This window comes from Stylophora pistillata, chromosome 2 (genome assembly GCF_964205215.1).
Source record: "Stylophora pistillata chromosome 2, jaStyPist1.2, whole genome shotgun sequence".
NCBI lineage: Eukaryota > Metazoa > Cnidaria > Anthozoa > Scleractinia > Pocilloporidae > Stylophora > Stylophora pistillata.
This window is the reverse complement of record NC_142520.1, coordinates 24287262-24348209: the sequence shown is the minus strand read 5'-3', so window position 1 is coordinate 24348209 and position 60948 is coordinate 24287262. Positions and strand designations below refer to the sequence as shown.

At 38.8% G+C, this 60948-nt stretch overlaps 2 protein-coding genes, 1 long non-coding RNA gene and 3 pseudogenes across 9 annotated transcripts in view; 2 read left to right on the top strand and 4 right to left on the bottom strand.

The window, feature by feature from the left end:
* Nucleotides 1-2411: 2411 nt before the first annotated feature.
* Nucleotides 2412-6221, bottom strand: LOC148737955 (cholesterol 24-hydroxylase-like; annotated as a pseudogene). Its single transcript, XR_015997445.1, has 5 exons — nt 5555-6221; nt 4545-4877; nt 3356-3440; nt 3180-3256; nt 2412-3059 (listed from the first exon to the last, which is right to left on the bottom strand). The product of XR_015997445.1 is annotated as a cholesterol 24-hydroxylase-like (transcript).
* On the top strand, nt 6221-11306 carry LOC148737954 (origin recognition complex subunit 5-like). Of its 4 annotated transcripts, none has more exons than XM_088751403.1 (5): nt 6221-6678; nt 7868-8383; nt 8774-8978; nt 9274-9459; nt 11052-11306. In XM_088751403.1, exons 1-5 carry the CDS (start codon nt 6475-6477, stop codon nt 11300-11302), a joined length of 1362 nt encoding a protein of 453 aa, XP_088607529.1. In that variant the 5' UTR covers nt 6221-6474; the 3' UTR covers nt 11303-11306. The 4 variants fall into 4 exon arrangements, with proteins under 4 accessions (XP_088607529.1, XP_088607532.1, XP_088607531.1 ...); XM_088751406.1 differs by lacking the exon at nt 11052-11306 and adding an exon at nt 10252-11009; XM_088751405.1 differs by lacking the exon at nt 11052-11306 and adding an exon at nt 10074-10245.
* A 533-nt stretch (nt 11307-11839) lies between these two features.
* Nucleotides 11840-42794, bottom strand: LOC148737953 (coiled-coil domain-containing protein 162-like; annotated as a pseudogene). The gene is made up of 51 exons (XR_015996795.1): nt 42679-42794; nt 42422-42503; nt 42226-42339; nt 40997-41065; nt 40573-40704; nt 39799-39850; nt 39420-39480; nt 38160-38250; nt 37219-37356; nt 36863-37015; nt 36642-36701; nt 35204-35355; nt 34569-34662; nt 34251-34301; nt 33842-33942; nt 32937-33099; nt 32046-32143; nt 31463-31529; nt 30608-30663; nt 30014-30088; nt 29708-29792; nt 29105-29167; nt 28816-28954; nt 27568-27632; nt 27176-27289; nt 26356-26408; nt 25832-25930; nt 25011-25100; nt 23957-24370; nt 23670-23733; nt 23437-23532; nt 23137-23274; nt 22474-22581; nt 21255-21325; nt 20233-20296; nt 19535-19634; nt 19126-19181; nt 18954-19054; nt 18445-18545; nt 17794-17882; nt 17430-17495; nt 16953-17066; nt 16341-16397; nt 15522-15617; nt 15039-15084; nt 14862-14917; nt 14551-14637; nt 14376-14433; nt 13627-13827; nt 13422-13468; nt 11840-12940 (listed from the first exon to the last, which is right to left on the bottom strand). The product of XR_015996795.1 is annotated as a coiled-coil domain-containing protein 162-like (transcript).
* A 602-nt stretch (nt 42795-43396) lies between these two features.
* LOC148737952 (uncharacterized) lies at nt 43397-46219 on the top strand. The gene is made up of 3 exons (XR_015997450.1): nt 43397-43550; nt 44241-44322; nt 45183-46219. It is a non-coding gene; the product is annotated as an uncharacterized LOC148737952 (long non-coding RNA).
* On the bottom strand, nt 45571-50013 carry LOC111318924 (cholesterol 24-hydroxylase-like; annotated as a pseudogene). The gene is made up of 4 exons (XR_015997444.1): nt 49186-50013; nt 48197-48530; nt 47527-47599; nt 45571-47393 (listed from the first exon to the last, which is right to left on the bottom strand). The product of XR_015997444.1 is annotated as a cholesterol 24-hydroxylase-like (transcript).
* A 9633-nt stretch (nt 50014-59646) lies between these two features.
* The window catches only part of LOC148737951 (uncharacterized), a 5998-nt gene continuing 4696 nt past the window's right edge, over nt 59647-60948 (bottom strand). Inside the window, exon 5 of the mRNA XM_088751388.1 lies at nt 59647-60632. The gene's annotated coding sequence lies outside the window, so the exon portion shown is untranslated. The remainder of the gene's footprint in view (nt 60633-60948) is intronic.

The following is a 60948-nucleotide window of genomic DNA, read 5'->3' as shown; positions in this document are numbered from 1 at the left end:
TTTTTCATGTTTTTTAGCCTCAGGTTTTGTTTCAAACTTCGCTTCATTTTCGAGAAATATTGGCTGGTTTTGATCTTGCAAGGAACTATAATTAAATGTAACACGTCATCCAGCTCTGTCACGCGCTGATCACGCGCTTCTGCCACATACTGATCACGTAGAGCCTGAGTTAAAGCTTTAACTCCCAAGAGAACTGAATTCAGAGATCTACTGGATCGAAAGCTCAGGTCGCCCGAAAACCACTTTGACTTTGGACATAAAAAATTCAACAATTTCTCATTACAAGGACTATTTCCTCTAAAACACATTAAGTTCAGCCTTAGAATCATTCTTTGATGTAAACAAAATCTTTGCATAGAAAGTAAAACCGTCCTGTTGATAAATCTGGTTGTGCTGACGACATTGACATCTTTACATGTGAAGATATAAATGGTACCCTAACTGCGTGCGAGGAAGATGTCATGGTTTCAAAATAGAAAAAAATGCTGGTATTTCACCGACAACCCCATTAACGTTATCATAACTATAGATAGTGAATGCTGAAAAATCAAAACTGTTGCCGCGATTTTCAGATATAGAGTTGAGACGTAGGCATTTCGTAATTTTTTCACGTTTTTAACCGCAGGCTTTGTTTAATTTTCGAGAAATATTGGCTGGTTTTCATTTTGCAAGGAACTATAATTGAATGTAACACGTCATCCAGCTCTGTCACGCGCTGATCACGCACTTCTGCCGCATACTGATCACGTACAAGATCTACTGCATCGAAAACTCAGGTCGTCCGAAAACCACTAACTTTGGACATAAAAAATTTAACAGTTTCTTATTGCAGGGACTATTTTCTTTAAAAAAATATCAAGCTCAGTCTTAAAAGCGTCCGCAGATGTAAACAAAATCTTTGCATGGAAAAGAAAACCGTCATGTTGATAAATCTGGTTGTGGTGACAACATTGACATCTTTACATGTGAAGATATAAATGATACTCTGACTGCGTGCGATGAAGATGTCATGGTTTCGAAACAGATAAAAATGCTGTTATGTCACCGGCAACTACATTACCGTTGCTATCATTATAGATCGTGAATGTCGCGAAATCAAAACTGCTGCCGCAATCTTTAGAAATACAGGAGAACCGTAAGCATTTTGGTTTTTTTTTTTTTTTTTTTTTCTCTTTAACCTAAGGCTTTGTTTTACACTTCGCTTCATTTTCGAGGAAATTTTGGCTGGGTTGATGTTGACAAGAGCTAAAATTATATAAAGCACGTAATGTAGCTCTGTCACGTGCTCATCATGCGCTTCTGCCGCATACTGATACGTACAGTTTAAGCTTTAACACCCAAGATCTGCTTATTAATTCTCCTCTATTGCTGCAATGTGTTTTCTTTGAAATTAATTACGTGAATTTGGTTTTAGATCAAGACAACAAGTTCTACCTGATAAGTTTGAGTATTCTCATTACCTGTTTCCTGGATATTGTCTGGATATTGCAGGGAAAATTTACATGTTATCACTTCTGGGAGTTAATGGGTTAGGGAAGTTAAAAGGCGCGCAGACTTTGAATTCCATATAAATAAAAACTTGAATGCTCCAATCAAACTAAAAGTAGCAGGTGTATATGGATATGTAAAATATAAGTACAATAACAAAATTAGTGGACATTTCACTAACACGAGATTGGTACTCTTTTGAAATTTTAAAATTCCTAACCATTATATTCCTGACTAGCACTCATCTTCCTCGAGTTTAGTTCCTTGAAAAGTCTGAAAGAATTCCATGACTGTCAGGGGATTTTTATGAACTGCACTAACCCAGTATTAAGGACCTTAAACCTCTACTAACTATGCTTAAACAGAGGCGGATCCAGGAAATTTTGATTTGGGGGTCCAAACTTTGGTTCAGAAAGGACTGTTGGACTCTTTGAGGCAAATTACTTCTCCCCCACACCCCCTCCCACCAGTCGCGGTTGCACGTTATAATTCCTTGGCCGCTTACCGTTTATTTGGATTCATTAAAAAAATCAGCCAGTTAAAAGTGATAAACGATCATGTCTCAAAGTTGTAAGCGTCAAGTTTGATAGGGGAGGGGGGGTTCAGACCCCCCGGACCTTCCCCCTGGATCCGCCACTGTTAAACAGATAACAACAGTCACAGTAACAAGGAGGAGAAACAAAAGATTTGATGAGCAGAAAAATTGCTCGGCTTATGCATTTTCAAACTTTGTACATTTCTTGGCTTCCCTCTACACAGCAGCAAGAACGTGAAATCAACTACATTTGCATGAGCAGAGAACTGAAACCCAAGCAGCAAATTATTTATGTTTCCATTTGGAACTCAACCTGCTCACATAAGTTACGCTGAAGTTGAGGTGTGGTGATGTAAGAGACGGTAAAGACACACAGCCATTTGCAAAATTGCAGCTTATAATATACATTAGTTTTTTATTTACTAATTTTTAATTCCTCTGCATTTCTTGTCCTTAGTGCTTAAGTTCCTTATTAGAATTATATTTTCAATTGCCTAAATCAAACATACGTGCTAACAGTATTAAGTTAACAACAATGCCTGCAAAGTGCAACGAATCTTGTCCTTTGGTGATTGAGTTCCTCATAGTTCAAATCCTGTCCAGGAACCAGCTTAAGCTTGAACAACTTCAGAAACCGTGACATGAGTACCTTGAACTCAAATTCAGCAATAGCCTGACCGATACAGCGTTGTGGGCCAAGTGAAAAAGGAATGTAGTAAAATTGTCAATGTCCTACTTCATTTTCATCATTTAAGGTTGAAAATCACTCAGGATCGAATCCCTCGGGGTCGTGCTGTACTTGTAGTACTTGGGGCTGTTGTGTAAAGTAAACACACCAATATTTATCAATATTCCTGCTGGTATTCTGTGCCCTCATAATTCACAATTCTCATCCATTACTCAGGTTTAACCAGGGATGCTGGGGTGAAGCCAAAGCGTTTCTTTCATGGCAAGACCTGTATAACTTTGTTTGCCGTGGTCATCATATGAAACATACTGACAAGAACCAAAGATATCATCAACCTCTTGCACTAACCTGTAACAAATTTGAAAGGCTTTTATCCCTGATTATTACACAATGTAGAAATTGTTGAAATGTAGTGGTATGATGACTGTGTACTAGATGGAGAAGAGGTCTGTGTAATACTTAACTCACTTGTTCTCAACTTCAGGATTCTTTGCAGCTGTTTCAGCCAACATTTAAGGACAAAGCTGCTGAAGTGGTGTCCTCACCTAAGAAAAAGAATGAAAATATTGAACAATTTGCAGTTAAATTTCATTTTAGATTGTTTTAGTTGTAACCTTGATCTGTATTCAGTTGCCTGAACCTACCAGTGTGCCAAATATTTTCTGGGTTTTCTTCCCCTTGAATGGGACGCGATGCCTTGAGATAGATTACTATATATGATCCATGTAACTAAAGTAGAGAGGAAATTATAGTTGTTACTGTGCTTTTCCATAACATGTCAGCTTTGAAATTTTAATTCATGTTAAATTAGCACACAAAATGTAGTTAAGTTTTAAGTGTGGGAGGGGAAAAAATTGACTTTTTTGCAGTGAACAGATCCCTAGACACCTGACATTGGCTGTCCAAGGTTCTGTCACTGAGACGAGTCTTTGCTAAGCTGGGCCTTCCACTGAGTTAATTAACGGGTGACAGTGTGTTGTCTTATATATGGCTATGGTCAGGAATTTTGCAAGCACCACGTTTCGTAAAGAATAAGAAAGATCATAAAATTACCAAGAGACTTTTGAGGATTTTGGCTAATATATTGAGTACAAAACTGCTTAAGAGGACACTGGAACAAACTTTTGATTTTTATTCCATTATTTGATTTCAAAAGCTGTTCCACACATCATTTTAATTTCAAACTGTGTCATAGCAAACAAGCATTTCCTACATTGTACATGTTATGCAGTGCTCGAAATTAGCAGTTGCCCGGTGCCCTGAGACAACTAAAACTTCATTCATTCATTCAGGCAATCAGATTTTAGGGTAAATAAAGGACAGGTTGCCCCAGAAGAATTCGCCAGACAACCCAGGAAAAAATTGAAGTACTTACATTACTTTGATGCCTAACAGAATAAAGCGCAGAAGCTATAAACTTGAGAGATGAAAATAGCCTAAAATGTGAGGTTTATCCCTGATACTGATGGATGGATCCACCCAGGAAGGTTGTGAAAATTAATTAACGCCGTTTGCTTGATTCAATAAGTAAGGATGGGCTGATACTGATACCAAATATTTGATACCAACGATACCAAGGTCAGATAAAAAATTATCAATACTAGCATAGAGTATCAATTCTTTTGATACTGCATGCGAGATACCTGCACTTAATCTCTCACAAATAACCACTGACAAGTAGCCGAAGGGCTCGAGATCATGCATGAGCGCAACCAAGTTCTCATCAGGGCAACCAAAGTCAGGGGCTTGGTTGTCTGGCAATTGCCATAAGGGCGACCTGGATTTTTCCTAATTTAATGAGCACTGGTTATGGTATTGTTAGTCATGTTGTACCTGCAATAAAAATGCGAGAAAATGATCCAACATCTCTTCATAATGCAACTGAGTGTCTTCAGGAGCTGATTTCAGGATATAGGTGCGAATATCTGATGGAACATCATCACCATTCAATACTGCCTTTCTTCTCTCATCTATAATCTTCTTGCCAGTATCCTGTAAAAAATGAACCGCTGCCACAACAGTGTTTTGATAGCCATAGGTTGTGAAGTCAATAGCATGAGGAGGATGGGATAAACACCAAATTGGAGCAACTAAACACTCTTTAATGGCTTCTGGGAACAAGGAATCAGAATTATTGACAGCATTTAGATCAATTCCAAACACCACCTGAAAAGGAGAGAAAGTACAAGCTTTACACTAAACATCATCATGCAGAAAGGTCTCTAGTGTTATTGGCGCAACTCCAAAAAGATACTGAGTGGACTAGAAAAAAAATTTAGATGGGTCAGCCATGGGCTGAAAAAATAACAATGTATCCAGGGGTTTCATTAAGGGCCAGGCACCGGGCAAATTGACCGGTTGTGAGGACGGTTTTGCCCACCTGATTTGACGGTCTGGAGGAAAGTTATAATCTAGTAAAGAAGTTCAGTTCAAAGAGTTTTGCCCGCCTGTGAAAACCAGTTGCCCTCCTGCAGAAAACATTAATGAAGCCCCTGTGTATCTGCACCAGTAGACAGGCCTACCATGGGGGGAGGGTACTTGATTCAATTTTTGCTGGGTGCAGTGTATGTGCTTCTGGTCTCACAGTTCTGCTACCCTATTACATTCTATTCTGTAGCCAATTACAGACCCATCTTAGTTACATTTGGAAATAAGGTAAAAACTTTTTAACTGTGAATTTCCCCAATTCTATGTCCCTTGTAAATTTCCGGGTGGGCACAGATAAAAAAAAGTATACCTCACTATTCGTTATTGGGTAGAGTGGTGAGTGCATTTGTATCTCCTGAATGTCATTCGTATCCTAAAAATTCAGTTGCATCTTAACTGCGAAATACACCCCTTACCTTCCCTATTAAATCCAAAGTTATCCGGTTAAATTCATCTGCCATTTTCACTTCAGTTTTACCATTAGCTAACCCAGTCAGTCTTGCCAAAAACACATCACAGCTCAAGTTAAACTGTTCCATAAGCTCCTTTAAATACTTCCTGTGAAATGCGGGATTGATTGGCAGCCGTTTGGATTTCGATTTTCCAAGAACAGTCTCGAAAACAAGACCTTTACCCATAAACCTCTCCTTGAAGAGGAAACCGAGCTGATCGTAAGACCAAGCATCTTTGGGGAGATTGGAGGTTATCAGCACTTCTTTGATTATTAAAGATCTGAAACGTAGAAAAACGGGATGTGAAAAATCCAGACGATTATTACAGGGCCGTACTCTTGGGAAAGAAACTTAAAAACTTCGAAGCCGTTGGTGAATCCATGCTGTTTTTCAAGCGTTCGATTGTCTGTATGTTTCCTCGGAAAAATTCATCTCGTTTAGGGCCTGGAATGTGGTCAAGTGTCTTGTGTTTATGTTGCAGATAAAGCACGAAGCAAAGAACAAGGGTAAATACAGTCATACACAAAGTTATAAAGATTAATGGAGAACAGCGAACTAAAAGGACGCCATTTTGGTTTTCTGAAGAATCCTTGTCAACAGTAGTAGGGTGAGGAGAGTTATTCTCGTAATTTCAGACCATTGAAAATGAAATAAAGTCAAGCAAAAAAAAGCTCTGGGTCTATCACTGCATATTAGAAGTCCTGGTTGTATTTATAAAGATAAAAGGACCAAGATTCCTCGCTTTTGAGATCATAAAACGCAGACGAAAACAAACAAAAAAAAACAAACAAAAAAAACCGAAAAAAAAAAAAAATGGGTAATGCACCCACTCCCTGATAGTAAAAGTCTTGACAACTCGCCCCAGTGCCTTTGCGTGAACCAATATGGCGAATGGCGGGCTATTCGGGTTTAGTGAAGACGACGTTAAGAAACTTTACACCAAAGTAATTGGCAGAGAGAATGAAATCGATACACTTTTAACTCTTTTTGGGCAAAGGAAGACATTCTCTTGTCCAGCGATCTTCATTTGTGGACACATCGGTACAGGGAAATCATTTGTTGTGCAGACTTTGCTAAAAGATTTGGAGGTGAGTACAAACGAGTATAATTTGAGAGAAATCACATCTACTGATTGTTACTAAGAAAGAAAAAGCTTTTCGTAATATTGATTTTGTGTGTTTTGACGCGAAAACAGACTGTCCTATCTTATGGAGGGTAACTAGAATTTTAACAAGCATAAATGTAATCTCCATTACTGTTCTTTATGCATTTCCTAAGGCACTGACAAAGAGAATTTGTTGAACAATCAAGAGCATCTTGCAATTGGTGATCATTTTCTTTTTTCTCTTGACCTTCATATGTGATTCAGGGGTGATATTGTAAGGAGAAATTAGATTCTAGTCACTCTTTGGTGTCATAGGGTTATTGACTGAGATACTCAGAGAGGCTGCTGGAGGCTCATGACGGCCGGGTAACCTTGTATCATTTGACTACCCACACAGCTGTCATTGAATGGTCCAGCTGTATGTTCTTGATTTGAATGCAGAGGTGCATTTTGTATACAGGCCATACTGTTTTATCTCAAGCACTTGTGCGTAATCTCGATCACCAGGATGCGACAGTATCAGTAATGGTAGCCAAGTAGCCACAGACTAGTAGAAATTCAAATGAATAAAGGCTGATAGTTTCGAAAGAAACTGTTTGGGGCTGTGTCGGTGGGAGTAACGAAATAATTTGGATATATCAACAAAGTTGAAATGGTAAATTGGCCACCGTAATGATTACAAAAGCTGACGTTTCGAGCGTTAGCCCTTCGTCGGGGCTAACACTCGAAACGTCAGCTTTTGTAATCATTACGGTGGCCAATTTACCATTTCAACTTTGTTGATATATTCAAATTATTTAGTAGAAATTCAGTTTGGGCGAGTGGTTTTCGATTTACACTAGCCAGTTTGGCTGGTAAACAAACTGAAATTGTTGTAACCAACCACTTGGTTAGTAAGTTCAAGAGTTTGTGCTGAGCCCACATCAGATTGTGAGCCATTTGTGATACTTTGTATTACTGTCTAAAATCTTTTGAAAATCTTGAAAATTCAACAAGTAAAAGAAGTGGTCCAACAGTTTGAAAAATTTCTTTCACCTGTCGTGCCTAAAATATGGGAGAGCACAGCTAATCCCTCACATACAATCACACTACACAATTGCCTCTTAATCCTTGGATCAAACCATCAACTGATAGTAACTCTCTCTTTTTTTTTTGTTCCTCTGATATAACAGCTTCCACATGTGCTAGTTAACTGTGTTGAGAGTTTTACAGCAAGACTGATATTTGAGCACATCTTATACCGGCTACAAGATCCAGATGAAGATGACAATTGGAATGCCCCTCCTAAATGTGAAAATATGACGGAATTTTTACGCCACTTTAAACATTCTTTATCAGCAAAGGAACTCATGAATGAAACATTCTACATTGTGCTTGACAAAGCAGAGAAACTTCGAGATATCGAGGCAAATGTTCTTCCTGCCTTTTTAAGACTTCAGGAACTAACTCAGCTAAATATTTGTGTCATCTTGCTCAGTCAAATTGTTTGGGAAAAGTTTCAAGTTGGTACTGGATTCTGTGAGCCCTTTGTCATTCTCTTTCCTGACTATTCAAAGTCTGAATTGCTGGAGATCATGGCAAGAGATAGCCCATCTTCATATCCAGTGGAATTTTTCAAAGCATACTGCCAGCTTCTCCTGAGTGTGTTCTATTCTCTGTGTAGGGATTTGAATGAGCTCAGACATCTGGTAGGTGGAGGATTCCTCTAAAGGAGAAGCACTGTGGTATTATTGAGTAGGAATCTGCATATCAGAATTAAATTCCTCTCTCTGTAAAGGTTAAGAAAGAAATGTGCACAGGCACCATAAATTTTTTTTTAATAAAGGTGGCTCTGCTCATAAAGTTGGGATTTTGTTTTTATAACCTTATACAGAGGTGAATCTTTACAAATGCAGATTACATGTCAATTTTGTTGGAACCTTTTTTTCTGGGGGGGGGAACAAATTTACCTAGTTTAACAACATTAGAAATCATTATCACCTTGCTCAAGTTGGAAATTGGAAGGAAATGGTTATTAATTAATTTTTTTAAAGTTACTTTTCAAAAGAATTAAATTCTTATTGTTGTGATATGTGTAGGCTCTTCTTCATTTTCCAAAATATTGTGAACCAATAACATCTGGTGAAGCTCAATTGACAGACAGTCGTAAGCTGTGGCGAAACATTGAGCCTCATCTCAAGAAAGCTCTCCACACAGTCTACCTTAGGGAGGTGTCCAGTTACCAGTGGGAGAATATCATTGGACAGGGAACACAGACAGGCAATGAAAACTTTGGAGCCTTGGGTAGGAGATTGTTTTCATTAATTCTGTGTTTCTATAATTTGTCATTTTTAAATTGAAAAAGTAAAAACAGCTCAGTATTTAGCTGGTGCTGCTCATCTCCGTTTAAAATAATTTGGAATTAACCTTTCCATTGCAGTGTAAAGGATGTTTGATCATAGGTCGTAGAGGTGGGGTTTAAAGGAACTTTTGAAGACCAGTAGCTTGATTGGTAAATTTTGCGTCAGATATTTTTCTACTATGCAGCAAAATCCCTAACAACTACAGATGTCTAATCCAAGAACTGCGATTTTTGCAGGAATTTCTGTTCGTTGCCACATGGAGCTGCCATTCTATGCCAAGTATTTGTTGATCTCAGCATATTTGGCATCGTATAACCCAGCTCACACAGACAGAAGGTTTTTTACCAAACAGGGGAGAAAAGGATTAAGTAACCGAGCAAAAGCTGCTGCAAAAGGGAAGAAATCCAACACTCAGCTGACAGGTTAGAACTTTTCTAGTCTGAAGCGTGTGGTTGATAGATGTTTACAACAGAGGGGTTTTATTTTTCCGTCGGATCTGTATATCCCCACTTAACCTTATGCGAGAAAAAGTTTCGTTCAGCATCGTGCTGATTGCGTTCATCGAGTAACCAGTCATCTAGAGTAGAGTAGACATCTATATTTATACCGGATAGCGCCTTCAGTGTAGTGAACACTGGTATCAACGGGGGTCCTGTTACCCACCAATCCCACCCCAGGGGAGGACATTCATCACGCAGTAATCTCGTGCGTGGGAAATTAACGTCTCCTGCCCCTAACCCTGCAGGAGACGGGACCTCCATTTATTCGTCCTTATCCGAGAAGACTAGAATATCCAATCATTTCTTGATGTTATAGAAAGGTAGCATATTCTTCTCAATTGTTTTAAGACCCTGAGTGTTGGTCCGGCCGGGGCTGGAACCCTCGACCTCCCGCACAACAGTCCAGCGCTCTATCCTTTGAGCTAACCGGGAGGCCAACGAGTCAGTTAGCCAACGCTACAACACCTCTTTCTAAATGATCCAATATTCGCTCGTGAAGCAAGATATCAGAAGAAAATGTTTGATTTATAAAATAGAAAATGGAACCTGTGAGAGAGGTGAATAAAACAGTCAAACTTGCTCCTCTGTCAGGATGTTGGATGGAAATGTGTATCGTTTGACCGGTCTCTTTAGAACTACTCTACACTGGAAGATTCTTGAAGTCATTGAAGGCTTTCCCAATCTTTTTTATGTTCTTCAAACTACAAAATGAAGTGAACTAGACGGTAACCGGTCAAGTCGCCCGAAAGTCATCTCGCCCGAAAGTCATCTCACCCGAAAGTCATCTCGCCCGAAGTCATGTCGCCCGGAACCAGTCATGTTGCCCGAAACTCATAGTCATGTTGCCCGATATTTTGAGTCATGTCGCCCAAACTTTTATCGATTGTTTAAACTTGAAGAAAGGTAACACCTTAAGTAAATTGCAAGGAATAAACTTTTAAAATGCTGACTCGTAACCTGTTTTCGTCCACTAACCTATGCAAATATGAAGTTAAAGAAAGACTCAGCGCTGTTCACTTCAGCGTTGTTCCTTACTATGAACTAAACTGATCATTCTACAGCACAGATTCTAGTAATTATAAGCGGAACACTCATCTCACCCGAAAGTCATCTCGCCCGAAGTCATGTCGCCCGGAACCAGTCATGTTGCCCGAAACTCATAGTCATGTTGCCCGATATTTTGAGTCATGTCGCCCAAACTTTTAGAATTTTCAAATGGACAGACTAATGGCCATATTTTACAGTATTGTGGAGGATAAAGGGTATTTTTGCATCCGCCTTAGAAAAACGCGTGATCCAATAAAATTTCAGTGAAAGGCATCATAACTTAATAATATTAATATTATTAAGTTAATAATATTAATATTATTAAGTTAATAATATTAATATTATTAAGTTAATAATATTAATTAGCCATATTCCACCCCCTCCCCCCGCTTTTTCTTTAGTCCAATCCAACTGGCCCAAAATTTTTTTTAACCGTCAGTAATCTCTTTTTCTTTTTGTCCTGTTAGGTCCAAAGAATTTTCAAATGGACAGACTAATGGCCATATTTTACAGTATTGTGGAGGATAAAGTCGCTCCAACCGCGAACATCCTTTGTCAGATATCATCCCTTGTGTCGCTAAATCTCTTGGCGCAAATCACAGCAGATGATCAGATAGATTGTCCTAAATACAAATGCCTCGTGAGCTTCAGCACCATCTCAGAGATCGCGAGACAACTTGAGTTTGATATTATTCAGTACTTGTACGACTTTGTTTGACAGACCTCCGACCTCCTTTACCCCCCCTCCCCCCCTTGTCTAATACTTTTGCCAGTATAACGGACGCCAAGTTAGAGATTGGTTAAATATATTTTCCTGCGATAAACGAGAAGCGGTATTGAACATTATCCAGAAAGTATTGAGATATAATAGATGCATCATCCACGTTTTAAGTTCTCCCCTTTCGTCAATGAACCCGCATTCCACCTTCTAAAGTCCAGTCTTTGTTTACTGGGGAAGGGGTAAAGGCTCATTTTCCGACCAACGGCTGATCATCAAGCCCTCGTAAATACGAATTGTCAGTTGTAGTCATTTAACGATTTGATGTATAGGCATCCATAGGCCAACACAGCTCATCATAGCCCCACACAGGTAATCGCGATTTACCTCGTTGGCGAGCTTTCACCATGATAAAAGCGACCATTTTGTTTATTTGTGCGCTGCTGTCGCATGAAAATCATGCGTAATAAGGATGTACAATTAAATGAATATTGTAGTATTACCTAAGACTGGATAGTCGTAAGAATTAACACTCGATTCATATCGTGGAAAACTTTATTTTTATAAGACTGCAAAAGTGCAAAATCTCTTTTCCATATAAAAATTCCCGAGTACACAAAGCTCGTAAGGGATATCAGTTATTTACAAGGATATTAGCTTATTAGCGAGTGTGTATTTCGGCATGAGGTTGGTTGAAAATGTCCGAAGGAAAAGTGTCCTTACCCGCGAACTTTCGTTGAATTGGACGAAGAGGGGACGAATAGTTTGATCCCACCGGAGGTGCACGTTCACTAAGAAATTTGAGACGTGATATTACTGGTAACACTCGGTCGAGTCTGAACTTATTAATACTATATCAGTTGCGAAAAAGTTAGCTTTGGAACGATACTTTTCCCACAAGCCTGCATTTAAATAGTGGTTTAAAAAATACTTTGAAGATTTTTTCAAATCATTTGAACTACTGAAGAAAATAAACACGGTGAGAGGAAGATTTTGCTGCTTCTAGCTCTTATAGGACAAATATCTTACATAAAGTAGACAATTGCTACGATTAACTCTTTTAAAAGTAAACCTCTGTCATCAAATGTTGTCATGAGCGTAAGCACGTATCCAAAATCATGGTATAAATAATTCATCTATTCAAGTGATAAAAAAAAGTCTTCATAATCCCTTGATCTATTCCATTAGGGCTTTTAAGTTTCTTTCACACAATTTTTTCGTGTTAGTTATTCATATATTAAATAACTTTCGAGATAACATTAAACCAATTAGTCCAGTCTATAATACAATGAGCTGTCGTATTTTCGAGTCCTGGGAGTTGGGTCGTGTCTCAGAGAGTAAACATGTAGATTTGAGGTAATGGACTTCCTTTAAAATATTGAGCTGCTAAATCATCATAGAGAAAAGGCATTTCCCTAGCGTGTGAACAAGCTGCCGTTTAAGAAACCCAAGTATGTGGTGGGGCTGCGACTTCTTATCAGGGCCCTATCTATCGAGTTGTTTCGGTGATATTGCGCTAAACTTTACCCAAAGTGAGTCTTTTTAAAATGTCGGAGGAAGTCTTGTATCTGGGACATCATCTGGTTCAAGGTCACCCAAGAGACTGTCAGAAACTTTCCCTCTCAAACGACCAGTGTGCTGCAGGAAGAAAGACGAGTATTTTAGAACATTCTGAATCGAGAATTTGAATCGTGAAATTGAGTGTCGAAAGTAATCCGGGAACCTTTGTTTTTGCTTTACCTCTCTCTGTGATTGGTCCAGAAAACTCATCCTCTCAACCAATCAGACACAAAGCAAAAACCAATCGCGGTCAGCCGCGTTTTCCCGCGCTTTTGGTTGCTTGCCTGGTTTAAATATTAGTTCTCATAGGCTACTAATGATGTAAGCCTTTATTGCGAGTTGCAGTAGTGATTAGATTGATTTTAGTTTTTCGACAGTCAGATGACAACTGCTTCTATTGCCCCTTTCTGCTGTGGTTGTTTCGGATGGAAGCTTTTATTTTCTTTTAGAACAAACATTTACAGTGCCATGTTCTTTAATGGGAAGCTATTATCATTACTCATCTCGATTCTGAAGGTCGCAATGACTTGGGCAAAGAATATCGTTCACTAATACTTACAGTTTTTGGCCTTTGAATTTTGGGAGGCGGTGAATATGAACCACTCACTGGAAAATCAAGAAAAATGTGAATTAGATGCTAATCATTCGATGAAATCACAAGACATATCTTTGTAAACTATCGAGTGAAAAGTGTTGTTCCCACCTCCTCAAACATGTCAAAGAAAATATCAAGCAAACCTATTGCTAGAGTAAATATGTCTCACCAGGGTCTGGTGTGGTGGCTTGTCTCTGTGGAAAAACAACAGGGGGTGGCCAAAAACCTCCTCCAGCTACTGGCTGCACTACATTGACAGGCTTAGATGGACGGGAAGATGGAACGAACAATGGAGACGCGGCGTAAGAGTCCGGCACGTTCCGGTAAGAGGACAAGGGGCGTTTGTCTGTGCGAGATGCGGATCTCGAGCCTGTGAAGAGTCACCAGAATAAAAATTCGTCTCATGATTCTTGTGCAGTTACTAGAACGTCAGCACTGAGACTTTTTCATTTTGTCACACTTGTCCTTTTCTTTTGCCCTCGGGCTAAGTGGCTGACGTTGCCACATTACGGTGATTATCCCGTTTCCACAGTGAGAATCAACTAGGACTGAATCTATCTAAGTTATTTCCCAACCCCCCACCTTTTTTGGCCATGTCCCCTATTTGCCATAGTCTCATTGAAATCCGGATATCGAAGCGCAGAAGATTCACTCCTAGCATGATCATTTTATTCTCTGGCGGCTTCTAACCTCCTTCAAGGATACGGATAAAAATAAAATCCAGAGCAAGTGCTTCAAACCAATTTACAATTATAGTAAATTTGTATTTAAAACTGACCATTTAGTCAATTAAACTTAGAATGCGGGGACTAGCGATTCTTACGGAGAGTAATCTTGCACGTCAAAATAGCAACAATAATCGCATCACGGACTTCTTTTAAACTCGTATGTTTTTTGTGTGCATGCCATAAACCATACCTGCTCCAGAGCCTGGCCTTGATAGACCGCTGGTCAGATGTTGCTCGTATTCATAAATCTTAAAGGAAGAAAAAATAGAAATATGAAGAGCACAAAATCAACTAAAGTACAGCAGAATGTCTTTGAAATGCTATGTTATCTGAAGAAAATAAGAAAAAAAAAAAAAGTGATGAACCTATCTCTGAAGATCTTCCACACGTTCAAAAGCGTCGAGTTTCAAGTTCCGTTCATGATCCAGTTGCTGCATCATTTGTTTTAGGGCCTAAGAAAGTGAAATAAAAGTCAGAGGTAGAAAACGAGGGGAAAATTGGGAGATTGAAAAAGAGTGGGAGTGTTTCTTTATCGCATCGTTTGTTCCAGGATTCTTCCTGTGGATTGCAGCTTCTTCTCTTTTGCTCACTCGTTCTGCGTCCGGTAAAAAGAACGAAAAGAAAGGGGGGGGGGAGGGGGGAGGAGTGGGTAGGGGGAAATCCAGATTCAAAATACCTTCTTAGATTGCTCTTGCGCGAAAAGATTTCTTCGTTGATCTCTATCCAAGTTTTCTATGTAAAAAGAGAGAATCAGATGACATTCATTAAGTCTTAAAATTGAAAAGAAATCAAGAGAAATGGAGCGAAATAAAATGAAAGGATATAAATCAAAGGACATTAAAGGACAACTTACGCGTAAGAAGACGAAGCTGTAGTTCTTTCTCCTCCAGATCTGCAATCTAGAACCAGAGAGAGCATTTACAATCAATTTCCTGAACTGCTTGCATGAAAATCGTTTCGAGTCCAAATAGATGTTATGAAAAAAAGAAAAATTTTTAATAACTTTCAATCTGTGCTTGAATGGAATATCATCGCGTCAGCACGCTCATCCGCGGGAAAGTTTGAGTCTTTTAGCAACGTGAGTAGACGGAAGGTCCGCAAGGGATCTCATTATTAGTGCCAGACCCCCGGAAAACCTCATCCCGACTCGTCTCTAATCTTTCCGCGGGCAGAAAAGCGTTTACAATGAGGACCTCCTCGAAGGCTAGTGCAAGAACGAGATCAAAACTTACCATCTTTCTAATTATATTTCAAAGCTTTTATGTTAGTATTATTTTTCATAATGAAATCACTTTGTATGCTGACAAAAAAAAACCTAGATGATTAATCCACTCACTAGTTTATCGATGTTTGTAGACTTGGCCAACTCCAGTTGTCTCATACTGTGAGCTTCTTGCATCTGAGCATGCATCTTTTGTAGCTTGGTCTTTTGCTGAAAACACGAAACACCCAAACACTTCAAAATCATCCTAGTTAAAACTACGTCAAGTCAAACCAACCTAGCGTCTGCATTTCAGTCCCTTACAACATCACCCTTGTGATTCAAGAGTGATGTTGTAAGGAGAAATTAAAGGCTAGTCACTCCTGTGGGTTCAAAGGCTTCAGAATATTTGTCTGTTTTCTTCGAGACTACAATCACTTAATTAACGCAGCTAACAGTGGCCATTTAGTACTCTTCACTCTTTAGTTCCCACGGTATAATTCCTAATTCTTTCTTAGAGCTGCCACCAGCTTCGTATTTCGTAAATAAGTGAAGCGAATTTGGTGATTTACTATTATGTTTTTATTCATTATTTATTATTTATTCATTTATTGTAATCAGACATGACATGACACTTAGCATAATGACGCACTACCCACGAATAGCAGAGCTATTTGAACTATGAGAACGACTCGCAGTTGATGAGACTATTCTTGTCACATTTTTGCTTGGTTAGTGCCGAAATTAAGTAGATAAGTTACCGGTCAATACTTCTGGAACTGAAAGTGTTCATTTATAGCGGAGCTCGCAACACGCGCACAGAGTTACTCCATACTTAAAAAAATAGTAATACTGATAGCAATCGATTAAGCCGAAGTCCTTTCCTTTTCTTTGTTGGCGCTATGTGCGCGAAAACCAAAACAATAATTCAAGCAAGTTCTTGAAATGTCCTACCTCATATTGTAGCTTTTTACGCAGTTTCTGGCACTCTCGCTCCACCTCTGAAAGAGCCTGTAAAAGATGATGATGATATTGACAATCATTATGTAAATACAAGTAATAATAGGAGTCGCCTGCCAGAAGACTCAAAAAGGAAGGTCTTGTTCATCTTTAAATTCGTCTTTAGAGTTTGATCCACTTTTGACCCAGAGACTCCGTACTCACGATTAGACTGAAAACCAACAAAGGGTGAGGTTGTCTCCTGGCTGAAGATATTTATTCATTATTAATTTATTACTACCGTTGGGGACGGGAACTGATGCCAAAATCCCTCACATAAACACGCTCAAAGTTTAAAAGTTCCACGTGCCACTAAAAAGGATAGCCACCATATTTAGAGTGCTACATACGAATAAAAGGTAAAGTCTGGTTACGAGCCTAGGGGCCCATTAGGCCGATGCTTAACTCCGGTTTCTGCTACATACGAATGCTGTTTGATTTATTCAGTCACCTCTTGAATCTAAACATAATTCACTTTAAAAAAGGTCATATCTATACGTGTGATTTTAAAAGTAACTGCTGACAGTGTCACAATGGACAGAAACCCTTTTGGATTAGATTAATGACCTTTCTCAGTGCTGCTTGTTCTTGTTTAAATAGCACTTCTTTCTCTTCCGCAATCTTTTTAACTCCTAAGCACTCTCGTTTAGCTTTGTCAGCCTCATCTCGTAAACTCTCAACCTTTAAAACAAACAAAGAAACGCGTAATAAAATAAAAACTGTCAAAATCAGTCCCAAAGAGCAATTTTCAGCGAAGAGTAGAAAAACCCAAAACCAAAGTAAAGGTATTTTATGCAAGGTAACCAACACAACCAAGCTGATGGGTATGGCGAATAGCATTACGTGGGTTTTTGATTTGATGGAAGATTCATCCCCCGGCATTTTATAAACTTGAAAGTTCTCCGGTACCCCTAAAGGCAGTTTCGCGTTTTTTCAAACATCAGCTCTTTGGTCGCCTTTTTGAGCAACTATGATGACGAACATCATTGTCAACAAGTAAAAGTACAGACCACTACTAAACTACTGTCAATTTGTTGATCTTACCGAGTCGTGATACCGGATAAAGAGACGGGTCCGCTTCCAGTTGTTCATAGTCTTTATCTTTAGAAACTGGGAAAAAAACACCAGTGACAAGAACAAATTCAGTACCTTTCTACTACATAAACTGCTTCAGATTTGAAGAAAACTCGTGCATTAAAACATAGAACAGAAAAATAGATTCATGGAAATTCCTGAAAAAAGAGAACCTCTACTATCCAACATCTCCTTACCTGAATGGAGTATAAGTGCTCTACGTTTTTCTCTTATTTGTTGTAATTGACGGTTATTACATGTTAATATGTTATAAGGATCCTTTTAGATGGGAAATAAACGGGAAAAAATGAAAAAAAAGTGCAATTGTACTCACCAGTTGTCCAAGGTATTTGTTCTCTTCTTGGAATTTTCTGATTTGTTCTGATTTGGCTAAAACTTGTTTAGAAGCAGCTTCGCTTTCCTCTGTAGAGGTATAAAGACAAAATGTTACTTATGCACCTCTACTGATATATGGATGCTCCATATCAGGGATATTTAGGGTCAATACTGAGTGAGATCAGCCATAAGTATATACACGACTTTTAAGACATATCTGCTATCATTCCCCCACCTCACCCTGGAGTAAAACAAGAGACTCCTATTCTATGATACAGATGTCACTGCCACCACAAAGGTAGCACGTTACTTACATGTGTATTCTTCGATCCTAATTAATTGTTCGATCTGAGACTCGAATCCTCAACCTACCGCCAATGCACGCGGATTTTGAAGCAGCGAGTACAGGTGGGCTTCTTTTATGATATTAATTGAGTCTCGAACCTTTTAGGAGTACAATAATTAAAAGGAGCATAATAATCAAAATTGCTCAATGATGTTCGAAATATCTTGGGTAAAATCAAACAAGGACTCAGATCCACGCCTTGGAGCTTGGATTGGATATCAGGTTTGAGGAAAACGAAATTTAAGCGAAAAAGAATCTGTTGTGTTTGCGTCAGAAACAAAAAGTCTTAGAGCCAAACAAGACCTTTTAATGTTCCAGACTTCTCTCTGAGTTTTTTCATGTCTTCCACGGCTTTGCGACGCACGTCATTCAGTCCCTCATGAACATCATCGTGTAGAAATAATCTGGTAGGAGTGAAACGAGAATTATATCATATATAACGTACCAAACACAGAAGTCCGTGTTTGGAAAAGGAGAGATATAATTGTCAAAATCTTAGCTAATCGAGACGAAATTTCTTTACAACGATCAAATTTCTGATTTTCTTAGTTTTCATTTTCACGAATTAATCAATTGTAGCTGAGGGGGGCCTTTGCCACCTCCCCCCTGATTTTCGTATTTTTAGCGAGAGCTTCCCCCGTTGCCCTTCCCCTCTCCACCACCTACGAATCGGTTTGTTACGTAACGAAGGAGTGGAATCCTTCATAGGTTAGGTCACTTCGCTTGCAAAGTGAGAATTGAACAAAATGAATTCTTCCAACAGAATTGATTTCGAATGGCACAACCCAACAATAGGGCTACGACTATCTTACCTGAATTCTTCGAAACTGTTTTTCATCGAAAAGCAGTTTGAAAATAGCTCCTGAACTAGAAATGCAAAATCGCTCTTGATTCGTTCTCGGAGTTCCTTTTCCTAAAACGTATGAAGAGAGACAAATAAGTGAGACGATACTAACTATCTGAGGAAGAAAAGTGTTTTCTTACCTGATTCATCAGGGAATCTCTCATCTCTGCAATCTTCGCGCGGAGAGCAGTGATTTCTGATTAGAGAAATATAAAAAGAACAAAAATGGAACAATACTTTTGAAAATAACAAACGTGCACGAAACCATACAGGAAAAAAAAACCAACAAATTATTGGCTAAAATGCAATTTTATTTTGCGAATTTGAAAGGCAAGTTCTTTTGGCAAGCCCAAACTGCTCCTTGTCCACGTATTTCCAGATACACTGCCGTCTGAAGGGTGTCATAACTTACGAATATAATAATTTATGATACGAAGTTTAGACTGTATTTCTTCATCCTCACATCGGAGGCCTCGACTCCAAGAATCGGAGTGTTTCAAAAGTCCGGCAAAGTTCCGAGGATACTACTTGTTTCCCGAGGATACATACCAAGCAGTTGTTCATGGCTTCGATCTGCTAACTGACAGTGAACATCTACGATGGTAGCAGAACTGTTAGCTTCTATTGTGTCTTGATGCTGCTTAATCTCCTGCACCGAGTGAAACGAAATTCATATTATTCAAAGACATTTCCCCTAATATACTACTTGGTAAGAGACCATATGTCTTATCACCGCAGTCCACTAGTCTCATTAATTTTGAGCTGGCACCTCATTTACAAGTTAAATTGGAACTTACAGAACGATTTTCATTTGTCTTCTTAAGAGTGCAGGGCGAAGAAAAAAATCTGAGTTGCCATGAGTAATCGAATCGCAGACCTTCAGATTCCAGATAGCGCGCTACGATGCTCTTGCAAATGGAACTTGTTGGTTAGACGCTAATTGTGCTGCCTTGCAAAATTGAAGTCAATATCTGTTGGGGCACATGAATGCTTTTTTGATATTTAAGGGTTACTTGTCGATAGGTCTACCCAAGAAGAATTAAACAGAAATAAATGAAGTCGTGACGTCAAAGCATAATTGCTATGGTACACATCATCGATTCTTTTTGGAAATCTTCGCGCCAGATGTATTGATTCTGATCACTTCTCTGTGGGTTGAACTATCTTTAATGTAAAAAATTCTTCTTTTGAAATCATAAACTAGATAAGCAACTGGTAAAGCGAATGGAAACTCATTGCCATCATACCTGCTCTTTCATGTACAGTAACTGGTGCTGGTGACGGAGGAGGTTCTCATAATACATGGCGTAGCTGGAATAAGCAAAACGGAAAGTTAGTCCGAACAGATATACCAACGATTGTTAATTGCTATTACATTAAACAATGCACTTTCCAATAAGTGTCCCGTAAAACCGAATGCAAGCCAATCACAACGTCTTTCTTACAAGACAAAACAACAACGCAAAGAGAACCCATGCATATCCAGGTCAGGAAAACGAGAGTGACGCACAAAAAAGTCACCATTGGTTTCAGTTTCTTGACCACTCACAGAGCGAAGTGAAGAACAAACAATGTCTCTTTGGAGTAGTTTTGACACTCAACTAAAGAGTGCACTCATTACAACTTTTTCGAGTAATGAAGTTTCTTTGCAGAATACTCAGTGCCAGGAATTGACTGTATCGCTAAAAAAATCTGCACAATTCAGAAACCTATGAGCAACTACGCCGTTACCTCAGCGACGACTACACTGAAAAAGTTTCCTTAAATTTTGGCGAACTATCTTAAAATAAGAGATTTAGGTCTTCAACAAAGTTATTATCCTACCTATTTGGAAATTTTTCATTTTTATTTCGCAAACCTATCTCTGAAATTTTACTGTTAACGTTTCATCTATCACACTGCCAAATTTTCTACTCCTGTCTTTCTACATTATAAAGTACATGATATAAAACTGACAACTACCGAACTCCAATCTAAAATTACTCCCTTCTAACCTGTACTGTACATGAACAAACTTTCCAAATCTACTTGTTTTCTGTCTGATTTACCACAGCTAATCAGATCTTTCAAACAGTTGATTACAGTCTACGTCTTCCTGTTTAAAGAGCATGAGAACAAACAAAATGAACATCGCATCATAGAGGCCTCTTCCAGGTAAATAAAGGGGCATGTCACTTGCTTTAGCTAGGAGACTGGACTCGAATTTTGAATGTAGCAGAGTCAAATCCTCCATTTTGTCATCGGTTTTGCTGTAAGCGTATAATGTTACCTCTCGAAACAGTTCCTTTCTCTCAGCATTGTCTCAGACGCTAGCTTTAATAGGCACTTGTCCAAATGATCCTTAACAGCAAGGAACATGAACAAAGAGATAATAAGCAAGTATTAGACAAAATCCGAAAGAAGCGTTTAGAAAATTGACTTAATCGAATTAAAAAAATAAATACAGAAATAAAGAAACCAAGTGACTCAACTCATAAAAACATGTTGTAGAATCAATGAATTTGAATATAGGAAAATCATATATGCGTACTGCGGTTTTAAGATATGTACGGAAGCGATTCTCGCAGTAGTGAATGGGTTTAATAAGAACCAACCTAATGACCAACACCCAGTTGGCTTGTTAGCTCAGTTGGTAGAGCACTGCACCGGTATCGCAGAGATCATGGGTTCAAAGCCCATACGGGACTGAATTTTTTATTTTCACCACTTTCAAAAATGTGTTGTAGTCTTCAAAGAAACGAAGCGAGTTTGAAAAGGGTAAGCATGAGAAAACGTGCGGGAGGATACAATTTTACATAGCACCATCAGAACCACAATTACCCAGAAGCAGTTTCCCTCTCTCCGAGAGAAGGGACAAAACTATGAGATTACAGTGGGAAAGAAAGTGGAGGGAAACTAACCCTACATCGGTTTACTTCTAACAGTGACTAGCAACTAATTTCTGCCCACAAAGTCACCCCTGAATCAAACATGAAGACCACAAGAATAAACGCCGGAACTGGTCACCAACAGAAGAAGCGCTTGATAATTAAACAAATTTTTTTTGTCAGTACCTCAGGAAATGTATGAATACTGATGTTAAGAGTGTAAAGGGTTTTAAAATATCCTTATAGAGAGGTCCTCTCATAGTAAGGTAGAGGTAGGAAGTCCAGCACTCTCTTATCAATACCATAAATACGCCAACACCTCTCCTAATGAATTATAAGTGACTAAGTAAAGTCTGTTTACGAGCCTAGTGGCCCATTAGGCCGGTGCTTAACTCCGGTTTCTGTAGCATGAAGCGACTAGGAGTATTTCTACTCCCCCCTGGATGGGATGCCAGTCCATCGCAGGGTTACCCCCAGCATTAAATTGCCGGTACCCATTTATACACCTGGGTGAAGAGAGGCACTGTGAGAGTAAAGTGTCTTGCCTAAGAGCACAACACAATGTCTCGTCCGGGACATTGACTAGACACTCAAAAAACAAAAAAAAAGAAAACTTCATACCCTTGTAAAGGAAACATTGTCGTCCTTCTCCGTATTCTCGGACATTAGATCCTGGATGAAATTCTCCACCAGATGAGGCTTAGCGATGGTGCAGTTTTCTTTCATGACCTGTCACATGATATAACAGATAAATTTGGCAATAAGCCACCATTTGGTGCACTTTCTCGTCAGCTTTACCGTTTTCCTAACATATTATGAAGTTCAAGAAAACCACGACTGCAACGGCAAAGAGAACACCACTAAACAAGAGGTTTAATGAGCAGAACAATGGCTGTGCACGTGCGTTATAAATCTTTGTAAATTTCTTCGCGTCCTCTGCAAAACAACAAAGTGAAATGTCCAAACTTTGCGTTGTCTAGAGAACGTGAACAACGACGGCTAATATTTTAGATTTCTATTTCTAAATTAACGTTGTGTTCCATATTCAGTTTGGAGATAGCTTTGACAGTGAAAAGCCGAATGACTTTAGAGTACTGCGAGATTCGTTAAAAAAAAATTATAAGTTCATTTTTTAACCGAAGTTGTCTATGGCGTCGCCGTCGTCGTTTCTTAGGCTCCCTGCTGACAACATTAAGCACAACCAAACCAGTAACAGCTAAAAAAGGAGCGTGAAATATATTCTTACCCAAGACTAGTGGTAAAGACAGGGAATTTTTTTCTTACCGGTGTCTTCCACAGATCAGTGGGCAGTGTTGCATCATCTCTTCCTCTCTCAGACACGACCAGCGTGTGCTCACGGGAAATCCTCCTAATAACGTCATAGATCATGGTGCACTCTAAGTTCTCCAGTAATCGAATGAGCTGCAAAAGAGAAAGAAAAAATCCTTCTTGGAACCCAATAATTGCGGCGAACGGTCTACCATTGTTCTTTTCGATACCCTAACAAGAAATTTTCGGCATACATATTTCACTCTGCAGGTTTGAGGCACTCTGAATCGATTCCGGCAAAAAATCAGGACAGACCTGTTTGACTTTCAGCTCCATCTCTGTTGCTCCAGGAGGAGAGGATAGGGGTTCATCGTCGTTCACCAGCGCACCTAGGGCGGCGTACTCTTGGCCCTATGGAAGGTTGAGGTAACAAATTAATACAAAGAAAGACAAAAACTGCACTCACTTGTGTTAATATACAATAATACTTTCCTTCTTTCGTTGGGGCTAATACTTGTAATTGAGAATTATTTTTTTTTTAATCATACCTGGCCCATTCTAACAGCAACTTGTTGGTAAACTGGCTGCAGGATTTCGATCTTGTACACTTTGCTGAAAGAAAACGATAAATCAAATTTGGTTGGTAACATGGCTGAGCAACACCAAATACAACATTTTTCAAGTTTACTGCCGTTGTACCGGCTCAGCATAGCAGTTAAACATGAAATTATACGTGGAAGCCCATTTTTCAACTGAACGACCAAAACGCACTGAGACCAGCTAATGTGAAACACGTTGTTAATGAAGGGAATCATCCATGGTATAGATGGCTTACCACATGGTTCTGTAGAGCCTAGAAGTTGATATTTCGTTGACTCCAAGCTTTCTACATCCCCAGTCAGTTTTAAGAAGTTCCAAACGGGAACACACCAACAGAAAGAAATTTATCAGTTTGACAGCCGCTTGCGGATTGGTACTAAACGATACCGCTCCCTTGGGGATGTCTCCGTAGGGACCAGTTTCCACAGGAACAGAGGTTTCACCTCCTTCATCTTCATTGCTGTCCCGCTTGTCGCCATGACGGCTCGGAGGTCTTCGGGAAGTGCTCGTGCTCGGTCGGGAACGCTGCCCTGTGGAACCGGAGGCTGCCGAGTCGTCTGGTTGTTGTGAAAATAATTCGGGAAGGCCGTTTTGGAGGACATCTTCCAGAAGTAGGGATACCCCAAGGATTTCACCATTCACGACATGTCTGCGTCACAGAACACCCATTATTAATATACCATTATTCTTACAGCCAAATAGCGACTGTATTTTTAATGATCTTAGTGAATTTGGAAGAGGTAACGTTCCATAACCAGGGCTCGACACTAATAGTACCCAACTAGCCACAGACTAGTAGAAATTCGGTTTTGGTCGGTGGTTTTCGAGTTTCACCGGCCAGTTTGGCTTGTAAACAAACTGAAATTGTTGGCACATCTAAATTGTCTCTAGTCACTTGGCTAGTAAGTTGAAAAGTTAGTGTTGAGCCCTGAGCAAAGAGGAAGATAATGGGTTTCTTGAGCTCTTTATATCACGGGAACAAAGCTCTGCATCACTTTCGAATATTCATGATTTACTAATAAAATGGGCGATTTAGATAAAATTAATATAACGAGGCATAGAACATGGTATTTTGGGAAATTCTTATTCACAATTTCTTTTATTTAGGGCTAGCAGCTTCAAACTGCTGACGCAAAAGAAATTCATCGAAAAAATTATGACCAAAAATCCTAAAAGGATGACTTCCAGGAATTACTGAAACAGTTCTTTCCAAAAATACTACATTTTATAGGAAATAAAGCATGAACTCCCAGAGAATCGGCATTTACAACTTACAACTGATAACTAACCTATCCACATCACGCAATCCAGCCAAACACAACTGCATGTTCTCCCCTATGAGATCCCACTGCCAGTACATCATTGGAAAAGGACCGTACCTGAAATAAAATGTCTTACAATTTGATACTGGACGGATGGCTCTGCTTGACTTTCAACTCTCAATATCATTCTGGTATTGCATCGGTATTTGATCATAACAGCCAACCTCGCCAAAAACAAACGGGGTAAGTTTCTAGAGAAATTGTGGTGTTGCATCGGTGGGGGTATTACAAGATAATTTTGTTTTATCAACCGAGTTGATAATGTAAACTAGCCACCGTAAAATATTTTTAAAGCTCACTCTCCGAGCGTGTGCCCTTTGTCAGAACATTCTACGGTTAATCGGAAGGTCCCGGTTCGATCCTTGTCGCGAACTCTATCTTCCACGTCCGTAACAAAGGTATTTTTTTTTAATGTGAAAAGTAAACTGTATGTATATTTGACAACAAATTTGAGAGTAAGATGTGTCTGATACGCAACGATTTTAATCAACAGTTGAAACATGTGGACGCCAGGATGGTATTTCTCTTAGAATCTATCCCATATTTCCTAGCGAACATTACAATAAACACCTTAACTTCGTTTCCATTTTTTCTTCCCGAGTCCTAAGATTTGTTTATTTGTATCAAGGCGTGGTAAATAATCCTGCATCTTTCATTGAGCCGCAAAGATTAAATTAAAGAATTAGGCTCCTCAAGCAGCAAATATCCATTCTTTTCAATCCTTTTCCGAGAGAATCTCAACAAAGTGATTTTTAAAACTATAAACTTTTGTGCAATGCATCTCTTACCTTTCTAGGAAGGTTCTCCAAGGATAAAGACTTCTCGCCATAGGTTCTTTTGCTTCAAAGGGCTCAGGCAAAGAGATCTGAGCATTATAGATACAAGGTCTATGGGAAAAAAAGGGCAGAGTAAAAAATATAGTCGATCTTCAGCACAAGAAATTTTGTAGTGGGTGGTGCTATAAGGATAACGACAGAGGGAGGCCCATTCTCTTCACCAATTAGGAAGTCACCATAGTAACTGGGCCATAACGTACCTCCAGTCTCCTCTCAACTCAACACACCAACAAACCAGTATGTGAAATGGATAATTTCCCAAAAATTAGGCGAGTAGGAGGGAAAAAAAGGAAACCGAGGGAAAGCACGTGGCAAAGCCTCTGCAAAGCATCCCCGGCCCCTTACATCTTAGTGGTGAAACCGCTGTCCGGCTCGGTTTTAAGGTGGCCTCCATTTGATTTAGCCTCATTTTTTTCTTTAGTTTTAAACCTCAAATCAATATCGGTTTGAGGAGAAAGATGAATATTACATCAAACCTGGGGAGATTACTGAGGTTCTGAAGAGCAAATTCCATGTTATCCGTTATGCTCTGAGAGGCAAAGAAAGGGAAAATCATGATGTTAGCGTAGTTTTAAGTTATTTGAAGTCAAACAAACACTGTCTAAAGTCACATGGAGTGCTCATTTCGATTAAATGTCAAAAACACACTGATACAAAATAAACAAACAAACCGAAAATTCAAATCCAACCTTTTGGCAACGGTGTATCGGACCAAGGAAAACTATGACAAGAACAACCTCGTTCCCAGGGCTTTTCCCTTTTTAAATATTCAAAAAGGGAAAAGCCCCGGGAACGAGGTTGTGACAAGAAGACAATAGGAACTCAAATAGATTTCACGTTAAGGGCTTTGTGAGAGACTGGAAAGAGTTCAACAACCATCCGATCATCTTCCGATAGTAAACAAACACACAACTAGAAACTTAGGGAAAGCCAGGGCAATATTGCAAGCCATCTACCAAGTTATTGGTTCACCAAAAGGTCATTGAGCAATTCTCAACCTGAGTCGAAAGTAATCCGGTGATATATCATTTGTTTTATCGCGCTGTGTGATTGGTCCAAAAACCGCGCGTCCCTATCTCAGCCAATCAGATGCAAGACACACCAATCGTGAATTTTTCCACCCGCGGTATACAGCCCTCGAGGCTGGCTTCGTACACATGCATTTACTTCGAGTTTTACTTGGCTCCTCGCGATGCGAACATGTGGAAATGTTCTGATCACGCCTTGAGAATGCTTTGGTTCTTCGCTTCTCTAAATCCTCTTTTGTTTTTTTTTGCAGATATGCTAACCGCTAACCTTGTAAGCAGCTTCGTTCCCAGTAGATAGGAAAGTGTCACGCACTGAATGGCTGATGGAAATATCGAACTCCAAGAACATATTATCTCGCCGCTTGGCAAGGAAGTCTGCAACCTGCAACAAAGAGAAGTATAATAGTTGGGCTTCCATAAACAGGCGATGAAAAATGTTGTAAGAAGAAACTCTGAGTTTGCTGACCCGTTCCTTCAATGTAAGTCTTCACTCTCAAAAGCCATGCTTGATAAGTTCTTTCTGGTTTCAATATCAGCACAGGGAAAAGCAAGCACGTGAAGAGACACAAAGCTCTAAAATTGACACTACATTCCGAGGACTGAAAATGTACGAAATACATGGCACACAGTAAGGAGAAGTATCGCATCTAGTCCGCGTACCTCTTGAGGATCGTGCGGGTTTTCCAGATGGTTTATTTGTTTCTGTATTTCGCGTAACTCAGCACCTGAAGCAACAAGTGAAGAGATAAATATGTAGTAGGATATTTTCAAATACGAAGGGTTAAAAGTGGTAAATCTCTTCAACTAGCACAGTATGAAAAACAGAACTTTATTGGGTCGTCAGTCTTCACCATAAGCGTGGGCGAAATAAGAAATAAATACGTATGATGCACGATCCTCGCAGTAGAGAGCGCTATTTATGCAATAGCGAAAATCAGACCTGAAAAAAATCAGGCCTGTACGGGATTCGAACTACTGACCTCTGCGATACTAGTGCAGCGCTCTACCAATTGAGCTAACAAGCCAACTGGGAGCAGGCCGTTAAGTTGATTTGTAATAAACCTGTGATGATCCCAGTTGGTTTGTTAGCTCAATTGGTAGAGCGCTGCACTAGTATCGCAGAGGTCAGTGGTTCGAATCCCGTACAGGCCTGATTTTTTCAGGTCTGATTTTCGCTATTGCATAAATAGCGCTCTCTACTGCGAGGATCGTGCATCATACGTATCTATAACCGCAGTTCAAAATATATGAACTTCATATATTCATCGTATAAGAAAAAAAGAACGCGGTAAACGCAGTAGGTAACAGAATTTTCGTCCCCGCAATCTCATAGGAAGAAAAACAAACATGAAACAACAATAGCAACACCAAACACCTTCCATTATCTCGAAGACTTCGTTACATCAAGGGAGCACGGTAGAATTCATTTTCCCTTGATTTCGGGCGTCTTTCCCGTATTTCGAGTCGCCATGTTGCTTTTCCGCTTTTATTCGCTGACCGCTACTCTCGCCGCTACGCGGTTCATCTCGCCTCTTCGGGGCTCATTCGTATTAACCTCGGAAAGTCGCCGCTTCGCGGCTCAACATAGCGGTCAGCAGATAAAAGCAGAAAAACAACATGGTGACTCGAAATATGGGAAAGACGCACGAAATCAAGGGAAAACAAATTCTGCAGTGCTCCCTTGGTTACATAGGGATTCATGAGAGCTTAGCTTGCTGCAATGCAGTGCCCAGGTACTGTAGATGGCACATCCCTCGTCAATAAACTAATAACACAGATTTATGACTAGAACACAAAGCGCGTGAAAATGCAAGAGACCCCTTGAAGTCGCCACTGGGTCTAGTTTTGCATCCGAATGAGGTAAGAGCTCTTTAAAAGTTAACGCCTTCCTCTACACTGTATACTCACCGATGCCCTCGGTGCCTCCCCAGTCAGCGGTCACCCCTGAAAATTCTAGCTTCTGGGATCCAAGTCGGGCATGCGAGCTACCGAGGCGGGCATGCGCACAAAGATACTGACAAATGTCGTGAAGCGATGAAATCAATTGCTGATTACAAGAATAAAAAGGTACCGCATCACAATAAAATTTAAGTAGATCAACAAGAGATCTAAATATGGGAATAAAAGACTCGGAAGAGAAAGGTAAAGTTAGTTAGTTGGTGAAAAAAAAAACAAGATCATGACAGGGACAACCCACCAGCATCACTTTTAGAGCTGCATTTCTTTCACCTCCTTTCATCTTAGAAAACATCCTTGTTACCTGAAAATTAAAATCGTGCACTTGATTTTAGAGCTTTTCGATCGAGTGTAGTTAAACCAAACCCAAGGTTATCCCAACAACCAATAAGAAGAAAAATTAAATACCCTTGGGAACCAAAGAGAACTAAAATGAACCCAAGCCAACCATCCAAAGCGCGGGAAAAGGTGGGTGAGCAAGTCGCGACCAATCAGAAGAAAGATAAAATACTCTTGAGAATCAAAGAGAACTGAAAGTGAAACTAAGCTAACCGCCTAAAGCGCGAGGAAATGCGGTGACCAAGTCGTGATTGGTTTTGGTTTTACATGCTTGGTCGAGAGAGTGGTGCGAGATTTTTGGAACAATCACAGAGTAAAGTAAAGGAAAAGCAATGATTCCCGGATCACTTTCGTCGACACACATTTGAAAAAGGCATGGTGAGACAGGCGTTGAGCTCAGTAAAGACCAGTATGGCCCTCGATATTCCAAGAGGTGTTAAGTTATCATTTTTTAATGCTTTTAAATTGAGTATCATATTTCAGTTTTTAAATATTTTCCCTTTACCTCGGTGTAATGAGGAATAAACCAGAGGTTTAATAGACTTTTGCCATCGGACGACAGCAACCTTCGAGGCCTGGGTCTGAATTGCCTGAGATTAAAAAAAGGCGTATGATGTGAACGTACAAAATAAATCTTCAAATAACTATGAATAAACTCGGCGACATCCACCTATTCCAAGTTGGCCTGTTCGAGCATTTCAGAGGGAAAGAGGAGCGCGAAAGGGCACTTAAAGCTGTGCATAAGATATCGTAAAAGATAAAAACTAAAACAAAGTTACAAAGTAAAAATAAGGTGTCATGTATAGCGTACTTGGGATCAGAAACCAAGTTATCATCTTCTTCCGACTTCTTCTCATCCTCCTCACCAATAACAAAATGAGCATCTCTGAGAAAAAAATAAAACAAACAAAACAAAGAAAACAAAGACAACGAATGTAAGAAAGCCGTCACGAAGCCAAGAAGTCAAGGTTTGATATGTTCGGTTAAGTACACGAAGTTGAGGCTTCGTGTGAACTTTTCCAGTACACGACGCGGCCGTGCTGTATCCGGTGGTCCCGGATTAAAGCCCTCCTTCTTGCTGCTCCAAGCGTTTGTTTTCGGTTGCCCAAAGTTCAACTCTTTGGTTTTACTTTAAACAAAGCCAACTGGTTAGCCAGCCCCCTACCAAATGGGACTTTCAACCAAGTTATGCCAATGTGATTGATTATTTTTAGTTCCTATGGTTCAGACTGGGTAAACAGTGCTTGTTTCACTCTTGTAGAGGCGTATTCGGAAAAGTTACGACATGGACTTCAGAGACTTTATTTGAAAACTATAGGGTTTGTTAAGTTTCTTTTCTTGTCTTAAATTTCAAATCATTACTTCGGGTACAATACAGAGAAAAAATCAATTTTAATATAAGTACCTCGTGGTCGGAAAGTCCGCCATTAGATTTAATAGACTTGCAGAATAAGCGATTATCTACAGAATACAGGAGAAGCATTAAAGAAAATCAAAAGATAGTAAGACTAGTACTAGAGAATGAACTTATTTCACTCTTTAAGGTTAAAATAAAAGTCTTTGTTATAACTATCATCAGTGTTGAGTGACATTCAAAGACACCTATGAACCATGCACAGCCAGTTCGCACCCGCAGTGTCTATTTTGATGAGCTGATGAGCTGATGAGTCTCCCACAATTACGGCGATTTACATAGTTTACGTGAACAATTTGAGAGGGGTCGACCATTTAACTTTTGAGGGGGGGATGGGTGATTTTTGGTCATAAAGAAATGTTTTGTTTAGCTATCTGCTGTGCAGGATATTTTTTTCCGTTCTAAATGCTCTTTTTTTCTGTTTCGTTTGGGCTGCATGCAATTTTTTCTTCCAACAAGCGCTTGCAAGAAATTTGTTTTCAAAATTACCCACCCCCCCCCCCTCAAGAGTTAAATGGTCGGCCCCTACTGTGATCTTCTCTGCCCATTTCACCCCAATGTTAACTTTTTACAAAAAAAAAAGTAACTTCTGGAAATTTGAGGTTTCTGCTAATGGCATCACCATCTTCAACGTGGCGGCAACCACAAAATATCAACTTCGGTAAGATAGGAAGATAAAAAACGAAAAAGTATTTAAAAGAGTACAGGAAATGGAGAATATCAAAACTCATAACGGCCAAGCATCGTCAAGATGGTCGTCCACAAACGCTGACGTCGGCCATAACCTGGCACACCCAGGGGGGGCATGTATGCGGCATAGGGAACTTTGCAGGATAAAATAATTACCTGAGACTGCAAGGAATACTGCGACACTCTTTTGTGAAGGTTTTCACAGAAATCCCTGACTAGTTTTCTAAAGTGAAGAAAAACAGGGATAAAAAAAAAACTAATCTAGAAATAAATCTAATGAATGAAGAGGGTAAGTTTCTAATTAAATAAAGTATGGTGCTGCGTCAGTGGGGAAGTATGACAAGATACTTTGGTTTCATCAACTCATGATTAGTTGATGATGAAATCTGGCCACCGTGAAGAGTTTTAAAAGCTCACGTTCCAGGCGTTTACCCTTCGTCAGAGGCTATAAGTTCGCGGCAATTCAATGTCAAAACATTCTACGGGTAATCGGAAGGTTTCCTTTCGATCTTTATGGCAAACTCCATGTTTCACGTTCGTGACAAATAGATTGACAAATTATTAACTGAGTTGATATGAACTGACTACCGTTCGTAGAGAGAGATCCAAAGCTGACGATTCCAGCACTCGCCCATCGTCTGCGATTAATGCTTTCAGTTTCTGGACAAAAGTCACCGCCAAACTGTTTTTCTGATTTTTTCCCACAAATTTCTTTGTAAAACTAAGTGATTGAAATCACCTTTTCAGCTTGATGACCTCATCAATGTTCTTCATGGCAGTTCCCAGTTGTTCCTTTTTGTGGATATAGTCATTCAGCATTCTGTCTCTCAAAAACGTCTGGAACAACAAAACGCTGTGTTATTCTTTGCCGGGAAACTGTTCGGGAAATTTTTTCGGGAATGCCTCCGTACAGGGCTCGACACTAACTTTTCAACTTAATAGCCAAGTGGCTAGTGACATCTTAGATGTTACGACAATTTCAGTTTGTTTAATAGCCAAACTGGCTAGAGGAAATCGAAAACCACTTGCCAAAACTGAATTTCTACTAGTCTGTGGCTATTTAGCTACCGTTAGTGTTACCCCGTCGGTGGCAGAAGTTTAGTTTCCCGAAGTCAAAATCTTAACACAACCGTTTCGTTTTATTCTCTCACACCTACTCTGTATTAAAAAAAAAAAAAAAGGAAAAAAAAAAAAAAAAAAAACACTCAAAGCGACTTGCATCACTACACTCCCGTGTAGTGTCAATAAACTCAACTATAGTTCGGGCCCAGTCTCAGACATTTCATATTTGACAGATTACAAAAATATAGGAAAGATTTCCAGTTCATAAACGAAAGACGAGCGAGGAAAAAGCAATATGGGGTTGCAATTTAATGTGTTTTTGGCAGAATCAAACATTGTGCAGGAAAAAAAAAACACAACATGATTTAACGAACCTCTATATGACGAAGTCCTCGGTATAACGAACGATACAGCTTCAGCCCTGCTAAAGTTACGGTTAAATGTATGCCACAAAACCTCGATATAACAAACCCTCGATATAACGAACCAATTTCCCCAGTCCCTTGGCACTTCGTTAAATCGAGTTTCCATTGTATTAGTAAAGAAATTTTCCTATTTTGCGACGCACCTTCTCCAACTGTACCGATACAAAAACCTCCTGAAGTTTACGCTCAAACTCTCGGTCCAGTCTCTTGGTGGAGAATGATGGAAGATGAGCAGACGTTACCTCGCCTGAACTTGGCCGACTAGCAAAGGAAGTGTCATGCGAGGAGCCTAGGGACAATCCAGCACTGAAAGCGAATCAAATGTTGAGGGAGTCAGGTTATCGCTTGGAAGGACAAATGTTGTTTTGGTTCAGGTTTTGCTTACTTCTTTCGTGTAAGTACATTTGAAGCGACATTTCAGTCACTATATTTTACCCTGTAGAACCGATTACAAAATGGCTAAGAAATTAAAGTCCTCAAAAATACTGATTAAAATAAAAAAAAAAACAGTTTTGGTGATTCAAATAACTTGCTTGATGCGAGATGTTACCAGATAATTTGGCTTTATCAACTGAGTTGATAATGTGAACTGACTACCGTAAGTAGAGAGATCCAAAGCTGACGATCTGAGCATTTGCATTTGAATCCTGTTTAAAAAGAAATATTTGCATATATGTAAACGCTCCTGTCCTGAAGCCGCGAGTTAAGCTCTTTGTCCTTCGCCTTTGTTTTGCCTGCGAGAGCTAATTCAATTGCTTCCTCGAAACTGCGGATCTAGATCCTCGAAAGGTCCTTCGAGCGTCTCTATCCTCGATTCGCGATAGTTTCGAGAATTGACTCGACACAGTCAACTTATCAAAGTAATATGCACCAGAGTCTTATCTCCGAAGTTTAAAAGATAAAAATCTGCGATGATCTTTCTGCCCAAATTGTTAACTACTTTCTCTGGCTCTTAAATTTCCCCTGGGGTTTGCAACGTTAAACAAAGCACTTCTATGACATTTTTCATCTCGCAGCTTTATTCATGACTACAATTCAGGACGAATACCTTCTCTCGGTTTCTGCTTCCTTCGCTTTTGCAGCTTTGATGATTTTAGAACAACCGTCGAGTTGAAGAATGGATGCAATAATAAGATTCTTGTGAACAACCTATAGGCAAAGCAATTAGTAAAATACTAGAGGTGTTCAAAGTAATTATATTATAATCAAATCATGTAACAAAACGATTAATCTAGAAATCACACGGTAAACAATAATAATAATAATAGTAGTAACAACAATAACAATAATAATTTATTGAGCATACTTTATAGACATTCAACAAGTATGCATGGAAGTGGAGATATCCATTCAACGCTTGCACCGAAAGGGAGATAACTTGAAAAAAATAATCAGTTTAGTATAATCAATTGATAATGTGATTTATGTTTCTGCTTGAGAAATTCATTTGTACTCACCTGAGCCATTAGGATCGTTTGTAACTTTTCCACCCCTGGTCCTGACATAATCTGCAATAAAGGGATTCTGATGACATGTGATTAATAATGGTAATTGGACTGAGTAAAGTCCAAGTCGGTCTATGATCGTAGGAGTGATTAACAAGGTCCGATCTGTTAATAGCGATTATAATTTCGGACAGAATTCGACACCTGTTTCATGAAGTGTAGACAGTCTTATAAGTTTGGACCTCGATCTCGCTCAAGTCCTAAAGAGCTTTGTCTCTACTTTTTTCACTTTCTCGCTGAGTTGTTTTTAGGGCTGTGTTATTAACAAACCTGCAACAGTCCTTCTCTTGTGCGAAAGCTGAAGGTGCCCAAATGCTTTTCATCCAATTCTTGGATGGCTAGAGGAGTATATGCTGGTGTGTATCTAACAAAGGAAAAAAAAAACGTTTGAATTCCAGATAGGGTAGGAGAAAAGGAAGGAAAGTGCAATTCAGAATAACCCAGGATACATGCATTCAATTATAGACATTGAGAACTTATCCTTTACATAGAATTAACATAATGAACAAAAAGCCACTATTGAAATAAAATTATTACGTAAAAGTTTAACAACATAAGTCCTGCTTTTCCTCTTCTTCCTCTCATTTTTGGAGTCGAGTTTCAAACGTAACTCAGGATTCTCTTGGTTTTACATACTAGGGTCTTTGAACTGCAAACCTCACGCCATCCTTCTAAGATGGCAGATGCAAAACTGATCACAATCGCGACTCTTCAGCGCATTTTAAAATATTCGGTAGATCAAGTGACACTGAGTTATGATTTGGTCCTTCGGTTATTTTCCTTCCTTCCGATTGGCCGTCGTGGTTACTTCGGTTTTGGTCCTGGGACCTTCGGTTAGGAACGTTCTGAATAAATGTGACTTGACTTAGCCAGTACAACAATGAAGAAAAGGGTTGTGTTATCACCTGTCTACCCTACTATCGTCTTCTTGTACCAAGGTAATGAGAACATTTTGTAGCTCAGCATCTGGTTTTGCCTGTGCAAAGTCAAACGATACGGCACGAAGAAACGCATGGTATTCATCAAATCCAATCTCTTTGGCTTGTCGCTTGTATGCCTGCGGAAAGGCAAATATTGTTAACTCCTTAAAAGTGATCATAACCGAGCTAAACAGGAGCAAATTTCTGACTTGACGCAAGTCTCTTAGCGTTGGAAGGGTTTAAGCGTGATCACAGGCAGCCCAAGCTCTCTTTGAGAACCACACAAGGAACACAATTTGCATATCGATGTATAAGGATTTGTATGGGATATTCTACAAGATAGCCATAGAGATAGTTAAAAGTGAAAATATTAAATAAAAATGGCTTACCTTATTCCATACGTGTGTTGCTTGCTCCTGGTGTCGTTATTTTAACGATTTCACTTGATTTAAGTGGTTTTTTTTAATCCTGGTTTTCTCTTCTTGAAGAGAAGACAAGGCCGAACACTTCTGTTCAGACAGCCTCCCGAACGAAGTAAAAAATCCCAAGCTAAAATGTACCCACGGCCACAAATCCACCGCAGAAGTCAAGGGCAAAGGTTGACCTTTCATTTCGATTCTCTAGCCACTCAATCTCGGCCCTGCGATCGACGCCAGGCGGCTCTTCGTGTCCTCAGTGAAACGTTAAAACGTTTGTAGACATCCGAGTCTTTTTTCAACACGACACAACGACCGTTGAAATTGGCTTGGTAACCTCGTCATGTTGGCAAACCAAGACTCGCGGGGGTACTAAACCTGAGGGGACCCCGGGTTTTACAAGAGGTTTTGTTGACAAGTTGAGATCTAGAACCCCCGCGATTAACTATGCCCGAACGAAGTAAAAAATTAACTAAAATGAAAAAATTAATTAAAATAAAAAAATTAATTAAACCATTAAGTATCGTTCGGTAGGCTGTCTGGACAGAAGTGTTAGGCCTTGTCTTCTCTTTGAGAAGAGAAAACCAGGATTAAAAAAACCCCTTAAATCAAGTGAAATCGGTAAAATAACGACACCAGGAGAAAGCAACACACGTATGGAATAAGGTAAGCCAAATTTTATTTGATATTTTCACTTTTAACTATCTCTATAGCTATCTTATAGAAAATCCCATACAAATCCTTATAAATCGATATGCAAATTGTGTTCCTTGTGTGGTTCTCAAAGAGAGCTTGGGCCGCCTGTGGTGTGATGCAAATACGATTTGCCTTCTGGCTCAGAAAATGACTCAACTACCTGATTGCGTTGTGAGCAGGAATGTTCTAACCATGGTGATTGGGCGGCCTTTGGCCATGATCCACATTACCACAGGCAAATCAGAAGATTGCTACGATAGGGTTAAAGAAGAGATGAACGCTTTTGTCGTTGTCCAAAAAAACACACATACCTTAGTGACTACATCTGTTTCCTGTGCAGCAGTTATAAGCCTGTGTCTTAACGTTATAACCTGAAACAGTCAAGGGAAAAGGAATGATCCTCCAGAGATGACGGATCACTTAAGCTACCATAAAGGAGAGTTTTCCACTTTCAAGGGACATGGAAAGCATAAGTGATTCTTTGGGACCCATTGAAGATTTCACGAGATACTTAATCAGTCACATTGCTCACCTCCAACAGTTTTGACCAGGTTTCTGTTAAAATCTTTTGCTTTTCTTTAACAGACTTTCGCCCTCCTTTTTTGGAATTAGAAGCTTGGTTTACCAGGGACTGCGCAACCTCACAAACAAAGATAGGATCTTCCACAAATACTTCAGAAAAGAGCTGAGATAAAAGAACAATATTAAGGTGTTAAATATTTGCACACTGATTGTATATTGAGAATAAGTTCTGTATGTCACGGAGAAAGTGCCTGACTAAAAGCATATATAGGAAGTTCGATGATCAACCTTTTTAGAAAATGAAAATGTTATCATTGTGGAATGCGCAGTGGCACAACCGCTTGTTCTTCAGGCTTTGGTACTTACGTCTTTCTGTGTCTGCTGTGCAAACGAGTGGCCAGTTGGTTCTTGACTGTCCCATTCCTTTTGTGCTACTTCATATAAGCGGCGTTCCAGTGAAATCATCTCTCCTGTGCTTTTTGGTTTGTGTATCTGGATAAACATCTGATAAGAAACAAGATGTTTCACTTATTTGGAAAGTGATCATAGAAGAAATAAGAGGTATCCTCTCGAATCTAAAAAAAAAAAAACAAAACAAAACAAAACAAGAAAAGACATGAAAATTGTACCAATATTGTACCAGTATTGTACTAGTAATGTACTAGTATTGTAACAGTATTGTAATAGTATTGTACCAGTATTGTACTAGTGTGGCACCAGTATTGTACCGGTATAATATTAAGTATATAAACGAAATGCCAGGGTTTAACTCTCTAACTCCCAATATCTGATTATGAATTCTCCCCTCAAGCTGCTACACATTTCTTTGTCAATTGCTTATGAGAATTTGGTGTTCAATCAAGGTAACAACTTCTATCTGATAAGTTTGAGTATTCTCATTACCTGTTTGCCGGAACATGTATGGATATTATAGGGAGAAGTTACAGTTTAATCACTTCTGGGAGTTAAGGTTTAAGGAAGCAAACATGACGACATCGATGAAATTCAATATGTTGACGAGACTTGGTGAGCAAAGGTTACGTTGACACCTTAGTTTTTAGAACCTGTTTGGCACAAAATAAAACCAAACAGTTTTTCATAGAGTTGTAAGAGCATCTTTCACCATATTGAAGGTTTAGTAGGTCTCGATGAATAGCGTGCATCGTGGACTGCCAAATGAATGTTTCCAAGAGTAATCCATACATGCATGACCAAGTGAGTTTTGTTTGTTTATTTGCTTTTTTAAAGGCACAGCTCAGCACTCTAAAGGTCTACCAAGAAATACATCATGCAAATTACAGGCATACCTTTAAAGCATTCTGCATTGCCTCGTATACTCTGCTGGCTATACCGAGAGATGGATGGAATTCCAACATGTAGACGTACCTCAGAGCGGGTCTGTGATGAAATCCATTCATAGTTACTTTCTGATAAATGCATCATTGTTGAATGGCATTTAGACTACAAAGAGAAGGTTTCCAGCGAAAGTGTATCGCACAGCATGCTTGTAAAACAATTCATCACTGGTGCCTACCCAGAGACGCCTGTATCACAGAGGCAGCATAGTGGAGGAAGCACCTGTGAGGAAGGGAACTCGCAACGGAAAGGCCTACTGACAGCAAATAAGTCTGAACAAGAAAAAGATACCATGTTGCCGTGCGTCTGTCAGGGGTTTCATTAACGTTTGCAGCAGGAAGGCAACTGGTTTTCACAGGAGGGCAAAACTTTTTGAATTGAACTTCTTTACAAGATAAAATTTCCTCCATATGGTCAAACCAGATATGGGCAAAACCAATTTGCCCAGTGCCCGTGAAACCCCTGCATCTGCCCAGTAACAGATCACTGAAGGCGTCGAAATGTTGGAAGAACAAAAAAGTGGCACACAAAGCTCGGCTGAGTGTTTCACTGACGACCTATCACCGTACAGACTCACGGAAACATGGAATCTATTTGCTTTTTATAACATGACCAAGGTAAAGCGCGCGCTCTGATTGGTCAATTCAGCGTCCACCATTTGCCCCTGGGTGTACACTGCTGACGGGAGCAAATACGAAGACAAGTTTTCCGCGCGCGCTTGTTTCTTCTGGTCACGTAAGATTGGTTAAATTAAAGGGAACTCTTTTGCTACAATGTATCAATGTTATGTTATACATGTAAAAGAAATGGTTAACACCACAGCGTACAATATTGAGTTACGGATGCACTTGGGTGGTTTGCTAAGCACTCAAGAAGCTAGAGTCGCTCTCGGCTATCGCCCAGCGCGACTCTTATGCTTCTTTCGATTGATTGATTGATCGATTTCGTGCTAAGCAACCTCCCGCGTGCATCCATAACTCAATAGTGTACGCTGTGGTGTTAACCATTGTTAAATATGATAAAAAAGAAAAATGTTGGTCATGGTGACGTAATATATGCGTCTGTGATAACCATAAAGAACCAATCAAAATGCATGTGCAGTTTAGCTTATCATAAAAATATTGTATACACACAGAAGTAAACTGTCTTCGACGAATAACAAATTAAATAATCCTTAAAATGGCTTAAAATATCTGCATCAGTTTCCTCACCGACTGGTGTTCACCGCAATATGCTGCTGAGGAATGATCCGATGTGGAAGACCAAACAATGCTGTAATAGATAAACCGAAAAAAGATTATCGTCTTATCGAAATCATTTCATTAGGTCAAAAATTAATCTTTCATCCTTTGGCAGCCGTTTTGTTTTGTTTGTTTGTTTTGTTTTGTGTTTTGTGTTTCGTGTTTTTGTGCGTGTGTGTGTGTGTGCGTGTTATTGTGAAATTTACTCAGAACATGTCTTTGTTTCATTAAACCAAGTAGATGAAGTGCTGAAGAAATAAATACATTCCCCTGTCAAATAATAGCATGACCTACGAAAAGCTTATCATAATAATAAAGTTCTCAAATTAAGCAGTGATTTTCGACGTACTAGAAGTATCTTCCCTAGAAACTTTCTGAATGTACTCTCGTTCGTCGTCAATCTGAAATTTATATAAACAACTTTATGATCTTTCTTTAAGTTCGTTTGCAAATCAACAAATCAACTTGAATGCTGCACAATGTAATTTTAAGATTTTGTTCAGTGTAGTTGCAGCCTTTACACCCTAATTTAAGTATTCATTTTTCTCCACATCGTTCTCTTTACATTTTTCTAGTACTGAAAAAAAAATAATTAGTTTGTAAGTCAGGAGCTTTATAAACTGGAGATCATTCACCATAACCTTTACGGTATCAAGGGGGGTACTATGAGGAGAAATTAGAAGCCAGGCACTCTAAAAAAAACTCTCACAGGCGGAAAAAGTCATTAGCGAGTTTAAGGAACAACGACGGCGACTTATATTTTACGAATCTCACGATACTCCCAAGTCATTCAGTTTGTTTCTCACAGTCAAAACTATCTCGAAACTGAATGTGGAACATAGAATTAAAACAAAAGTTAAATTTAAAAGACTTAGCCGTCGTCGCTCATGTTCTCCAGACAAAACAAAATTTGGTCATTTGCAGAGGACGCAAAGAAGTTTATAGAGCACGTGCACCTGCTGTACAAGGCACGTGCACGTGCTCTATAAGGCGCGTGCACAGCCACTGTTCTGCTTAGTGACGTTGCTGTTGCCGCCGTGGTTTTCTTAAACTCCCTCGCGTCTCTTCACTGGATGTGTCGCTTGAATCAAAGTAAAGCAAAATAAAGGTTTCCATACTGTACCTGTTTGTCCAGAATTGACTTGATTAAGTTGCTGTGAAGTCGCAGACAGACACATTCAGCTCGATACGTCTTCACGAAGTAGTCAGCAGAAAAATCGTATCTTGGTCTCGAGTACATCACGTTAATGATAATCTGAGAAGGAAAAAAATTATCAAATGAACTATGACACAGTATGTCTGTCTTGAAAAATTTATCACCTACAAATTTCCTAACGTAATCCTTATCAGTGTCCCGATCAGTAATATTGATCGACATCTATGTTCATATACATGACTATCTTGCTAAATTCTAAGGAAAACATTCCAAGAAATTTAGAAAAACTATCCAAACGACTAAAAAAAAACAACAACAACAACCAAACAAACAAAATATATACTGGGGATCTCTCTCATGGAAAATTGAGATCATTTAAACTTTAACAAACCTGAGCGAGCCGTTTCTTTTCTTTTGGGTCAAAGACATGATGATAAGCTTCCAGATAACAATCCAAAAGCTGGAAAAACGAGTAAATAAATAAAATACTAAAAGACAATAAAAATGTCTTCAAACAGTAGTTTGTCTTTAAGGGGAACTGTGGTGTTAAAGGTTTTCGCTCTGATTTGCACTTAGTGTTTACTAGTTTTGGCACCAGAGCGTTGTACCAGGGAGTCTGGGGACCAACCCCTCTTTTTATTTAAAGACGCGACGAATTCAATATTTAAAATAACGGTCAGCCAGAGATAAGGTAAAGGTCTATAAGATGTATGGAATGCCCTACTAATTGTAAGTTACATTTCATTGAACTCTCAAATTTTATTCTATATTTAAAAAAATCTGAATTTGTTTTTTAGTTTGACTTGCTTCCTCTGGCAACCAGTACAAAAATAAACGGGTCACCATACATCTGTAACCTTCAAAGCTACAGTAACGCTTCGAAACGAAAGCGCAAACCACGCTCAATATGGACGCTTTAGCAGGGCTCGACTCTAACTTTTCAACTTACTCACTAGCCAAGTGGCTAGTGAAAACTTAGATGTTATCACAATTTCAGTTTGTTTACAAGCCAAACTGGTTGGTGGAAATCCCAAACCACCAGCCAAAACTGAATTTCTTCTAGTCCGTGGCTAGTTGGCTACTGTTAGTGTTGGCCCTGCCTAAGTAGTCATGGCGACAACGGCAAAGAAAACGTTGATTAAAAAATTAATTTAAATTTATAACAAGAATTTCGTGAATGGCTTATTTTACGGCGCCACACCTTAACCTCAGCATCATGTATATGAGCGGGGTTGGGTTCCAAATTTAAACTTGAATAATTAAGCGTCGGTGTTTCAATTCTCAGACCACGTACGTTTTGATGATTTCACTTTGTTGTTTGGCAAAAGATGGCTAAGAAGTGTTCAAAGTTTTAAAATGCACGTGCACAGCTATTATTTTGCAAACTAGTTCTCTTGTTCTATCACGTCCTCGTTGCCATTGCCATTGTGGTTTACTTAAGATCCCTAATAAGATAACTCGAAGATAACGGCCAGGAATTGAACTCAACATTTCCCACTCTAAGTTCAGCGCGCTAACCTTGAAGCCAACATGTCTGTCAGCTAAATGGTGTAGATGCAGCCCTTTTCACTGCTTTTAAACACTGCAGGTTTATATAGATTGTCTTATCCGGGCAATTACCTGTCTCTTGTTTTCCAAATATGCAGCTTCATTTGTCCACAAATCTAAAAGAACAGCAAATCTGCCCACTTGCTGATGTCCATACGCTGCCAGATCAATATGATCTCCCTGAAACTAACATAGGCACAAAAACATTATCAAATCTTTCTATTTTAGCAGGGATGATGATTTTTAGCGCTAACCTTCAGAAACTAACCTTCAGATTTCTAGGCAGCCTCAAATCTTTGTCTTTTTGAAGGAAATGAGTGGCCACAAGAAGAAGTTCTGTCTCCAGTTCCCTGTTGTAAAACATCAAAACATTAAAATGCCACAAGACACAAACAAGAAAGCCTCTAAACTTGTGTAAACTTTGCTTGTCTTTTGCCGCGCCTCCTATAGTCTTTTTTAAGGAAAGAAAAAAATAGGAAAACTCGTAAGCTACCTTTCACTGGTGTTGACGAAAAATGCACTTACTTGAAGCTTGCAAGCGCCGTATCGTATAGGATGTAGTATCCTCTTTGATCCTGAATATGAACCCGACCTTCCCCGGTAGTAAAAAAGTCATCATGATTTTCAACCTGGGAAAAGGTTTAACACAGGCTAAAATTGTTAAAACAGCAGAGATGCGAAAAGCTAGAGTCGCTCGCATCTATCGCTTCGCATGACTCATGCTTAGCAACCTCCTGCATGCATCCATGCTGTGGTGTTCACTATTTTTCAATTCAGATGGGCATTAATTGAAGCCTTTGAAAGTTTAGATTTAATTCAAATTCACTTTTATTAAATCAAATTAATATAGATTTATATGTGTGGTAGGTAATAAACTGTTTAACCTCAAGGGGTGTCTTTTACATGCAACTTCTCCTTATGACTCCTTACCTTATTAAGCAAACAGGTAATGAGAATATTCAAACTCATCAGGTACATGTAAAAGTTATCTTGATCCAACACCAAATTCTTGTACCTAAGTTACAAGGAAATGTATAGCAGCCAGAGGGGAGAATTTACAATTACATCTTGGGAATTGAAGGGTTAGCAAGCTTCTGTGGAAGTTCGCTTTTGAGAGCTTCAAGTTTTAAAGAAGCCCTGTGACATGCAGTTGTCCTTAAACAAAACTCCAAGACAATATGTGATAGTTTATATCAATTTGCTGTTCATTTACAGCAGAAGTACCTCAGTTGAGTATAAGATACTTTGTTTTAAAGGCTGAAGAAAATCTGTTTTAAATAGGATTGTAGCTCTATTAAATCAACTATGCAGTGTTTTGATTCTAGATACTTCAAGCCTTAGGAGAAAAACCGGAAAATCCAGTAACTGCAATGGACATTGTAAAGAAAGTCTATGTTGTAAGTTTTGTCAAAATTGAGATTGAACTAATTTCTTTCATAATTACATACTTTGTATTGTAGCTGAGTTTGCAACAAAATCTATTTCACATTATTTGATATTCATGAGTGGTACAGTAGAGAGAAAAATAGAAGCTGGGATCAACACTAGCAGTAGCCAACTAGCCACAGATTAGTTGAAGTTCAGTTTTGGCTAGTGGTTTTCGATTTCCACCAGCTAGTTTGGCTAGAAAACAAACTGAAATTGTTGTAACACCCAAGGTGGGGTTGAGGGTTAAAATAATGAAGATAAATAAATATTAAATCAATAAATAACAACTTTATTTAAGAGGGGGTAACACATGACAGTAATTCAACTGATGAACTATAGTGGCCCTCAAAAACAACTGAAACAAATAATTCAAATTGAACATATAACATGATTAAGAATCTGAACTGGCCAGAGGCAGACCAGCTGGCTATGTACAAGCATTGCCAAGGATTTGAACTCGGAGCTACCTTGAAACAAATCCAGGTAGTGGTCGGGGCAGGAATCGAACCCAGGAGCAGTGGATTGTGAGTCCAACACGCTGACCACTTGACCACACTACCTCCTTGATCATAGTCAGGTTTTTCAAAGGTGTTCAATTAATTAGTTCTTACTTTATACAAATCCAATTAATTTACAAACTGATCACACTTTTCACACAGGAAACTCCTTGGTACCTTCACAAAGCAGCTGAAAACAATGTCAACCATCATCTAACCAAACTGGAAAAAGAAGGACAAGTTTGTGAGTCTTTTTTAAACACATTTAGCACATGATTGAATCTTTTTAGATGACTTGGATGTTAATTGAGACAATCTTCACACCTCTGTAGACAGCAAACCAGTGAAAATTGAAAGTGTAAATGCTAGCAATAATGAACTTTATAGTACATCTACTTAATACTTAGGGAGGCAGTGTGGTGTGTGGAGAGCTGGGCTGGAAGTTAACTTTTTAGTCCACTTGTAAAGTTTTGCTAGTAAGATTTTTTTCTATCAGCAAACTGGTGAGACAACTAGCAAATTAATTACCACTGGCACTGGCGCTCTTACTCAAAGAATACATTTGACATGGGTAATGAAAATGATAGCTCCAAAACCACAAGGAACAACAACAACACACGAATGCAGAGGTTTGGCACAGAGCCTCAATCAGTGTAATACTGCTGACCAGTGACTATCAAAATGCTCAGCATCCACTGCTTTATTTTCCTCAGATGTCATCTGTATAATATTTATTCTTGCATTTGAATAGCTTTCTCCAAATGTTTGGGAGACATGGATGATTCTAGCTCTCTTGAAAACGTTTGCTAGTGGATAATTATTTTCTCACTCACAGATTATCAAAATTACTCTCATTTTGTGAGTTTGCGAGTGTTAATTTCGAACCTTGGAGAGGTTAGGGTGCTGGACAGTTTGTGTAATCTGGTGGTTCCCAGTTCAAGTCCTGGTTGTCATGAGTTCAACTACTTGGCTGTGTTTTGAATAATTATAACCAACTGGGCTACCCCCAGCCAGTTGAGAGTTTTAACCTCTATGTTTAGTTACACTCTGGTTGTTCCAATATATTACTTAATTAGTACATTATCACTTGAAATTTATTTTTAGGTTCAATTGATTCAAGCAGTGGGAAAAGATGGAAGAGTTCTCTGTAGTCCTGTTTCATTGAATTTAGAGTCAAATACAGAGAATGGCGAGTCTGCTTCTTGCCAAGTGGCATGTTAAAGATCAACTGCTGATTCAAGTAAACTCCTAATTTTACTTACTAATAGATCAGTTCTCAAGACCTGAAACTCTATGGTCTGTCAATTATTCAGGCCCTTGCCTCTCTTTTGACAGTGAAAGCAGACATGTATGACATTATAGTGACTATGGTCTGTGTCTTGTTGCTATAGAGCAAGGCAAACAAGTTTTGCTTTCATGACAAGGTAACAGCCAAAGATCTGGAACAAATGGATATCGCATGTTGCAGCTGAGAAATATTATACAAATCAGAGACCTTTCAAATTATATTGCTGAGACAAGGACTAAATTATAAATTCAAACAGTCTCAGATCGCTAAAACTTTCAACGCTAGTGTTGACAATAACTTAATATTTGCCATGGGCAAATAGTATTTTCACCATCTATAGACACAGTTCTCTTGATAGATTTCTTCTTTGTACACACTTACACGTTCTAAATAGTCACGTAATTGAATAAATCTTGCATTCTGATTGGTTAACAAAGAGGTATTATAGCATGGAATTGCGAGTTAAAAATGTTTTGCAACTCTTATTTTTGTGCTCAAACAAACAATATTATCGCTGTTTTCTTTTTTTCTTATTTTGTATTCAATTATGCGATTCAAGGAAGATCCATTACCTGACTCTTGAATTCCACACTAAATTATAATTGAAAACTGATGTTACCCTCATTGCTTTGTAATTTGTGCAATAACGGTTTTCACATGGAATTCCTTCAACAGGTAATGAACTTTTCCTGTAGTATTATACTGTGTTCTGTAAAGTGTTCTTGTCTGTAAATTCCAGGAGACATTAATTTTTGAAAAAAATCTCCTTAATAAGAAATGTACAAGTCAAACTAAGAGCAACAGGTGTACTTGAACATGTAAGAATAATAAAAGTACCAATTAGTTCAACTTATATTGATTGATAAATTTATAAGCCTCTTATAATTATATCAGAGGCAGTTCTTGTGCCGTTGAAGATGATATTACTTGTATTTAAGAGATTGTAAGGAAATAAAACTATAAATTTCACTAACACAAGATTCATAATCTCTTGTGGAATCCTAAAATTCCTAACCATTACTTTTCATGACTGGCACTTAGCTTCCATGAGTTCTTTTGCTTGCAAAGTCTGTGAGAATTCCATGAATTCCAGGGGCTTTCCATGAACTGCACTAACCCAGTATTAAGGACCTTAAGTAAACCACAACAGTGATGGTAACAAAATGTGGCAAAACAAAAGATTTGATGGGCAGAACAATTGCTTTAAAACTGTGTACATTTCTTAGTCTATACCTCTGAATAACAAGAATGTGAAATCATTAATATTTGCATAGTCTGAGAACAGAAACTGAGCCGCAAAATAATTATACAAGTTTTCATTTGAAACTTGATCTGGTCATGTACGCTTTACTGAAGTTCAGGTGTGGTGCTGCAAGAGACAGTAAATGAATCCAGCCATTTGTGAAAATATCCATTTTTTAATTGACGTTTTCCTCTAACTGCTTATGGTCCTTGGTATAATTAAATTTTCAGTTGCTTGAATCAAACATGCATGTTAACAGTGTTCAGTTAACAACAATCAACGCAAAGTCAAAGTGCAACGAATCTTGTCCTTTGGTGATAGTGTTGTCTTGGGTTCCTCATAGTTCAAATCCTGTCCAGGAACCAGCTCAAACTTGAACGACTTCAGAAACCGTGACATGAGTACCTTGAACTCAAATTCGGCAAAGGTCTGACCGATACAATGCCGTGGGCCAAGTGAAAAAGGAATGTAGGCATAGTGTGAATGTCCTCCTTCCTTTTCATCATTTAAGGTTGAAAATCGCTCAGGATTGAAGTTCTCAGGGTTGTCCCAATACTTGGGGCTGTTGTGTAAAGTAAACACGCCGATATTTATAAATGTTCCTGCTGGTATTCTGTGCCCCCCTAATTCACCAGCCTTATCCATTACACGGGTGAAACCAGGGACACTGGGGTGAAGCCGAAGTGTTTCTTTCATGGCAAGACCCATGTAACTTAGTTTGCCAAGGTCATCATACCAAACACATTGACGAGAGCCAAGGATATCATCAACCTCTTGCACTAACCTGTAACAAAGTTGAAAGGAATTTATCCCTGATTATTACTCAGGTCTCTACATTTTACAGAATGCTGTTGAAATGTAGTGGCATGATGAATGCATACTAGATTGAGAGGAGATTTATGTAACACTTTACTCACTTGTTTTCAACTTCAGGATTCTTTGCTATTTCAGCCAACATAAAGGACAAAGCTGCTGAAGTGGTTTCCTGGCCTGAAAAAGTGAATGAAAATATTGAATGATTTGCTTTGCAAGCACCATGTTTAGTAAAAAGGAAGAAAGATAATGAAATTACCAAGTGACTTTTGAACATTTTGGCTAATATATTGTTGGTGAAAGAGAAAGAATCTGAATGAGATCAAAACTGCTTACTTTAAAAGGATGTTGTAGTTAACTTTTTTTTTACTCCATTAATTGAATTTGAAAGTTGTTCAAAGCATTCCCCACATTTCCTACATTGTACATGTTATATTGTGAACACATGGTGGCCTCATAGTTAGTGCAGATCAATTGGTTCAGGTTAGAGCCCTCGCCTGAGGACATTGTGATGTGTTCTTACATGTAGGCAGGACACTTCATTGTCACAGTGCCTCTTTTCATTTAGGTGTTTGTTAAATGGGTACTAAAACAATGTTAATGCTGGGGGGTAACCCTACGATGGACTAACATGGCATCTTGAGGGGGGGAGTACAAATACTCCTTGTTGCTTCATGGTACGGAAACCGGGGCTAAGTGCGGGCCTTATGGGTTACTTGGCTCATAAACAGACTTCACTTTAACATGTTATGCTATTATCAGTGCTTGTTATACCTGCAATAAAAAATGTGATAAAATGATCCAACATCTCTTCATAGTCCAACTGAGTGTCTTCAGGAGCTGACTTCAGGATGTAGGTGAGAATATCTGATGGAACATCATCACCATTCAGTATTGCCTTTCTTCTCTCATCTATGATCTTCTTACCAGTATCCCTTAAAAAATGAACTGCTGCAATGACAGTGTTTTGATAGCCATAGGTTGTGAAATCAATAGCATGAAGAAGATGGGATAAACACCAAATTGGAGCAACTAAACACTCTTTAATGGCTGCTGGGAACAAGGAATCAGAATCATTGACAGCATTTAGATCAATTCCAAACGCCACCTGAAAAAGAAAGAAAGTACAAGCTTTATGCCATACATATGCAGAAAGGTCTCTAGTGTTATTGGTGCAACTCCAAAAGGATACTGAGTGGACTAGAAAAAAGTTTTAAAATGGGTCAGCCATGAGCTGAAAAATAACGATGTATCAGCACCAGCAAACAGGCCTTGTGTGGGGGGGAGGGTAATTGGTTCAGTTTTGGCTGGGTGCAGTGTACATGCTGCCGGCCTTTCAGTGCCCCTACTCTATTACAGTCTACTGTGTGGCCAATTATAGATCCATCTTGATTACATTTGGAAATAAGGTAAAACTTTTTTGAATTTCCCCAATTTTAATTCCTTTGTTAATTTCCAGAATGTTTTCCCCCATTCTAGTGTTAAGCTGTTGAAAATGCAACCCCATTGTTGGCAATGCAGTTGTAAAATTGTGATCCCATTCAGTAGTGAATCCTCCATAGCCCAAAACGAGAAATAATCCACGTGGGAGGGGGATAGGCACTCCAAATCTGGACACTGAAAAGGAAGGTGCAGATAAAAAAAGGTATGCTCACTATTCGTTATTGGGTAGAGTGGTGAGTGCATTTGTATCATTAATGATAAGTCATTCATATCATTAAAATTAAATTGCATCTTAACTGCGAAATACACTCCTTACCTACCTTCCCTATTATATCCAAAGTTATCCGGTTAAACTCATCTGCCATTTTCACCTCAGTTTTACCATCAGCTAATTCAGTCAGTCTTGCCAAAAACACATGACAACTCAAATTAAACTGTTCCATAAGCTCCTTTAAATACTTCCTGTGAAATGCAGGATTGATTGCCAGCCGTTTGGATTTCCATTTTCCATGATCAGTCTCAGAAACAAGACCTTTACCCATAAACCTCTCCTTAAAGAGGAAACCAAGCTGATCGTAAGACCAAGCATCTTTGGGGAGATTGGAGGTAATCAGCACTTTTTTGACTAATTCGACATCTGAAACGTAGACAAACGGGATGTGAAAAATCCAGACGATTATCACAGGGCCGTACTCTTGGGAAAGAAACTTGAAAACTTCGAAGCCGTTGGTGAATCCATGCTGTTTCATCAAGCGTTCGATTGTCTGTATGTTTCCTCGGAAAAATCCATCTCGTTTAGGACCTGGAATGTGATCAAGTTTCTTGTGTTTATGTTGCAGATAAACCACGAAGCAAAGAACAAGGGTAAATACAGTCATACAGTCATACACAAAGTTATAAAGATGAAATAGAGAACAGTGAAAACAAAGGACGCCATCTTGGTTTTCTAAAGAATCCTTCCCAACAGAAGTAGAGTGAGGAGAGTTATTCCCGTAATTTCAAACCGTTGAAAAAATGAAATAAAGTTGTCCAAAATAAGCTATGGGTCTATCACTGGATATTATAGGTCCTGGTTGCATTTATCAAGATAAAAGGAGCAAAATTCCTCACTTTGAGATCATAAAACAAAACTCAGACCAAAAACCAGCAATGCACCTACTCCTGCATAGTAAAAGATTTGGCAACTCGCCCCAGTGCCTTTGCGTCAAGCAATATGGCGAATGGCGAGCTATATCTATTCATTCGGGTTTGGTGAAGACGACGTTAAGAAACTTTACACCAAAGTAATTGGCAGAAAGAATAAAATCGATACACATTTAACTCTTTTTGGGCAAAGGGAGGCGTTCTCTATTTCAGCGATCTCCATTTGTGGACACATCGGTACAGGGAAGTCATTTTGTTGTGCAGACTTTGCTGAGAGACCAGTTTGCAGAGTATGGCAGAACTCGACGAGATCGCGCGCGTGCAGAGCCATTTTTTGCCGCGTGCACCGCGTGCAATGTGACCGAAAACTCACGCGTGCAATCCAGCGCACAGGTAACCCAGGCTCACTGTTTGTGTCACGTACACATGGTTAAATAGAGAGAACATATGGGGCGAAGTTTAGGTCCGGAAATTTTCTTGAAAATGGAAATAAAAATCAATGAAACTTACCATGGGGGTGATTTGCTGTTGTCCTTTAAATGTACACGAAGTTTTGGGAAAATACTCTTCTTTATGAACGAAAAGTGAAGAAGAGGGATTTGAATGAGCTCAGACATCTGGTAGGTGGAGGATTCCTTTAAAGGAGAAGCACTGTGGTATTATTGAGTAGGAATCTACATATCAAAATTACACTCCTCTTTCTGTTAAGGTTGAGAAAGATATGTGCACAGTTACCATTATTATTATTGTTTTTAAATAAGGTGGCTCTACTCCTAGAGTGCTGATATTGTTTTTTAAAAACCTTACAGAAAGAAGAATCATTACAAAATGCAGATTGCATGTCAGTTCTATTGGAACCTTTTTTCAGAAAACAAAGTTAGAAGGGTTAACATTATCAGAAATCATCGTCACTTTGCTTAAGACATGAATTGAGAGGAGATGGTTATTAATTTATTTGTTTTAGTTACTTTTCCTTTTTCTTTCATCCCTGAATCACACATTAAGGTCACGAGAATAAAGGAAATGATCACCAAATAAACAAGCTCTTGATTGTTAAACAAATTTTTTCACTGCCTTCGGAAGTGTACAGAGAACAGTATGTTCACTGGGGTTTACATAGACTTTTAAAAGTCAGTAGCTTGACTTGTGAATTTTGCAGCAGATAGTTTTATACTATGCAGTGAAATTCCGAACAGCTGCCGATGTCTAATCCAAGAAATACGATATTTTCAGGAATTTCTGTTCGTTCCCACATGGAACTGCCATTCTATGCCAAGTATCTGTTGATATCAACATATCTGGCGTCATATAACCCAGCTCATACAGACAGGAGGTTCTTTACCAAACAGGGGAGAAAAGGATTAAGTAACAGAGCAAAAGCTGCTGCAAAAGGGAAGAAATCCAACATTCAGCTGACAGGTTAGAACTTTTCTAGTCTGCAGAGTGTGGTTGATAGAGGTTTACAAGAAGGGCGTTTTACCTTTTTCGTCTGATCTGTACATCCCCTCTTAACCCCGGTTATACGCGAAAAAGTTTCGTTTAGCATGGTGTTCATTGCTTTCAACGCCATTGGTCGTTTTGCCAACGGTACTGCCAGTTTTAAATAACATCTCTGAGAGAGTCTTGTCTGACCAATTATCGGTATATTTCAAACACATATTGTACGTCTGTCTTCATTTCTGCATATCACAAGAATTATAGCTACGAGACCACACTGCTGCGTCTAACAGAAGATTGGAGGGCTGGCTCAGATAATAAAGAACTCATTGCTGTGATATCTCGAGACCTTTCAAAGGGCTTTGATTGTGTACCACAAGAGTTACTGCTAGCTAAGTTGAAGGTGTATGGGGTAGCCGAACATGGCGTTGCTCTGTTGCGAAGTTATTTGTCTGGAAGATCGCAGAGAGTAAAAGTAGGCGACAAGTTTATAAGGTTATAAGAGGAGTACCCCAAGGATTCGTCCTGGATCCCTTTTCTTCAATGTATTTATGAATCATCTCTTTTACTTCCTGAAAGGAGTCTGTATCAATGCTTATGCTGATGATGAACAAATTTATGCCTCGGATAAAGATCCAGTGAAGTTAGAATTGAAACTTCAATGCCAACTCCTCGAAGTTGACCAATGGTTTGGTATAAATGACATGATTACAAATCCTGACAAATATCAAGCAATGATTTTAGGGAATACAAACTACACCTTCAGTTTTACAGCGAATGACACTAATATTCCTGTAAAAGATAACAGTGACCTCTTAGGAGCAAACATTGACAAGAATCTGCAGTTCAACAGCCATGTTAAAAACATTTGTACAAAGGTCAACAATCAATGCAAATTAATGTAATTTCCCGTTTCCGAAAAATAGTACCGACGGATGTGAAATGTAAACTTTACAAGGCATTTATTGTTCCATATTTTAGATATTGCTCAGCAGTCTGGCACTTTTGCGAGGCTCGAAATGGAAATAAATTAGAGCATCTGAACAAAAGGGCGCTCAAGATTGTTCTGGATGAGAAGTCTCTGCACTACCAGGAGCTACTGGGCAAAATTAATTCTAGTGATCTGAACAGTATTAGGTGCCAAGACACGATGAAAATAGTTTTTAAGACAATTCAGTGCGAAACAATGCCGAAGCACATACGTGGTATTTTCCAAAGGGGGAGTACTGGATACAAACTACGAGGATCAAGGAAACTTGTTATCCCATAATTATGCCAATACAACAACTTATGGTCTTCACTCCTTCAGATACAATTCTCAGTGCAAACATGTGGAACAAACTAACAGAGGACCTCAGGTCAGTGACGTCTTTGAATGAGTTTAGAACTAAAAGATGTCAACTTTCTTTCGAACATTAAATTTCCTTCGAACATAAATGCAATTGTTACTTATGTCAATAGTAGTGTAATGTACCGTATATAATATACGATTCTATTTGTTTTTATATTTTTTATTTACTTACTTATTTGTTTATCTATTTACTTACCTAATTTTTTCTTTTTCTCTTTCTCGGAGAAATTAGCTATACAGCTCAGTACTCTTGTAAATCCGAGGTGAAATAAAGATGATGTATGCATGTATATGTATGTATATGTATGTATGTAACGAGTCAATTCGCCAACGCTACAACACCTCTTTCTGAGTGATCCAATATTTGCTCGGGAAGCAAGATATCAGAAGAAAATGTTTGATTTACATCCTGTGAGAGAGGTAGGTAAAACGGGCAAACATGCTCCTCTGTCAAGATGTGGGACGAAAATGTGTATCGTTTAATCGGTCTCTTTAGAACTACGCTACGCAGTAAGGTTCTTCAAGTCACTGAAAGCCTTCCCAATCTTTTTTATATTCTTCAAGCTACAAAATTAGGTGAACTAGACACCAAATTATAGCGACCAAGGGCGACCGAAGACAAACAGTGCAATTCTCGATGTCTACTTCCAAACAAACAAAATCCTAAATCTGGATTAAAGTTTTTCACGTTCAGACGATCCAAGGTGTTTTTTAATCCGCCTTGGAAAACCGTGCGATCCAATAAAAATTCAGTCAAAGGCGTATGTACCTATTATTATTAATTATTTCATAGTGAATAATTGTTTTGTTAGGTCAAAAGAATTTCCAAATGGACAGACTAATGACCATATTTTGCAGTATTGTGGAGGATAAAGTCGCTCCAACCGCTAACATCCTTTCCAGATATCATCCCTTGTGTCACTAAATCTCTTGACGCAAATCACAGCAGATGATCAGATAGATTGTCCTAAATACAAATGCCTCGTGAGCTTCTACACCATCTTACAAACTGCGAGACAACTCGAGTTTGATATTGTACAGTATCTCTACGACTTTGTTTGACCGACCCCTCTTGTCTAATACCTTTGTTAGTAGAATTTGAAGACAAGTTAAGAAATTGGCTAAATATTTTTTTCCTGCGAAAAACCAGAAGCGGTAGTTAACAATTATTCGACGAGCGCGCGTTGGATATGAGATGATAGATAGCCAACTTGGCGCCTCGTTGGCTATAGTCATCTCATATCCAACAAGCGCGAGCGGAATATTGTTTTATTAAAAACGTTAAATTAAATTATTAAATTTTATTAAATTTTTAGCTCCCTTTTAATTTTAAGCTGACACGTACGCTTGCCATATTTGTAGATTATGGTATATTGGCTGATATACCATAATGGCTAAGCCAATAAAAATTGTTGAATTGCATTATTCAATGATCTAGTTTTTAATAATGAGCATTATCCGGTAAGTATTGACATTAAATGTATGCATCATGCGCGTTTTAAGTTCTTCCTTTCACCAGAGTTAAAAGGCTATGAACTCTGCTTCATCAATGAACCCGCATTCCGCCTTCTTAATTATAAGTTCAGTCTTTCGATTCCCACCGCGGTCACAAGGATTTTTTCTTTATCTCGTGTAGTTCCCTGATACCCTTTACTAGGGCTAACGCTCAGGGGGTTTTTCATGGGTTTCATTTACCACTTTAATTTACGCTTCGGAGTTGATTCTCATCCATAGTTTCTATTGTATATAGTTCTTCAAAAATTATTTTACCAGCCTGCATTTAAAATAGTGGTTCATAAAAACCTTTAAGATGTTTTGATGTGATTTGTACCACTGAAGACAAAATAAACATAGTATAAGGAAGATTTTGCTGCAACTAACTCCTCCACTTGACAATTCTCTACAATCGATTTTTTCAAACGTTAAAGCCTCAGCAAATGTTTTCATTAGCATAAGAAAGTATCCATAATCACGGTATAAATAATTCATTTATTCTAGAGATAAAAAAATACTTTCCACTATGTTGACCAATTCTATTGGAGCTTTTAAGTTTCTTCCACACAATTTCTTTGTGATGATTATTCATATATTATCTTATATTCAAGATAATATTAAACTAATCACTCGAGTCAATAATACAATGAGGTCTCGTATTTTCGAGTCCAAGGACCGAAGTCGTGTCTCTGGGAGTAAACTTGTAGATTCGAGGTAATAGACTTCCTCTGAAATAGTGAGCTGCCAAATCATCAGAGAAGAAAGGCATTTCTCTAGCGTGTGAACAAGCTGCTTTATAAGAAACCCGAGTATGTGCTAGGGCTGCTAGTTCGTCTCTCCGGGGCCCTTTCAAGTCGTTTCGGTCGTATTTGCGCTAAACGTAGCCCAATTAGTGAGTCTCTTTTGCTCTCAACAAAAAAGTTAAAAATGTTAAAGGAAGTCTTGTATTTGGACCATCAGCTGGTTGAAGGTCACCCAAGAGACTGTGCGAAATTTTCCCTCTTAAACGACCAGTCTGCTGCAGGAAGAAAGACGAGTATTTAGAACATTCTGAATCGAGAATATGAATTTTAAAATTGAGTGTCGAAAGTAATCCGGGAGCCTCTGTTTTTGCTTTACCCTTTTCTTTCATTCGTCCAGAAACCTCGCACCATCCGCTCAACCAATCACAGGCAAAACGAAAACCAATCGTGGTCAGCTGCGTTTTCCCATGCTTTTGGTTGCTTGCCTGGTTTAAATATTAGTTCTCATTGGCTAATAATGATGTAAGCCTTTATTGTGATTGGCTGTGGTGATTAGATTGATTTCGGTTTTTCTACAGTAAGTTGAAAACTGCTTCTATTGCCCGTCTCTTGTGGTTGTTGATGTTATCTCTTATTCTTTTTTTGTAACAAATATTTGCGGAGTCCTTTAAACTCAAGGCAGTTAGTGCAACATGTCCTTCAACGGGAAGCTAGGATGATAATTCATCTGGATTCGAAAGGACGTAATGCCTTGGGCGAATAACATCGTTCTCTAAGTACTTACAGTTTTCGGCCTTTGAATTTTGGGAGGCGGTGAATACGAGCCACTCACTGAAACATCAAGAAAAATGTGAACTAGATAAAACTGATACAATCAGATGACGTATCTCTGAAAACTAGGGTGGAAAGCGTTAATCCCGTCCTCTCTAAATTGTCAAAGAAAATAACAAACAAATAAAAAACTAAAGAACCATCACCTATTGTTATGACGCACCAGGGTCCGGTGTGGGGGCTTGTCTCTGTGGAAATACTACAGGGAGTGGCCATAAACCTCCTCCAGCTACTGGCTGCACCACTTTGACAGGCTTAGCCGGATGGACTGGCGGATGGGACGAACAGCAGAGACGCTGCGTAGATGTCCGGCACCGTCTGGTAAGAGGACAAGAGGCGTTTGTCTGTGCGAGATGCGGCTCTCGAGCCTATAAAAAGAGACCAGGATAAGAGTTCGTCTCATGATATTTGTGTAGTTACTATAAAGTCAGCACTGAGAATTTTTCATTTTTCACATATGTCCTTTAGTTTTGCTCGCGGGCTAAGTGGCTGACGTTGCTACGTTACAGTGATCATCCCGTTTTGACAGTGAGAAGCAACTAAAACCGAGTCCACCGCGAGTTATTCCCCACTCCCTACAAGAATTTGCCAAGTCCCCGAAAATTCTCCAAAATCCATTTATAATCCAGGATGGAGAATAGAATGTCAGTAAAATATATGGGTAAAATGTCTTGCTCTAAAGTGAAACGGAATGCACCCAGAGCTTCCAATTCGGAGTAAATTGCACCAACCCTTGGTTCGGAGTTTTAGCAGTTTGTTTCATAACATAGAGACGCTATATCAAAAGCCCAAAGTCTCATTGAAATTTGGAAATCATAACCACAAAAGATCACTTATTGCTAAGGTAACTATCTTTGTTCTCTAGCGGCGTCTAACCCTCTTCGAGAAGAAAGGACGCGGATAAAATCCAGGGCAAGAGGTTCAAACCAATTTAAAACGGCTCTACTGAGGGTTCAAAATGACATTCTTTGTGCTTTAGATCGTAATGAGTCGGTCATACTGGTACTTTTGGATCTGTCGGCGGCGTTTGATTCGGTGGACCATACTCTTCTAGTGACAAGGCTGTCTACTTGTTTTGGTTTTCAAGGAACTGTGCTTAAGTGGCTGAAATCATACCTGTCTTCACGTAAGCTGTTTGTTAAAGTTGGGAATAGTCATTCTTCACAACGTGCATTGAAGTGTGGTGTCCCTCAGGGATCAGTTCTGGGCCCTTTGTTGTATTTGTTATACACATCACCTATTGCGGACGTAATAAATGATCATGGACTATCATACCATCTATATGCTGACGACACCCAATTATATATTACCTTTAAATCTACCAGCTTGAATGACATCCAACAAGTGAAGTTGAGAGTGGAATGCTGTGTGAGGGACATTGATGAATGGATGATAAGAAACTATCTTAAACTAAACCAGGACAAAACGGACCTTGTAGTCATCAGTTCCAGATACCATCCCATGCCTGACATCGGTCACATTACTGTTGGTTCTGAGTGCGTTGCACCTCGTGACTCTGTTCGTAATTTAGGGGTTCAGTTTGATAGCATATTTAGTTTTGAGGAGCACATTAAGAACATTTGTAAATCATCATTCTATCATTTGAGAAATATTGCTAAAATCCGCAAGTACTTAAGCCAAGATACATGTAAAATCTTAGTCCGTGCATTTATTAGTTCGAAAATTGATCACTGTAATTCCTTATTACATGGCCTTCCTAAGTATCTGTTAGCTAGGCTACAGGCAGTTCAGAATGCTGCAGCTCGTGTTGTCACATTGACACCGAGGCATGTTCATATATCTCCTATTTTAATTAATCTTCATTGGTTACCAGTTGAGTTTAGAATAACTTTTAAAGTCCTTTTATTGGTATACAAGGCCCTTCATGGCCTTGCACCTTCCTATATTTCTGACCTTTTGAATTTTAAAACATACTCTAGGTCATTGCGTTCTTCATGTAAAGAATATTTAGTGGTTCCAAGAAGCAGATTGAAAACATATGGAGACAGAGCTTTCTCTATTGCAGGACCTAAATTGTGGAACGATTTACCTCTAGAGATTAGGAAATGTGCTTCAGTGGCAACTTTTAAGCAATCCCTTAAAACTTTTTTATTTAAGTTAGCATATAGGTTATGAGATTTGTTTTGTTTTTAGATGTTTTGATTTATATAGTAGATAACTTAGGCTATATTTGAATTATATTGTATATTGTAGATATTTTATATTATATATTTTTATATTTTATATTGTAATTAGGTAGCGCTTTGGACAATTATTGGATTTTAGCGCTATATAAATAAAATTATTATTATTATTATTATTAACATACACGTCAATTCAATTAAAAATGTAAGGGCTAGTGATTCGTTATGGAGCGGGGGGGGGGGGGTTGGAGAGAGAGTGAAGCGGTATGTGTCAACAATATCCTTCCATATGTCAAAAAAAATTAAAACGTTTAATAACATCAGATAGTCGTGGATAGTCACGGATTTCTTTAAAACTCGAATTATTTTTAGTCTGCGTGCCATAAACCGTACCTGCTCCAGCTCCTGGCCTTGATAGATCGCTGATCAGATGTTGCTTGTATTTATAAATCTGAAAGGAAGAAAAAAATAGAAATACGGAGATGAGAACAAAACCACCCAGTGTACAGAATAATGTCTTTAAGACGCCACCTTATCTGAAGAAAATAAAAAAAAAAACGCGATGAACCTGTCTCTCAAGATCTTCCACGCGCTCAAAAGCGTCGAATTTCAAGTTCCGTTCGTGATCCAGTTGCTGCATCATTTGCTTTAGGGCCTAAGAAAGTGGAATAAAAGTCAATCTAAAGTGCAATCGTTACGTTAGTCTCCAGAGGTAGAGAACGATGAAGAAATTGGGTGATAGAAAAAAAGTGGGAGTGTTTCTTTATCTCACCGTTTGCTCCAGGATTCTTCCTGTGGGTTGCAACTTTCTCCTCAGTTCACCCGTACTGCCTGCGCGAGGTAAAAAGAAGGGGGGAGGGGGTATAGAGGGGAGGGGGTATGAGAGGAGGGGGTATGGAGGGGAGGGGGTATGGGAGGAGGGGGAGGGGGTATGGGGGGGAAGAGGAAATTGCGACTCAAAATACCTTCTTGGATTGTTCTTGCGCAGAAAGATTTCTCCGTTGATCTCTATCCAAGTTTTCTACTTAAAGCGGTTATAGTGAGGACTTCCTCGCAGGCTAGTGCAAGAACAGAAAATCGCGTAAGCTACACTGATCACTGGGCGAAATTCGAAACGAACTTTTGTTCAGAGAAAGACGTTTTTTCGTCTTGTCACGAGCGTAGGAAGAAAAATCGTGAGTCCTCATCAAGAAACACAATCAAAAACTACTCTTGTGCTCTAAGTTAGCCCTGATTTAGTTGTTTTTTTTACTTTAGCATGTGAAAGAACTAAATAAAACAGAAGGGAAAGAGAAAAGCTGAATGTATTTGATGAAATATTGATTTTATGAGGTTAAGTACTCTGATAACTATCTTCTTCCCATTTGTTTGTCCTACGGGTTCAATTTTATTGACACATTCTGCCAAATACTTGATGGCCTCACAGATATGATTCAGGCATTCATCGATAACTGTCATACAGCTATAAATTATTACATATATATATATATATATATGTATATATATATATATGTATATACATATATATATATATATACATATATATCCAATCAAGGCAGTTGCTGCTTGCAGGTTGCTAGAGACTTTTCTTCATTTTGTTATTGACTTTCCCTACCCTTCCAACAAAATGTCCAACGATTTGTCTCATTTTTTGATATTCGAACGTTATTTTATTGTACTCATACAATAGGTAAACAATCCAATTAAAGGGACTAAATAAAATCATTTGTTTCCTACTCCCTCGCAATTTCTGTGCTTCTTTCAATGCTTCGTAGGATACGCAATTTTATGCTGGTCGGTAACAAATTAAAAAAAAATATTCGTTTTGCCTTTGGACGATTAGTTTAAACAGCATCCTAAAAATACGTTGAAATGCTTATACAAAAAACACAATTTATCGCATTCAAACGTAAAGGAGAAATCTTAAAAAAATAAGTAATCCCAAGACTAACTTCCGGCCATAAAGGTCAGAATCTGTTATTTTCTCGGAAATTAAAATAACATTGACTTAAGCAATGACTTAGTAAAAATCCTCAAACCGCTAATCACAATTTCCTTCGAACATAAACTATGATCACGGAGCAATGGGGCAACTGACTACTCTCTAAGTTCAATGGAAATTCTCTAGACATGCATATGGCTATGATAGCCTTACATTCCTCCCGAGAAAAAATGATCGAGAAAAACCTGTCAGAAAACGCTGACAGCGTTTTCCAGACGTTCTAACCTCGAAGTAAATGTTACGCCCGAGATCCTGTTGATAGATTAAGTTAGATAAAAAATGTTACTTTTCAGATTGCTAATCCTGATAATTTTAAAACTTTCTCATTAAAAATATGTATAGAAATAAGTTTAAGCAAGATATCAAAGATCAAAACACTTAAAAGTTCTCCTTTTGAGTGTCGAAAGTTCTACATGCTCGTCACAGCAGTTCAACTTTTTGAGTCAATGGAAATCTTTAATGCCACTTGTTGAATTAGACGTTGGCCGTCTTTTGGTTGTCTCTGCTTTGCAAAGAAGACTCTTGACGTAGATTTCATCGGTATCTTCCTGGTTTTTGCTCCAAATATCAACATTTGTTGGTAACTACAAACTCCTCTGGATTCCAATGCTCACTGCCTCAGCTGTTAAATAAAAGAATCTAAATTTAGAATAGATCGTTGAGTTACAATAAAATTTTTCCCTAGACATGAAGAGATACACTACACAACGAGATTTTCATATAAGATATTTCCTTTTTAGCTCGTATCATCTTTTCTTAAAAGATTGTTGTAATCGTAGGTTTCTCCACGCGATTGTACCGCATCTCAATTAGCTGGGGCAAAAAGATAAACTTTTAACCCGATTAGAAGCAAAACAATAGCAAAAGCAACACTGCTCAAATATAAACAATAAATTATGATTCAAAGTCACTTTTTATGTTTTTAAGTAAAAATTATA

What these genes read in the sequence shown, in the direction of transcription:
- LOC148737954 (XM_088751403.1), top strand. Translation starts at nt 6,475, where the DNA reads ATGGCGAATGGCGGGCTATTCGGGTTTAGTGAAGACGACGTTAAGAAA. An exon ending in CTTTGCTAAAAGATTTGGAG is followed by an intron (nt 6,679 to 7,867) that starts GTGAGTACAAAC and finishes CTGATATAACAG; the next exon opens with CTTCCACATGTGCTAGTTAA. An exon ending in TGAATGAGCTCAGACATCTG is followed by an intron (nt 8,384 to 8,773) that starts GTAGGTGGAGGA and finishes TGATATGTGTAG; the next exon opens with GCTCTTCTTCATTTTCCAAA.